This window comes from Lygodium microphyllum, chromosome 1 (genome assembly GCF_053477565.2).
Source record: "Lygodium microphyllum isolate KBCC chromosome 1, Lygodium_microphyllum_v1.1.10, whole genome shotgun sequence".
NCBI classification, from domain to species: Eukaryota; Viridiplantae; Streptophyta; class Polypodiopsida; order Schizaeales; family Lygodiaceae; genus Lygodium; species Lygodium microphyllum.
This window is the reverse complement of record NC_141135.1, coordinates 86,265,204-86,337,292: the sequence shown is the minus strand read 5'-3', so window position 1 is coordinate 86,337,292 and position 72,089 is coordinate 86,265,204. Positions and strand designations below refer to the sequence as shown.

At 40.2% G+C, this 72,089-nt stretch overlaps 2 protein-coding genes across 2 annotated transcripts in view; both read right to left on the bottom strand.

Moving 5' to 3' along the window:
* LOC148041357 (translation initiation factor) overlaps positions 1-820 on the bottom strand; it is a 2,266-nt gene extending 1,446 nt beyond the window's left edge. The window contains exons 1-3 of the mRNA XM_087688068.1: positions 626-820; positions 265-504; positions 56-153 (exon numbers count right to left, since the gene is read on the bottom strand). Coding sequence (XP_087544194.1) covers positions 56-153; positions 265-504; positions 626-728 — 441 coding nt within the window. The 5' untranslated portion in view covers positions 729-820. The remainder of the gene's footprint in view (positions 1-55; positions 154-264; positions 505-625) is intronic.
* A 38,307-nt stretch (positions 821-39,127) lies between these two features.
* Positions 39,128-58,365, bottom strand: LOC148041356 (uncharacterized). The gene is made up of 7 exons (XM_087679109.1): positions 57,969-58,365; positions 51,547-51,639; positions 51,365-51,469; positions 51,052-51,093; positions 50,680-50,809; positions 50,475-50,576; positions 39,128-39,493 (listed from the first exon to the last, which is right to left on the bottom strand). Exons 1-7 carry the CDS (start codon positions 58,356-58,358, stop codon positions 39,405-39,407), a joined length of 951 nt encoding a protein of 316 aa, XP_087535235.1. The 5' UTR covers positions 58,359-58,365; the 3' UTR covers positions 39,128-39,404.
* Between the last annotated feature and the right edge of the window lie 13,724 nt (positions 58,366-72,089).

Genomic DNA, 72,089 nt, shown 5'->3' with positions numbered 1-72,089 from the left:
TGTATGCGTGTGCACGCATGGGTGAACATGCAATGTGCGTTTGTGCATATTTTACCATATTGCCTGGATGACCCCAGTGCACCAACCATCCCGGTAAGTTCAAGCTTCTCACGATGTCACCAATGGGCTCAAACACAGAAGCTACAGTACCGGCTGAGCCGAAAGGAAGCACACCACAAAAATTTGACAGGTTCAGATCCAATTTTTTGTTTAAAATGACTCATTTTGACAACAAGAACTAGTGCCTGAGAGAGAGCAACATACCTCCGGGGAGAGCCGCAAGAGTGAGGATGGAGAGAGGGGAGGCCGACAAGAGAAACGAGTGTTCTAGCTTGCAGCAGCGGAGCTCTTGCTGCTGCTGCTGCTGCTGCAATGTGTCATGAATATCCTTCACAGGATGAATTAGAGCAAGGACCTTGCTCGGCTGCGCAAGAAGCGCCTCTTCGTCAAGGGCACGATGCTGGGCTGCAGCAAAAGGAGTCAAGGCCCGACCTCGAAAACACACTGCAATGCAAAACCACATCCTTGTGTAAGCACACTCTCAGGTAAGAAAAATCTCTCTCTCTCTCTCTCTCTCTCTCTCTCTCTCTCTCTCTCTCTCTCATCCATACAAAAATGCACTTACGGCAGGAGCAGCTCGCCCTGCTAGACGAGAGAAACGGGTTACGAGCAAATGTAGAAGTATGCTGCTGATGACCGGTAAGAGAGGAAGACAAAGAACGCGCCATGATAAGTGAATGAGAGAACGAATGAGCGAGCGTGTGCCTCTTTCGTCTCCTGTGCAAAACCCTTGGATCTCTTTGTATACGTGACTTAACCTACGCTTTACACATATATCGCTTCTGAGCTTCCAACGCTTGTGGCTGCACTCGTGCCACCGGTTCAAAGTCCACGCACACGAGTCACGTTTCAGGTGGAGCCCACTCATCACGTGCCACGCTCACTGCCTAGTAGCGAATGGGAAATTGCTCCTTGAAACCTGCTTTCGAGGCTGAGGGCGGTTACACATAGGGCTAAATCCCCCGCGGGCTCGTAAAACAGTCAGTGTAGTTTTTTAGACATCAAATGCAACACTTGATAACACCAAAAGTGCCATGTCTTAGTGGTAGTTAAGCTTAGCCCCATCCCCATTGGGTGGTGGTGGCTCAAATCCAAGCGCAAGGAATTTTTCTTTAATTGAAGGTCTTGACGTCTAGTTAGTGGTGGGCATGGAAAAAATTTTGGGTGGGGGAGATCCCTTGCCCAAAATTGTCTGCGAAACGAAAAAGCAGACCAAATCAAATCACCACACGTCAATCAACGAGCACTCTGTTTTTTTGAAAATTGGGTGTCCACCGCTATGTCTAACCAGCCTAAGTGAGATGTAAAGGGGCTAGTAGTTGAACATCTAAGAGTTTGCAAATGAATCTTTACTATTTTGAAAAAAATTAAAGGTTGGAGATTTTAAAGGTGTGCATCAAGTCTATTTTTTACCGGAGAATTGGATCTCAATTTATCTTGACCCAAAAATCACACAATAACGTTGCTCTGAAAATTCCCGTATTAAAAAATGAGCCTTATAATATATGACAAATACAAGCCAAAGTAGAAACATATGTGTGCCAATTATAAAAAGGGGTTTGAACCTCTATTTCCTACAAAAGCCAAGTAATACTCTCGTAGGAAAACAAAAGCCAAAAGCCATGTAACACTCTTGTAACCACTTCCCCAAGTTCATGTTATTGCCATGAGTGGTGAGTTTTTTATAATTGACCCCTCCTAGGGTCAAGAAACTGTATTATCACTAGCCCCTATTTAACTACTAGCCCTTTTACCCTCCACATGTCATTCTTTAATTGGCAAATCACCACGTTTATCACAACACATGATGGGTTGTAGCTATGTCCATATGCACATCCAATTACTTGTTAATATCTTTTTTAGAAACCCATTTATTGTGCGTGGTGTATCACCTCCATCCATTTTCCTTCTAGAGTACTATCTTGCCTAGCTAGGCTTGCTAATCATAGAGTTTACAAAACTCATCATTTACATGAGGTACTCTACAGACTTACAATGGTTGGTAGAAGAAAGGGTTAGCCAACCAATTTAGTCGCATATCGGGGTCAAAAAGTAGATGAGATTATTTGTGGTTTGTGAGGTGAAACTACACATTGAGTAACAGAGGCCCAACCCTCGCCCAAAATGTGGGCATGCACTTTTTGAAACTAGGAGTCAACATGGGTACGATACCTTTACATATCAAGTAGACATAGTTTGCAAAAAAGTGAAAAGTAATAAACTTATAATTTTTTGCTTAGTTCCAAACGCAAAAAGTGTGCCCTTGTCCGTCACTTTACAAAGTGGGCAAAGGAGACTCTCTGTCTAAAAGTGGGCCGGGGGGTGTGATGCACCTACACTCATTCACTCACTCAATACAGCACAAAAAGGTAACGCGATATGTGAGAGCAAGGTATACTCTTATATTATTCAATGAAAGAAACGGTATAACATAGACACATCCCAGGACTACACCCTTGTGATGCCTCACATATGAGGGTTCACCACTGGGTATAAGAAATCACACATAAAGTGAAACCAAGTAGGGCTCAAAGTCACTACTACTCCCTATATAGGTGTTTCTGGTAGCCATGCCATGGTATAGCTACAAAGCCCTTATACTCACCCTTGCTTATTGGATTGTTGTCCTCAGTAATCTAAGGGTAGAGGTTATTGACTCATCCAAGGTCTTAACACAGCTTCTTCTAATAAGCTGGCTAGTGCAACGGAATAAAGGGTACCTTGAGTACCTCACCAAGTGGAAAGGATGCCCTCTCAAAGAAGCCACTTGGATTTCAGAAGTGAAGGCTTGCGAACAATTCTTCCACTGCCCTGAGTCATCACTTGACTTAGCATAGGCCTAGTAACGCCTCCACTCCTCAAATGTAATTGAGTCGAGGGTGGATCCGCATGGTAGCAAGAATAAACCAAAGCAACAAAGTATTCTAGATGGGAAGACATTGACCTACTTGATATGAAAAGTTGTGTTAAGACCCCCAAGCCGTAGTGCGGTAGACACTGACCAGTCTGATAGTAAAGGCTGCATTAAAACTGCACTAATGTGTCAAAGTCCTAGATCAACAGACAACAATCTCTCCATTTCTTCAAGAATTCTTCTGCATTTGATCTTCAACTTTGGCAACTCCTAAGGTTAAGGCAAGGGGTGTGATGACTTATTTTCTTGTAGCTAACTCAAAGGGTGTGTAGCCCGTGGGCGAAGTGGATTGAGCTATTGTAGTGAAACTTGAGCACATCAAGGTACCATACCCAATCTTTTTGATCCACCTAGGCATAGCTACTGAGATAGTCTTCAATGCCTTGGTTCACTCTCTCTATTTGCCTATTTGTCTTGGGGTGAAAGGAATATGAGAATCTCAACTATGTTTCCAGAGTCTTAAAAATTTTCTTACACATATCGCTCATGAATCTACCATCTATATTTGAGACAATGGCTAAGGGTAAGCCATGCAGCTTGAACACATGTGTGAAGAAGAGGCGTGATACCTCCTTGGCATTCAATGGTGTCTTAATAGCCGGGATGAAGTAAGCTTGCTTGGAGAAATAGTCCACCACCACAAAGATGATGGTGTACTGGCATTGGTTGAAGTAATCTTGTTGACTTGGAGTGTCGTGCCTTCATAAGTTGGAAAGTAGGACACGTCTTGATATAGTCTATGACTTCTTCCTTCATGTTTGGACAAAAGAACTGCTTTTTGAGTGCTTCAAGTGTCTTGCTTTGTCCCTTATGCCCACCTAATTTTCCATCATGCACTTCATGTAATATGACCTTCTTCAACTCCACACTATTGGGAATGTACAATCTCTTTCCTACAAATAGAATTCCCTCCTCTAGGGTATACATGCCATGTGGTGCTTTGTTAGCTTTCATCTCTTTGCAAATCTTGTGCATTTCTTGGTCATGTTCCAAAGCATCCTTTACTAACTCGAGGAAGTTGCTACTGACCACACTAATAGCTTTCAGATCGACCTTGAGACTTAGAGCATCAGCTATCTTGTTGGTGGAGCCTGGCTTGTGTTTGATCTCCAAGTTGAACTTTGCTAGAAAATCGAGTCATCAAGTTTGTTTGGCAAACAACTTTGGTTGGGATTGGAAGTATTTGAGGGATATGTTGTCTATATAGACCAATATGTGTTTTCTTGAACATAATGCTTCCATTTTCTAAGGCAGTGAATCACTGCTAGCATCTCCTTCTTGTTTGTGCTCCATCTGGTTTCTACATCTGTGAACTATGGGGTGGCCATTGGATTCATAAGCTATGGGGTAGCCACCTTGCACCAACACTCCCCCAATGCCATAATCTGATGCATTTGTGGAGATTTCGAAGGCCTTTGTGAAGTTGGGTACTTTGAGTATGGGGGTTTGACTCATACATTTCTTCATCAGCTCAAAAGCAGTCTATTGCTCCCTTCCCCATGTGAAATTTCCATCTTCTTTGGTGAGATGGGATAGTGGTGCGGTGTCGAAGGATTTGTGAAAACAATGTCGCGACTTCAGAAGTCCTTGATAGATTTCAGGATAGAAGATCAAGTAAGTGAATGAAGTCCAATCTGTAATGATTGCAATTATTTCCTGTGATGTTGATCAGTTGGAAAGATCAAAAATGTTCATGATCATATATAATACTTCATATTGAATGAACCAGTAATCCTTCAAAAACATAAAAGAGTTCTCTGTGCTCCTTGGCAGTTTAGATAGGCTTCAATTCCACGAATCTAACAAGTGCGATTATGAGTATGGAGAAGACAATACATCAATACATTAGAGAGGAATGCCTTGAAGGTATATATTTAATAAGTGGCGCAAAGCATGTTGCACAAAGGCCTCGTACTACTGCTGTTAGAGGTTATTAGTACATCATGTGGTGCTGTGAACATCATCAGACCTTGCATACATTTTCAGACAAGTGTAATGCCCATGTTGCAAGGCAAAGCCAATCATTCCATTTGCAATGACCACGATTATGTTTCACAGGTCTGTCACTTCATTGACATATTCTCAACATCCTGAAATGTCTGCTAAATTTTCACCTAGCCCTGTGGTTTGCAATCAAGTTTGCAGAGCATTATCAATCCACCACCATCTTCTTAAAAACAGATTACCATATTATGGTTTCTGCTAGAATTCTGTGTTTGCTTTTCTGATTGATTAATGGGCTCCACACATAAGGAATGTCAGCCCAGTCGCCCTTTACAGTCCTGATCGGCATCCTTCAGCAGCTCAATTCTTGGAAATTACCTTGTTTCCATGCTGGTGGCATGCAGCACCCCTCACGATGCCCAGCATGCCTTCTATCGCCTATCCAATCGCAACGAGCATTCCTGGTTTTTGTGAAGTCTCTTGTGCGATCATTGTTGAATACAACTTTCAACTCTGACAAGTTTGAGAATTGAACATCAAGGGTGCAGCAATCCACATATATATTCCTGCCCTGTAGAGTGTTTCTTGCTTGAAGAGCACTATGTTGTGATGTAAACTGAACCGGAGCTTGGAGTCCTGCTGACTTCTGAAATGCCCCTATCTTCTCAACAATTCCATAAGGACCAAACACTTGATGCAGCACATCTACATGAAAGGTGAGAAGGATCGAAGCTTGCACGCGAGCTATGGCGGGAGAGCAAGAGCAAGAAAGAGAGAGACAAGAAATGGGAACTCCAACAGTCACAATGTGTGACAGGGCCTTCCTTTATTCAAACTGTCACTAAAAGAATAAAGAATAAAGTGACGTGACGGGCGCCCGCCACCTGCAGTGTGCAGTGGCGGGTACTGTCAGTGTAGTAATACACGGGGCGGCACGGCGGAGGCGCCTTTACCCCCAACAACCTCCCACTTAAAGGCGAATCTGCCCTAGTGAGAGAGAAAAGAAAAAGAAAAGACAGTACAAATGTACATAGGTACAAGGGATGAGGAAAGGTGACATCTCATCCAACGCCCATCAACCTCCTGAGGAAGGCAAAGCGCTCAGTAGTGAGGCTCTTCGTGAGCAAATCTGCAGGATTCTCATCAGTGGAGATCTTGACAAGGTCAACAGACCTGTCCTCCACGACACCACGTATGAAGTGATACCTCACCTCAATGTGTTTCGTCTTCGCATGGAAGACCGGATTCTTAGCCAACTGAATGGCACTCATAGAATCCGAATGCAGTGTAGGTGTAGCATCAATCCCAAGGTCAGCAACTAGACGGCCTAACCATATGGCCTCCTTGCAAGCCTCAGTGGCTGCAACATACTCGGCCTCAGTGGTAGACAAAGCCGTACACTTCTGAACCCTGGACATCCAAGAGATAGCCCCTCCAGCATAGGTGAATACATAGCCAGAAGTGGACTTCCTACTATCTGCATGTCCTGCATAATCGGAGTCAGTGTACCCCACGACCCCTGTATCCTGGCTGCCATAGCAAATACACATATCTGCTGTGCCCTTCAGGTACCTCATGATACCCTTCACGGCATCCCAATGTCTGCTGCCAGGTGTAGCCATATAGCGTGCCACAACACCAACTGCATGTGCAATATCTGGACGAGTGGCTATCATGGCATACATCAAACTGCCCACGGCTGATGCATAAGGGATCTTGGCCATCTCGGCCCTCTGCTCATCTGTCTGCGGACAATCGGCCTGTGATACCTTCACATAAGAAGGTAATGGACAGCCAATAGGCTTTACGTCCTGCATGCGGAAGCGCTCAAGGACTTTATGAATGTACTCCCGCTGTGAGAGATACAAAAGTCCCTGATGCCTATCGCGCTTAATGCGCATCCCAAGTATATGTGAGGCCTGTCCCAAATCCTTCATCTCAAAGCTCTTCTTCAGCTGAGATTTAAGAGCATCTAGCTCATCATGAGCTTTCCCTACTATCAGCATATCATCAACATAGAGTACCAAGATAAGCAAACTGCCATCACGGGCTTTCTTCGTGTAAAGACACGGATCCATAGCACTCCTGCTGTAGCCCTGTGACTGCATAAAGGCATCAAACTTATGATACCATTCCCTAGGTGCCTGCTTCAAGCCATACAAGCTCTTCTTCAACTTGCACACTAGGTGCTCCCTGCCAGGTTCTGCAAAGCCCTTAGGCTGATCCATATAGATCTCATCATGCAAGTCCCCATGTAGAAAAGCCGTCTTGACATCCATCTGATATAGATCTAAGTCAAGCTGTGCAACCAAAGCCAAGACTAAGCGCAGGGTGGTCATCTTAACCACAGGAGAGAAGACCTCATCAAAGTCCACACCATGTTCCTGCTTAAAACCCTTTGCTACCAATCTAGCCTTGTATGCCGGCTTGGGGTGTCCAGGGGTACTTTTTAGCTTGTACACCCACTTGCATGGCAAAGCCTTCTTGCCCTTAGGCAAGGCAACCAAATCCCAAGTCTCATTCTTATGCAGGGAGTCTATCTCAGACTGCATAGCCCTCTCCCAGGAGTAACTGTCACCCCTGCGCATAGCCTCATCATAAGTGAAAGGCTCTCCTGCATCTGTAACCAAAACATAATGCATAGAGGGCTAAAATCTGTCAGGTGGACGTCTATCTCTAGCAGACCGTCTCATCGCAGGCTCTGCTGCCTGTCTAACTACCTGTCCAACATCCTGGCCCTGTGGAGGAACTGCTGCAGGCTGTACTACTGGCTGTGCTGGAGCTTTAGGCTCCTCCTGAAAGATCACTCTGCGGATCTCAACCACCTTCTCAGGCTGCCTGTGCATCTTGTCTTCATGGAAGACGACATCATGGCTGCGTACTATTTTCCGCGCCTGCGGATCCCATAGGCGATAGCCCATCTCTCCTGACTCACCATAGCCAAGGAATATGCATTTAATGCTCTTTGGATCCAATTTACTCCTCTTGTCCTTGGGCACATGGCAGAATGCCTCACATCCAAAGACACGGAGATGCGCATAAGAGGGTGGCTTACCAGCCCAAACTTCCTCTGCAACCTGGAAATCCAATCCACTGGAAGGCGATCGGTTTATGACATGCACTGACGTACTAACTGCCTCAGCCCAAAAACTCGGGGGTAGGCCTGCATGGCTAAGCATAGAGCGCACACACTCCTGAATAGTCCTGTTCATGCGCTCAGCCAAACCATTCTGGGGTGGGGTGTAAGGGGCGGTCAACTGACGCTTAATACCCCTGTCATCACAAAACTGCTCAAAAGCATGCGAGACATATTCTCCCCCATTATCTGTCCTAAGGCATTTCAGCCTATACCCAGTCTGGTTCTCAACAAGAGCAAGCCATCTCTGAAAAACTGCTAAGACATCGGACTTCTGCTTTATGGGATAAGCCCACACTTTCCTAGAAAAATCATCAATGAAGGTAACGAAGTACTTCGCGCCACCCATAGACATGCAAGGCATAGGCCCACAAACATCGGAATGCACCAATGCCAAGGGCTCTGATACCAGTTGAAAGGTGAGAAGGATCGAAGCTTGCACGCGAGCTATGGCGGGAGAGCAAGAGCAAGAAAGAGAGAGACAAGAAATGGGAACTCCAACAGTCACAATGTGTGACAGGGCCTTCCTTTATTCAAACTGTCACTAAAAGAATAAAGAATAAAGTGACGTGACGGGCGCCCGCCACCTGCAGTGTGCAGTGGCGGGTACTGTCAGTGTAGTAATACACGGGGCGGCACGGCGGAGGCGCCTTTACCCCCAACACTACATTGATGGTATACAAAGGATTGTTTATGGTGATAAAAAGAATTCGATTGGGTTGTGAGTCTTGGTCAGATTGTTTCCGTGGCTTCGCAGATGATTCTGAAACAATAAGCTCCTGATGTGAAGAGAACTGAATATACACCTTTCTCTTCCTGAATGTTTATCGCCGTTTCATACTGACGATTTGCAAACTCCGTGATGTTCAGCCTCTTTCTGTCCCGTCTGAGCATAGTACATTGCTTTTTCTTTCCCTCTTCGTCGTTTCCTTCCGCGTGGTGGAAGACGAGTATATGTCGAATTATAAGGGAAACTTCCACACTTCACGACAAAGCCCAGGCTCCATGCCTCCCTGATTCCGCCTTCCAATCCACGCTTTCCTCCCCCCCTGGATTTAGAGCATTCTCCCCCAAAGCGCGGCTCCCCTGTCCCAGAAAAGATTGACCCAAATACTGCTCTATTCAGTAATCTGCACTTCGCAGTTAAAAAAAACCTCCCAAGGGGTTTTCTATAGCATTCAAATTATCCAAATCCGCCCAAAATTGGTGGTTGCCCAAATAGCAAACACATCAGCTGAAGAAAGTTTCCATGTTGTGTAACCATCGCATGTACTCTCGTTGCTCCTTTGACCTTAGATAATCCAGCATATTTGCTGCAAGTTTTACAGTAAGCCCTTTGGCTTTTATGATATCCAGGAATGCCCGTTGAAGGTTCTCATCAAGCTCCTCAAAAGAAGGCCCTCATATTGTGCCAAGGGTTTTTCAGACTTCTCGGCCTCATCTTCATTAACATATACAACAGACTCGACCATAATCTCTGTGGCTCCACTGATGAAGCTACCATGTATTTCCACAGCAGGTTTTGTTTCACCTTTCTTAATGTTGCAATGCATATGTATGACATCAACATAACCATCGTCAGAACCAGAGCCCTCTTCCTCCTCATTCCCCTCTTCTAAAATGCTGCCACATTTACCATAGATACTAATAAGTGTGCTATTAACAAAAACATCTGAAGTGAAGCCCTTCACGTGAGCATTTGCATGTAATGCTCGGAAAATTTCTCAAGAAACTTTTCTTGGTTTCCCATCCATGCTCATAACATCTTCCTCCTCAATGAGGGCATCACATGCTTGAAATGTGATCTTAAATGTCTACTGATTTGAGAAAATATCCTCCTCTTGCATCTGTTTGTATAGTTGTAATGTCTTGTTCAACATAGACTGAAATCAACCCTTCATGCTCGCTACTATACTCATACGCAGAGAATAAATGTAATCACAACAACTAAATATGTACAAAGTACCAAATCCCATGCACAACTTTTGAGTGGCTTACACACCTTAAATGCGCAGCAATACGACAGCGGTTACTAGGCTAAAATCCTTGATGAATCCTCCACAAAACACTGTGAAGCCTAGGAATTCCTAAACTTCCCTCACGATATTTAATACAGGCCAATTCTTTACTACTTCTACTTTCTTGGGGTCTACTTTGATGCTGGCCTCACCTATGATGAAACCTAGGAATTCTAACTCCACTGTAAACTCACATTTTTCAAGCTTGGCATATAGTTTGTATTGTCTCAGCTTCTCAAAAACTAGGTGTAAGTGTCTTTTGTGTTCCTCTAGAGTTTTACTATATACCATATCATCTATGTAGATAATCATGAAGACATCTATTTCGGGCCAGAAGGCTCCATCCATTAGGCCACAAAAGGTGCTTGGCTCATTACTCAATCCAAAACCTAGGACGAGCCATTCAAAGATTCCATATTGGGTACAAAAAGCTATTTTGGAAATTTCTTCTTCTGCAATATGAATATGATGGTACCCTGACCTAAGGTGGTCTATACAACTAAAATATTTGGCTCCATGTAGTCTATCTAAGAGGTCTTCAACTAAGGATATGGGATACTTGTTCTTGATGATGATCTTATTAAGGGCCCTATAGTCTCTTTGACAATCTCGTATGGACCAGTATATCGCAACTTCAACTTTCCCAAATGTTTTCCAAGCTTTGAATTATATACCATTACAAGATCTCCCTCCTTAAATATCTTATTCTTAATGTGTCGATTTACCCATGCATGTCTTCTTGACTGCACCACCGCTAAAAGATAATGAGCTATAATCGATCCTCTTTAAGTTGCATTAATTGATGCAACCTGTCATGCGCTGAATCCTCATGATATAATCTATGGGCCACTGCCACTCTTAGGCAAGAAACTAAAAACTCCATTGGAACCACTACTTCAAGTCCATAAACTAACTTAAACGAAGTCAAACCTATTGAAACCTTACATGCTATATGAAAAGACCACAATACTAAATCTAATTTAGTGTCCCAATTCTTACGATTATCAATGACTATCTTCTTAAGAATCCACAACAAGATCTTGTTAGAACTCTTGGCCTGCCCATTTCCCTGAGGGTGATAAGGTGTGAATTTCTTATGCAAAATCATAAGTTTAGAAGTCAACTCCTTAATCACTTCATTCAGAAAATTCTTATTGTCTCACAAAGCTTTAGCTTCAACCAACTTAGTGGAAGAATCTGTACATACCAAAATATATTGGTTTTTGCTTTGACAGGCAACTGGCTTGATAGGGCCCACAAAATCAATACCCCACTTTTGGAAACTCTTTAGAGGAAAAACTGGATGATCCTGCATCCTGTCTCTAGATTGAGGCTGACCTTCTTGCATACAAATAATGCACTCCTTTGCATATTGATGAGCATCTTTAAGCATCGTTGGCCACCACAAACTAGCTTGAGGAATGTTCTTGCTTGTAATCTCACCAAAGAAATGACCTCTTGTCAGTCCCACTTGTGCCTCTCATGCAGTACAACTATCTGTTCTTCAATAGTTACACATCTTCTCAACACATTGTCAATGCCCCTCCTCTAGAGCACTCCCATAATAACTTGAAAGTGTCTACTCTGCAATGCCAACCTTCTACTGTGATCTCTTGACAATTCTACAAGCATCACTTCATCAAGCAAAAAATTCAGCATTTGATCATAAAAAGAATTGAATTGATTCACATGAACAGTGAATAGCCCTCCGTCAGGCAACTGATCATTTACCCCTAGTGATTCAAGGTGTGCTGACTCTAGTCTACTTAGAAAATCAACTACCACATGCTCTTTCCCTTGTGCATACACTATTTTATAATCAAGTTGTTGCAAAAGAAGCATCCACCTTGTTAATCTTCTTGTAAGTTGTGGTTTATTGATGAGGTACAATAAAGCTTGATGATCCACATGAAACTTACGTGATTCCCCAACAAGTAATGTCTTAACTTCTATAATGCAAATATCATTCCAAGAGCTTCCCTTTCAGTCTCACTATATAATTCTTCTCAACTACTACTGTAAACCTTCTACTTGCATAGTAGTAGGCAGGTCTAAACCAGCCTGCAACTCTTTCATGCATCAGAACTGCACCCATTGCAATGTCAAATGCATCAGCAAATACATGGAATGGAATATCCCACTACAGAGATTGTAAAATTGATGCTACTACCAACATCTTCTTCAATATACCACAAGCTTTATCGTGGTCATGCCTCTAGACAAACTAAACTCCCTTCTTAGTAAGCAATGTAAGCGGAGCATAGATATGAGCTAAATACCGCACATACCTATTGTGTCATTTCACTTGCCCCACGAAGCGCATCACTTCTTAAACTGTTGTAGGTACAACAACCTTTTGAACCACCTAAATTTCCTTAGATCAATAGCATACCTTCCTCTGAAATAATATGACCTAATAGCCCCCTCTTTTAGCAACAAAAACATATTTAAATGGGTTAAGTGATATCCCAAATTGATGGCATCTTTCAAAACATAACCTAAGATGCTAGATGTGATTTGCTTTCTTACCAAACACACAAAAATCATCTATGGAAACCCTCATAAAAGAAGTGAGATATGGATCAAAATTTTTATGAGCTACACCCTAAAACTCTAGTGGTCCATTTTTTTAGACCAAAGTTCATAGCAGTACTTACAAATGCTCCCCACTCCATTATAAAAGCGGTCTTATCCATATCATCCAGATGCATTCAGATCTGATTATATCTGGGGAAACCATCCAGAAAATTGTAGATCTCATGAGCTGCTACATCATCCAATAAAGAATATGTAAAATAGAAGAGGGAATGGATCAGTTATTGTTGTTGCATTCAATTTTCTATAGTCCATATAAACCCATGTCTTGCCATTCTTTTTGGGCACCACTACAATAGGTGATAGCCAAGTCACTTCATTCACTGGCTTGATAAAGCCAACTCTAAGAAGTTTGTCAATCTCTTCTTTCACTTGTTTAGCATAGTTCAAATTCATATGATACCTCTTCTGAATGATCGGTTTAGAATCTGTCTTCAAGTTAATTCTATACTAACACACCGTTGGATCAAATCCCTTCATGTCAGTATACTCCCAAGCAAAAAGATCATGAAATTTTTTGCATAGATTAATCAAGTGCTGCTTAAAATCTTCCTCAACAAAAACACTCGCCTTTATTAGTTTAGAATGGGACTTAGCATCCAAATACACTTCCTAAACATCATCTTTAAACACTCTAGATGACTTACTCATTGTATGTTCATATTTCAGTTCCGCATCAAACTTGCTCTATCAAAATCCTCCTTTGTTTATGATGAAGGCTTTTGCTACTCCTTGAGTATCTCCATATTAGTTCCCTTACTCCCCTTAGGGTTACCATTGCTTTCTACAGCTAATGTAATATCCTGATGTATCAAGTCATTGTCTTGCTATATGGGGTCCATGTCTTACTGTATGGGATTACTATTTACTAACAATGGTAAAGCTACTACTTGCAATGGTAAATCCACTTCTAGCAAACGTACTGCTGAAAATCCTCAAAGTCCGGTACAATAGTAGGATTAGTCTGTATAAAAAGAGTTCCTCTTCATCATCTTCAACCTCAAGTGCAACATTTATTGTCTGAGCAACCAATGGATGGTACTTCGGTTTCAATACCACTTGATTAACTGTATATAACTTAACCTCCTTACCACCATGATGAATGATTGTCGTATCTAAATCATCCCAATCCTGCTTCAGCTTGGTTAATCCAAACCAAGGTCTTCCCAACAGCATGTTATATGAATCCCTTAAACCTACCATGCGGAGAACAAGAGAGCTTACCTTGAACTTCAGCCCTTCTACTCAAATAAGTTGATTCTTTAGTATCCCCAATGGCTGAAGTCTCCCATCATCTGCCATTTTAACTTAAAATGGTGTTGCCACCAATCCTTGTAGTTTGTGTGCCAAATACAACTCTTCACGTAATATATTAACTCCTGAACCTCTGTCTAATAATACATCATCAAATTTACTACCCAAATATTCCACTTGAATAGTTGGAACCTTATAACCCACCACCTCTGACTATGTGGGGATAACTACTTGACATTTTGACATCTGCCTACTATCAATAGCATAGTGTTTCCACACTGTTTCTTGATTTAGCATAATCTTTGCTATGAGCTTTTCCTTGAATCCTAGAATTAGATCAAGGATTTGTTCCAAAGTTAACTGCAATGAGGAATTAGCTAATGCAACAAATAATTAATGAGAACCATAAAACTAATCATATGAATCCAAGCTTTGGTGTTGGTCACTAAACTACATTCCTATCAGCGGCATATCCTGTTGTTTTTTCTCATATAGCAATTGACTCTCCTGGACCTCATGCGGTAATTCTATGGAATTAGACTATTTTAAATGCTTCTTCTTTTGCAACTTTAGAATTTCTTTGGAGGCCACTTCCTTAGCCTTTTCCCAGTCCTCCTAGTTGATCTTTTGCATGGCTTTAGCCCTAGTGATGGCTAAGACTGTTGTCTCTTCCTCGGACAATCTTTCACAACTATACAATTTTAGCAATCACAACCCTTGCATTTAAAGCACCCTTACTTGGAACCTCTTTCTGAAAAGCTTCTTTAACTTGCTACTTCAATTGTTGGGTTGCCTAGCCATCCGTGACTTCTACAGGTATCTCAACAAGAATGACTGCTGCGAGTGCTGGTGGTTGTTGTCCACAGGGGGGTAGTCCTGCCAGTTGCATTCCTTGCTACTCTTCGATCTACATTCCCCTTTCAGCCCTATGGAATACCCATAACTCGCAGTTAAGTCCTTACGTATGTCCCTACATACCACAGTAATAGCAAGGCCCTTGTTACATTTGCTAGGCATTATTCCATAGCCTTGGCTGGTCATTGTCCCATTGCTTAGGTGGCTGACCCTTCCTGCCAAAACCTCTGAATCCTCGCTTGTGTGCCATCTCAAGTGCAATTTGGTTTATCGGTGCCACTAGAAATGCTATTTGTTGTCTTGCATTCCACACCACTGGGGTGGGTAATACCAGCATTCTCTAGCCTCATGGCCCACCTTCTAACATATGCTACATGACTTCACATTCCGAGAAGTATTCATAACTCCCATATCCAACAACTATTTCTTTATTTTCTTCTCTAACCTTTTTTCCAAGGCTATCCTTTCATCTTTTTCTTTCCCCTTCTTCTTAGAAGAACTCTTATCCTTCTTGGATTTCTTTTTATGCCTCTTTTGATGCCATCTACTCTGATCATCATCTGAGTCGCTTGATTTAGGATCCAACTCAGAACCCAATGAGGTATCCTCTTCATCACTACTATCCCCTGAATCAAAATCATCAAAATGAGAGTGTGAGGAGTCTTGCTTACTCTTCTTCTTAGATTTACTCATGCCAAGTCTTTTTTCCACCCTTTGTGTAGCTTCAGCCAATGCATCTATGGTGTTATTATTTCCAACTTCTACATTAGCAATTGCTCCTACAATAGCTTTATCCAACCCCTTAACAAAGTATGAATATTGTAAATCCAAAGAAGGCCTATCTTGTTGATTCAACCTATTCACAAGTTTCTTAAATTTCTGTACATAGTCCTGGACCAACATGGTCTTTTTCTTGATTTGCTTCAACTTCTTTAACACATTTGTAGCTGTTTAATATTTTCAAATCTACTTAGAAAAGCATTTTTAAGGCCATCATATGTAGTAAAGTGTCCAACGTCATTGGTACTACACTAATCCATGGCCTTACCTTTAAAGGTTGTTGCAAACTACTATAATTTGACTTGATCCCCACCAAACATATTGTTAAAGCTGCTAGCAACCCACCTTGTCTAAAACTGCGCCACATGATAGTCCTGATCCTCTTTCTTCTTACCCAAAATCTTAGATGCCCTAACCTCAGGATTGAGTGGTGGGTTGGGATTCATGGTTCTCAACTTTTTCTTCTTTAATGGAGGCAATGGATCAAAACTAAGAGACTTCTTCACAGTGATTACTTTAATCCTTAACATCATTGCACTTCCCATCACAAGATGTTGTAATCTTTCTACTACATAGTCTAGAGGAGTTGAGGTATCATCCAAATTAGACACTTCATTTTCACCTTTAGGAGTACTTGAAGGAGATTCAATAGATGTAGCAGGGGAATGATACACTGTAGTAGTACTAGTAGAGGTATAGACATCCTGAAATTTCCCTTCAAATGGTGGAAACTCCTCTTCATCTAGGATGCCAATTCCTCCTACTTCACTGCCATCATTCTACAACAACCCCTATTGTTGTCTTGTCAATAACTCTCTTCATTCTTTGGATCTACTTTGGGTCAGGATAACATTCGATGGATGCGGGTAATTATCTAACATAAATGTAGAAATACAAAATTAAACCTTTAAAGTGCAGCATCCTACTTTAGATAGTTTGCCACTACTTACCATCTTGACAAATATTTCAGATGGCTGACATCAAAGAAGAGTATTTTGATTAAGCTTTAAATCTATAAATAGAGAACATCATAAGAATGATTGTATCATCTTGCTTCCGGCAATGCATTACTACTTCATACAATACATTCTGCCTCATATGGGATCTCTGCTCCATGTAGGAATTTTGCTTCATACGGGAACTACTGCTTTATACAAGAATTTTGCTTCATGCAAAAACCTCTGCTTCATGTAGAAAAATTGAATTGTTGGCCTCAACCTTTGCCATCTTTAATGGTTTTTTAACACAAAGATACAGGGACGCAATGGTGGGATCACCAAAGTATTGCTGTCCTAATCTATACAGAATGCATACTAGGACAGACAATGCCTCATAGGGAATCTTATATTAGGAAACTCATAGAAACTCAAAGATAATCACATAGATACATAAGACACCCTTCAACACTAATAATCAAAGAATGAGAGCTAGAACATAGAGAACATGCTGAGAATAGAACAAGAACACAATGAATGATGGTGACAACTGTTAGATCTGCTACATAATAATGAGAATCCATCATACACATGTCATGAACATCAGAGATGAACAAGAATGACACAATTTTGCCTCATCAAGTCACACTAAAAACTACATATCATAATGATAACATCATGAGGCATCCACTTCACGAGGCATCTAAGGGCTTCCTCACATATAGAACTAACACGACTAAGGTAAAACCATGCTAAGAGCATAATACATGAAGTGTGAAACCATGGCTAACATGGAAGATATGCTAAGTCAAGTAAAGCTTTGAAATGAAAAACGTGGGGGCCTCACATATTCTTAGGATACGCATTACGCACGAGCACTCTAAGGGGCTTCTTTACTTATCATAGAAGGAGTACATCCAAAAGGTCCTTGAACAGTTTCATATATGGAATGTTAAGTCTATTGGTTGTCCTTTACCTTCTCATATAAAAGTTAGTTAGGCTGATTATATGTAGTTTGATGAGTAGAAGGCCGAGATGGCAAAGATCCCTTATGCATCCAACCACAGTGAGCAATTTGATGCATGCCATGATAGTAACTCATCCTGACATAACATTTGCATTGAGAGTTGTGGCACACTATATGGCTGCACTGGGCATTCAACATTGGGATGTCATAAAGAGTATCATGAGGTACCTTAAGGATATAGTAGATTATACATATGTTATGGTGGCCAGGATACATGATTCATGGGATATAGTGACTTTGATTATGCAACATATACAAACATTAGAAAGTCCACCTTTGGTGATGTCTTCACCTTTGCTGGAGGTGTTGTTTGTTGGATGTCTAGGGTGCAAAAATCCACTAAGGTTTGCAAAGAGACTCTTTAGTTAGGCCGTCTGGTGGTGGGGGGGGTAGACCTTGGTATTACTGATGTGGTCCCGACACTATATTTGGATTCTATGAGTACTATTCAATTGGCCAAGAATTTAGTCTTCTACGCTAAGACCAAGCACATTGAGGTGTGTTACCACTTTATCAAAGAGATCATTAAGGACAAGTTTATCAAGCTTGTCAAGATCTCAACTAACCAAAATCCTATAGATCTGCTTACTAAAAGTTTCTCAATAGAGCATTTTGTCTTTCTCCTAGGATACTGATGGGCATTGTATGAGACGACATATTTTCTCATCATGTTGTACTTTATATACATTTGTGCTTTGTCACTTTTTTTTTTGCTCTCTCCTCACTATAGGTACATTCGCCTTTAAGTGGGAGGTTGTTGGGGGTAAAGATGCCTTTGTATAAACACTCGTATATTCTTATACTGATAGTACCCACACACTTGTACACTGCAAGTGGCACCCTCGTTGACACCTTATTCTTTATTCTTTCAGTAACTTTTGAATAAGGGAAAGTCGATCACACATCGTGACTGTTGGAGTTTCCGCATTCTATGTCTCTTTCTCTAGCTTCTTCCACCATAGCTCTTGCTTTCACTCGTGAGCTTCCACTCAAGGCTTCCTCCCTTCAATATCTCCATTCCAAATGTGCGCACATATCTCTCTATTCATCCTACACAAGGCCCTATAAAACAATGTTGTTATAAGTAAATGCATGGCTAAGTGTAGCAACTTATAAGAAGCACTTGCGATGGCAAAGCAATGGTGACCACTTAATAGATGGCACAAAATCATAGCTGTGTTTTGAAACAAAAATAAAAGTAGAGGTCTTTCTAGCCATATGTGTGCCTAATCTAACACCTATATACTTAGAGGTCAATACACCCATATCCATATCCCAATCCACCATGGAGAGGTTTAGTCATGTAGAATGAACTCATTCTCATCATTCATGGTATTGTTCGTATCATTAAAAACCCTTTCCATACCCACAATTCCATCCTCTTGTTATTCCTTACAATGTGGTGTAACACAATAACAAAATTACAATAAGAATTCTCAACCTCTCCTCCCAAACCCAAGTAACAACATGTAAAAGGAACAACAAAATAGTCTTATGTAGTGCAAAGTAGTTATCTCCTAAAGACTATGTCAATTCCTCACTATCTACTCTATCATCATCCTGTCGCAATTGAGCCTAGAGCTCTCTTTATCTCTCAAAAAGCTCCCTTTGCTCATGTCAATCTAGCATGGATAGTTCTCAAGCTCCCGTTTCTAGAGAGAGTGCATGTCGGGAGTGTACATTATTATTGCCTCATTGGCAAGTGACACCTAGGCCTAGCGTGCCATTGGAAGGGAAGGCAAGTGGCCACCTTCCCTTAAGAACATAAAAAACTTGCCATAGAAAAGGAGACTTCAATAAAATCACCTTGTATGCCTCCAACAATGACAACCATAAAATCTTCATGTCCACAAGAAATTGATGGAAAATAGCAATCAATTTCTTCTCCAATGTGGTAAATCTCTCATTATTCCACCTCAATGATAGAACTTTTTGCCACCAATCATCACCAAGGCTTAGTCCACAATATTTAGGATCTTCAACATGAAACCAACAAAATACAAATGATAACATGGAAAAAAATCCAACAAGCAAACTTCTTTTATAAGCTATTTTAAGTGTAGATTTATTGTAGTATTTAACCCAATATTTTTATTATTACATCCTATTCACATAAAAAGGAGAACACAGCACCATAATGAAAAGAAAGCTTAGAATTCACAACACTTTAAGCATGAAGGTCATTGCGTGGTCTCACCTTCCCAATTCTGTCACTATATTTTCGAGACAACTCTTCTATCTCTTTTACATCAAATTTTTAAAATTCAACAAATGCCATAGAAGAACACAAAGGTCTAACTTCTTCAAGAGGACATCGTTCATTTGCACCTAGAAAACCAAAGAAGAATGTGCCTTCACCACACAACCTAATAATAGAAAGGCAAAACACAATGTCAATGCATGGAGTAATGAATGTACATTGTAAACTAATTTTGCAAGGTATTTCCTTGTCAACATGAACCAAGGTTCAACACCGTTTGTATACTTCTTCTTTATCCTACTAATCAATGCAACATCCTCAAATGACAGCTCCCTAAGGTAATTGTTTGCATTGGCTATGCAAATATTGTAAGTATGCAAAGCTCATCCCTCAATGAAGTGGTGATAAGTATGCATGTATTAAGGTTGTAGAATAAAATCATAAGACAATGTTTTGTTAGAAAGTGCAAGTTTCAACTAATTAAGCAAATGACTTTCACAAAATACTACAAATTCCCTCACTAACATTTCATGGATTGATCACCGTGGACCACACACACATGTTTCTCTCTTTGCAAGATAAATTGTTGGAAGATGGCTTACTTTCTAAGTGACTGTGCAATGATTTCCCTCCCACACATAAAACATGTGATCAAATATCCATTTGAAATGTGGGTGACTCAAAATCTCTTGCTCAAATTTCCCATTCACTTCTCTCCAAATTAGATCCCACCCCTCAACAATTTCATCAATCACCAATGTCTCCTCACTAGCATGGGTCAAAATGGAGACAATGAAAACCCCCTTCTCAGGGACATACCCCTCCTTCCCAAAGGCTATATTCAAGCTTGATAAATCATCCCTTAGATTATGGACCTTGGCCTAGGGTAAAAAATTTCAACACAAGCATATGGGGAGGCACTCATAAATATTCTCACCCTTGAAGATACTCTCATTCCCTCTTCATTTTTTGTGTAGTCCTCGCTAACCATTTCAAGGCACACAACATAAGACACAATTTGCAATTGGGACTCCAAGTCATCAACAACATGGCCCAAGTCAACATGCTCTTCCTCATACTCCACCTAGTCCCCCATCATAGTTATCTCACCCCCATCCTCCACTATTGTGTCAAGAGTGCTCCTCCCACCCCTTCTCTTTCTACCCCCTCCCCTCTGTGGAGACACATCGGAACTGCAAAAACTAGAGCACCAACTTGGAAAGTTAACTTTGCCAAATAATCTTAGCAATCACATTCAAAATTAAATTACAAGAGTTAATAGATAGCACCTTCTATTTGGAGGCATTGCAACCAATGAAGACCCTACAACCTGCACATCAAGCAAAAAAAATCATCATTATCTTTTGCCAATCACAAGAGGTCAAAGCTCAATGCCATCTATAAAGGGCATCCAATGAGTAACACCCTACCACCTATAATAAGGACAGCATTGTATAAGAAAATTGTCTCCAAAAACAGCATGTAACTTTCACACTTGTATTATCGCCCAATTTGAATACACTAAATTGAAATGACTCTTATCTAGATTCCAAATTCAACTTCCTACATATTGAGATTAAAAAATTAATTGAGCAAACATACTATGTCCATACAAAACAATACAAAAATCAACTAATTGTCACCATAGTTGGCACCATACTATTGAACATCACTTAGCCTATTGATAAACTAATGGCATTAAATGAGGAACTATCAAATGTTGGATCTATTCTAGTATCTAAATTTCCTAATGTTAAATATATTCTTTACATCTTTTTTTGTGCAACATCAACACAAATGTATAGCTCCGAGGCTATGTATACCTTTTGGCTCCATTTATTTGAAAGGCTAAATAACATAGGCTCAATACATAGCCAATTGAAATGCATACATCATTGTCATTAGCATGATAGAGATAGGTGCCGACACAAAAGCAATGTCAGATCAGCCCACTAAGCATCAACTATATACACAAAACATCATGAGAGCATGTACATGTCACTAAGTCCCACAGTCTCATTATAAGACCCTCAAGCTCAACTACATAACCATATGATCGATGTAACATCCTAGTGTCAACTAGTGGGTCGCACTGAAACAAAAGTCAAATACCAGACAAGCAAACAAAGCTCAAAACATCATGTGAAAGGCATCCATGCATCCAAGTAGCATATATCTAGGAGCATCCAATCCAAGTAACTTGCAAAGCTCTTACAATAGCATCAAATGACCATACCTAATAGTTAATGATAGCCAATATCAAGAGTCAAAGCTACAGTCTTAGATCAAGAGTATGTAAAGAGCGTAATCAAGCATGTAACATCAATGGTATACCCCAGTGTAGCCTCCAAAGTGTTTGGGAAGCATCCAATGAAAATAGGCATACAAGATCCCTAACAAAATAGTATTCAGCCTTGTGTATTCTAGCAAATAAAACCTCTATAAAATTGAGCAAATGGAGACTCAAACCAAGGCCAAAATCATCTCACATCAATAGCATAGCATCCCCAAATATGATAGCACCATATAGGCATGAATAGGCATCATATGATTATTACCAATGAGCATGAAGCATGAAGATAGGGGGTTTCCCTATTTTTCATAGCCTATGGACTCTTATTCATAGTCAATGAAGTTGAAGTATGAGCTCAACCTCAATGCCAAGTGCTAAAGCAATGCCAAGTATCAATGCTTGAGAGTCCACGATTTGTTTCAAGTGCTCAATGAGATGCCACTAAGAAGGAGATGCTAAAAAGGTTATGCAACCACAACCAACTTGAAAATAGGTACAAAATGGTGTGATGCTACTACTACTCATGAGGGCCCACATGTGCCTACTTGATGAGTGGGGAGGATAAGGGGGGCACTAGGAGTACTCAAGGAAGCCTTCGAAAAAGCTCAATCAAGCTTGGAGAAAGCCAATATTTCAAGGTAAAGCGTAGGTGATGGTTGCTCCTACTAAGCTAAAAATGAGCTCTGAGATGAGCTCAATCTAGGCCTATTGAGCAAGCTCTAACAAGCCCTTATGAGTGTCAATGAAAGAATCAATCAATATAAACCTCAAGGAGTAGAGTTATGGCTTCCAATGGTGAAACCCTATTGTAGGTAACCCAAATGGATGCCAAATTAGGCTTGAGCTTTCGGGAAAGATGGCTTTGATACCAACTGATGAGAGTGAGTCCTAAAGTGGTAGCATAAAGTAGAACCTTTGATATCAATTGAAGAGAGTGAGCCCTGAAGGGGAAGCACAAAGTAGAAGCAAGAGCTATGGTGGAAGGAGCAAGAGTAATATATATATATATATATATATATATATATATATATACATGCATGCATGCATGCATGCATGCATGCATGCATGCATGCATACATACATACATACAAGATGTGGGAACTCCAACAATCACAATATGTGATCAACATTTCCTTTATTCAAATATCACTGAACAAATAAATAATAAAGTGAGAGTGATGGATGCTTACCACCTACAATAATGTAGAGATGTGTGGGTAACTAATACACGGTGCAAGTACTATCAATGTAACTAATACACGACTGGCTAGGCAGAGGTGCCTTTACCCCCAACATGCCTAGAGTTGCTACTAGCATAACTACTCTATCTAACCCAAAGGCTAAATCCAAAAAGGTCACCTTTTGGCCATCCAATCACATAGACCTCATCTGACATATAAGTTAGGACCCAACCAATGTCCATGCTCACACATGGCTTCTCTTCATAATGAGAGCCTTACAACTTAGAGCACCATGGATCATTGGTGGTACCTTATGAGGGTGGAGTACTGAGCATATCTAGCACTCCCCTCCCCCCTCAATGTCCACATGCAAGTAAACTACATCCTTGGCCCAATGTTGAGTCTCTAAAGATGAACTCAAAGTAGATCCTTCATAATATTAACAATAGTGTGACAAGTCTAAGTCTGTCATTATAAACTCAAAGCTCAAAGCCTTTCGACTCTAATGGATCGTGTCTTCATAGTCACTTGTAATAAGAAGGTCGTCCACATTTAGGACAATCACTAGAGACTTTTCACCATCCTTGTAAACGTACAAGTTAGCATTTAAAGCACATCCCTTAAAATTCAAGCCTTTAATAAAAAATTATATATCCATTGGTACCATGCTCTAGGGGATTGTTTTAACCCATCAATTCCTTCTTCAACTTACAAACTTTGTTCTTAGAATGGGAACCTCAAACTCTAATGGGGCTGAGTCATTACATCTCCTCCTTAAGGTCCCCATTTAAGAACACTAATTTAACATCTATTTGGTAAACTGGCCACTTCTTATGAGAAGCCACCACAAGTACTATACAAATAGTAATCGTTTTAGCAATTGGAACAAACCAAATCCTTCAACTTGTGAAAATCCCTATGCAACTAATTTAGCTTTGTACTTTTCTAAGCTACTATCAGCCTTGTACTTTACCTTTCAAACCCACTAAGTGCTAATAATCTTCCTCTTTTCTAACCGATCCACTAGCTCCCAAGTATCATTCTTCATTATGATGTCATACTCAACTTGCAATATCCCTCATTTGACCGTACCCTTTCTTGATGATGTGTCGATAAAAGGGTGTGATATCCATGAGAAGAATGAAGAGTTGAATTAGTAGGGATGTAGAAGGGTTGGGGTTGATCATATAGTTGATTGTGATAGGATTTTGAGCGGTCTTGAAGAAGTGCATTTAACTATGTCAGGAGAAAAGTCAGTTTTTGGAGTGGAGGAAGTATTACTTGTTGGGCACATGTGTGGAGCATATGGAAGAAATCCCTCACCAATAAAGATTGATGCCATAAGTAGGATGTAGGAGACATGTTTGAATGTATTTGAGGTAAGAAGATTTTTGGGTTCATGTGTCTTTTACTTGATATGGATTTCACATTTTGCTCATGTGGCTGAAAGTTTATATTGGCTCTTGAGAAAAGGGCAAAAGTTTTGGTGGGATAAACATCATACGAAGGCAGTTCAGAAGTTAAAGAGCTTATTGATTTCAATCCCAACACTAAAGAGAGCAAATTATGAGAATGGGTAGCCTATTATTCTCATAGTGGATACAAGTCCAATTGGCATTGGTTGGGCAGTGAGTCAGGATGATGCTGATGGGAATAGGTATGCCATTCGATTTGGAGCAAATGTCCTCAATGAACAGCAATGCCAGTATTCTCAAGTCAAAAGAGAGCTTTGGGGCATAGTGACAACCCTTAAGTGTGATAAAGAGTATTTTATGGGAGCTCATATAGTGGTAGAGATTGATTGTCTACCTCGATTGGGCATGACAATAAATTGCTCAACTCCTAATATTGCCATATTATGGTGGATTGCGTATATAAAGTCACTTAACCATGATTTTTAGCATATTGTAGATAGAGAAAACCTCGTGGCTGACATGCTTTCACGAGCAAGGTTTGAAGATGAAGAGGAGATGATGGAAGATGAAGAGGACGATGTGATAGGTGCTGAAAACCACTTTATGTTAGCAAGGAATGAGTATGCAGATGTTGTTACTATAGGTACAACTGTTGTAATAGGGATTTCAGTAGTAAGAAAAGAGCTTACAGCCATGGAAAAGAGATGGGCAGTAGAGAGAAAGCATCATTAGTGTTATGCTTAAGTGAGAATACAATTTTTGGAAGTGTTTGTATGAGGACAATTGGCTAAAAATAGGCCAATATCTCAGACTCATGAGACAAAGAAGGCTGAGTGGTCTGAAGCTGAATTCAAAGGATTAAAAGAAAAGCTTATGGGTTTTTCTTGAAAGACGGATATTTATGTAAGCATGCAAAGAAAAAGAGAGGAGCTCTAGTACATGTATTGGGAGATAGAGCTTCTCAACAATAGGTGATGTAGGATTTTCATGAAAGTTTATGGGCTGGACATAGAGGAGTTTGGGGCATATTTGCCAAGATCAAAGAGAAGTATTGGTGGAAAAACATGTATAAAGATCTGGAGCATTATGTGAAATCATGTAATGTCTTTCAGATGTATTCCATGGTAAAGCATAGAGATGGGTTGCAATCGACCTATCCATTGTCTATGCATTAGAAATGGATAGTTGATTTGGTTACCATGCCTACAAGTTTATGGAATATGAGATATCTTCTGCTTACAGAAGAAGACTTGGCAAATCAAGTGGAAGGTCGAGCTCTTAGTACAAAGACTATTCAAGCAGTTTGTAGGCTCTTATTGGAAGAAGTCTTTTGCATGTATGGTTGTGTTAGTAAAGTGGTTGCAGATAGAGAAGAATCAGATGTGAATGAGGCTCATGACTTCTTTTCACGATTAGGTATCGAGTTGGATTTAACTTCTCAACCTACAATCCTGAAGAAAATGGAGAAAGTGAAAGAGGTCATTAGCCTATCATTAAGGCATTAGCAAAGTCAAGCAAGGGCAGGATGAAAGAGTAGCCAAGAATGTTAGCCTTTGCTTTATGGGCTGATAGGACCACTCATAGTGCAGTTACAGGGTATATGCCTACTGAATTAATGAATGAAAAATAGCCAATCATGCCTATTGAGGAGACTATTGCTACTTGGAGTGTTCTACCATGGAAAGAGGGTTTGAATAGAGAAGAGTTGTTGGTCCTATGCATTAGACAGTCAAAAAGAAGGCCTGAAGACATTGAGATAGCCATGAAAACGCTAAAGACTACAAGGATTAAGAACAAGAAGAGGTTTGACAAGCGACATAGACTTCAACCACGAGCTATATATGAAAGGAACTGGGTGCCGATTTATGACAACAGCTTGGAAAATCAACATAGTGCCAGTCGAAAGATGGCAAAGCGGTGGTTTGGTCCATATGTGGTAAGGTTTGTTTTTGACAATGCTGCCTATGTATTAAATGAGATGGATGGGACATCTCTAAGGATTCCAATTTTTTGGAAAACATATCAAGCTCTTTAAACATAGGAGTCTTCAACATATGAGTTGAAGGAGTTGAATATTGAGCATGAACATGAGAATATGGAAGAAGAAGAGGTAGAAGATGAAGACATTAACATGGCAGAGGATACTTCTTCTAACATTGCAGATCCATAAGACTTTGGCACATGCCAGAGGATATGCAGTTTGAGAGGGGATGGATGTTGTGCTGCTACGCGGACACAATGTGAAAAACTCTAGAGTGCATCGTCATTTGGATTTCTTTTTTATCTAGAGAGCCAATGCCATATTAGTCATAAGTGTCAATATCCATGGTGTCGATGGTTCAAAAATACTAGATTTTTGGACAAGTATAGCCTATTTTTGATATTTTAGATATGATCTCTTGTAAATATCCAAAAGCTATAGAAAACTTCTAGAGTAGGATGAAATGTAAGAAAAAGTAAGTGGCTTTCATCCATTTTTGGGGGGTTTTATGCAAAAAGAAGGATTGGCAAAATTGTGCGATGCACGATCACAGTTTACAGACAGCAAAAACAACACTCCGAACTGGGAGAAGAAGAAGGAGAATGAGTGATTTGGGAGTATTCTGACGAGGTGTCCTGGTATTTTACCCCCCTTTCAGAGCCAACGAAAGAATCAAATTGGCGGTCTAAGCAATAGAGAGGAAACTAGTGTTTTATGCATGTTTTTGGTCTACAAGAGATTTATCTTCTTAGGATGCAAAAATAAAGAGACAAGCTTCACCTCTATGAGTATTCTTCTACGTCTTCTATTTCTTTAAACCCCTACTCTTTCATCTACTCCTCTCCCTGAATCCCCCTTCACCCTAGTGTCTTTCGAACCCAAATACTTCGACAGCGTTTATGACAGAGTAGCAAGGTGCTCACTTGCTACCTGACTCATAACCCAAACTAACCATTGGCGGTCAAATATAACATGTTAGCAAGAAGATCCCAAAGTAGTCATGGCTATTTTTAGGAGGTATTTGTAAGGGCTCCCCTAGACCACAATTGAAAAATACATCTTCAACAAAAGCATAGTTAGCCAGGGAATCTGCAAAGCGATTCCACTATCAAGGAACTAACTAACAAGTCACCACCTCAAAAATATGCAACATATCCAAGGCTACATGACGGTATATCCATAGGATGGGATCCCGCACAATATAGGTCCCATTTAGCTTATTGATTACTAACTAAGGATCAACTTTAACCAATTATCAGCAAATACTACCACATCAGGCTACATTTAGCCCCATGATCAAGGCCTTGTATTCTGATATATTATTATTAAAAGAGGGTCCTAAATAGACTCCCATCATCATAAAAACTTGACGTCGTGAATTTTTAATGGCCACACCAGCACTCACATGTTTAGCTGGCCCTCTAAAAGCTCCGTCCAAATATAGAGTATAAGCCTAGGCATCATTGATAGGCCACACCATATTAATCAACTCACTCGTACTTATGATAATCAAAATCAAGCCGAGGGAGAGGATGTACAACAAGTACAATTCCTCCTTCCTTGTTGAAATGGATAGGAGCACTAGTTAGAATTCGTTGACAATGGTGGAAGTAGACTTAATCTCCCACATGAAAGATCTATCTCGTCGCTCAATAACCTGATAGCCCTTACTCCACTAGATCACTCGACCTTGCTGCTAACATTGCTCTAGATACAGATGCCCAAGATATAGAATGATTCGTCCTATCTGCTTGTCTTGGTAACTACTACTACAAATTAAAGTTGAAATCCTAAAGGACCTGTATAGGCACCAAGCTCAACATCAGCTCTTACACGTAGTAAGGCTTCAGCTTATTAAAATTAACCTTATTCTTAAACTCTACCGCATGCAAATCTGCTAGAAGAGCTATAGAGCCATTCTTTCCTAAATGTGCAATCTTGTATGGTCCATCCCACTTGGGTTCTAATTTACCTTGGAATAGATCATGATGGGCATCATAATACATCACCAACTGACCTTTTAAAGATTTATACTTCTCAGCCCAAAGGTCATGAAGGGCTTTCATTCTCTGCTTCCCTACTTCTTGATGTAATAAAGCTTGCAATTGAATCTCAACAAGATGTGCAAGAGAAGTATATCTTTCCTGTAATGTTTTTGCCTCTCCTAATGAATGATTGGGAGTGAATCGCAAAGTGGGGAGCTCTATTTTCAATGGCAAATTGCACTCTTCCCCATATATTGTCTTGAATGGGGTCTGGCCTATATCTCTTTTGAATTTTGTGGTTGTAAGCCCAGATTTCTACATATAATTTCTTATCCCAATCGCGCTTACTTTTTGATACTATCTTGGATAAGATTCCCACCAACTCTTTATTTGTGCTTTCAACTTGATCATTAGCTTGAGGATTATATGGAGTAGTTTTATCATGCTTAATCTTCAAAGCTTTCGTGAAGGCTACCATAACTTTATTCAAGAAGTGTATCCCTCAATCGCACACTATCTCCTTGGGTGAACCAAAATGGCAAACGATTTGCTCCATAATGAAACTAGCCATCTCCTTAGCATTATCTTTCACCATTGCTTGAGCTTCAAACCACTTTGTAAAGTAGTCCATTGCTACAATAATATACCACTTGCACATAGTCGATGAAGAGTATATCTGCCCCAAAAAATTGATACCCCATTTTCAAAAGGGTAATGTAACCAAAATAGAATTTAGAGGTTGCTTACGATTCTCCCTCGCATCTACCTTTTGACAGACATCACAGTGCTTAACATAATTAAAAGCATCTTGGAAAATTGATGGCCACCAATAGCCAACATGGAGAGCTTTTTGGGTGGTAAGCCATCCAGCAAAATGTCCCCCACATGTTGAATCATGGTACTCCTCAAGAATGAGTGGTACCTCATCAAGTAATACACAATGGCGATAAATGTTATCTACTCCTCTTTGATACAAGATTCCCATGATAATTGAAAAGTGTAATGCTTGTTACTTGATCTTCCTCTTTTCAGACTTCGATAAAGCAGTCCCCAAATCCTCTTGTAGATAGATAGTGTGTTATAGTTGTATACCATGAAGGGATGGTAGCTGTATCAATCTTGAATAAACTTAAATGTCACCTCCTTCAGCCAAAATTTCCTTTGGCTCCTCGGAATCCACAAGACATTCCACAATATTCTACAACTTTGATGGCTTACTCCTAATCTCATAATCAAACTCTTGCAAAGTGATTAACTACTTTTCCAAATGGTCATGGAGTTGCAACTTATTCAGCAACAATCTAAGACCTTCCGCCTTTGTGAAGAATATCATCTTCTTGTAGAGAATATAATGCCTAAATTTCTTTATCGCAAAGACCATTCCAATGCACAATTTCTTCATGTATGTATAGTTGACTTCAGATATCCCCAACTTCCTGCTAGCAAAGGCAATTGGATGATACCATTTCTCCTCCCAAATTTAGGCTAAACAATAGCTGATACTATGCATTATGGCTGTTGAAAATATATAGAAAACTTCACCTCTAAATATGTCCTTCAAGGCTTTTTCATTGTGATTTTTGGTATCTGAGGTCAATTCGATCTATGTTTTGGACTTGTAAGTGGTCACAACTGCAATTTTTTGGTATACTACAATTTTCATTGTGTCCATCGTTTATAGCTGCACAAGTTATAAATTTTGAATCTATAAGGTTTTGATTTACTGGGTTGCAAACACAAAAGGCATTTGCATACAGATTACAAATTGCGGTTATTATTGTGCAATCAATGAAAAAGATTGTGTGTTTGGTTGTGGTGCACCTAGTATCAGCTTGCTTGCATATTGCAGGTTTTTGCAAGGTTTTCTATTTGCAGTCAAAATGTATAACAACTTCAATTAGATTATCAGCAAGAATCTTGATAAGAACAATTATCCTACATAAAAGTTCATGATGAAAATTTTCCTAAAGAGCAAAGGTATTTGGAATTACATTCCAAGAGACATGGCAATAGCACTTGAAGTTCCTATAGGAAATGCTACTGTAGAATAGTTAAAGGCTAAGAAAGATTGGGAGCAGACATAGAGTAAAGTCATGTGTTGGCTATATGTTAGTGCACAGATAGCTTGATGGACTATTTGTAGGAATCTGAAAACCTTGCTATTGCATGGAAGATTTTAGCAAGGATGTTTGAAGTAAATACAAAGGTCAAAAAGTTGCAACTCAAGTCAAAGCGAAACCAAGTGAAAAGAGGAAACCTATCCATTAACGATTATGCTTTGAAGTTCAAGAGTATTATGGAAGTATTTGGATCTATCAATGTGGTACTTGATGATGATGATGATGTTTTGCATGCATGCTTAGATAGACTTGGAGATGAATGCAAGAGCTTCAAGTCATCTATGAATACGAGGGATGATATTCCTAATTTTACAGACTTGATTTCTATGCTAATACTGGAGGAAAAGAACCTTGGCTTGGATTTATCTTCTTCTTCTCAAAGCAAAAACAAGTTTGAACATGTGTTTCACTCTACTAGTAGCAGAGGTAGAGGTCGTGGTAGCAAAGGCCAAGGTGGTGGTCATGGTCAAGATTATGATGCACAACAAAATAGAGGACAGTACCAAGGAGGGGGGAGCCAAAGAGGAAAAGTTACTAATTCTAATATGCAATATAATTATGGTGATAACAAATAATGCTCACATTGTGGTCAAAATGGCCATATTTCTAATAATTGCTTCAAAATGAAGGCTAAAATTAGATATGGAAAAAAGTAGCAAGGTAACTATGCATCCAGTAGCAAAAACAATGATGACAAAAGTGAACGGTTGTTTGTTATGCAAAACTTTATGAATTGATGGTTCATCAAAGAATGATGTATGGTATGTAGATTCAGGTGCCTCTAACCACACAACTTCTCATGGAGAGTGGTTTAGAGAGATACACATTCCAGAGTCTCCAAGCTATGTGGAGACAAAGGATGATACAACTCATCGTATTATTCATGTTGGAAATGTTCCTTTGAGTATGCAAGATGGAAAAACTAAGTACTTGGCTAATGTGCTTCATGTACCAAATATTACCAAAAACTTGATTTTTGTTGGTCAGATGGTAGAACAGGGATTGCAAGTTCCATTCACATTTGATGGTTCTTATATAGAAGATCTAAAAAATAACTACAAGGCTATTACAAAAGAAAAACACGTTGGTAAATTGTTTACTCTTGATGTAAATCTACTGAAAATGGATGCTACAATCTTTGCATAAGGTTCAAGTGTTGTGACCGATATTGAAATTTGGGATAAGAGAATCGGTCATGTGAATGTCTAGTGGCTAAAAGATATGCAATCAAAATAGATTGTGAATGGTTTGCCTAAGTTTAGAGTTAATGGGATGCATAGAGTATGTGAAGCAGTCAACTTGGAAAGCAAGCAAGGCATGTGTTTCCACATGAAAAACATGTATGCAAGAAGCCACTTGAATTGATACATTCTGATGTGTGGGTCCTACAAAGATTGCAACTTTGAGTGGGGTCTTACAAACACTACAATTTTGAGTGGTTGCAAGTATTAAGTACTCTTTATGATGATCATACTCGCAAAGTATGGGTTTACTTCATGTGTGAGAAAAGTGAGGTATGCACTCACTTTAAAAGCTCTAAGGCTTTGGTTGAGAAGGAGTCAAGGTTGATATTAAATACCTAAGGTCGGATAGAGGGGGAGAATATTTCTCCGATGATTTTTCTGATTTTTTGCAAAAAAAAAAGGTATCCAGAGGCAATATACATGTAGATATACTCCGCAGCAAAATGGAGTTGCTGAGTGGAAAAACAAGTATATTGCAGAGGTGGCTTGTGTATTGATGTCAAAAAAAAAACTTCCCTCATTACTATTGGACTAAAGTGGTTGCTACTACTATATATATTATGAACATGACACCCATTGCTATTGTACATGGTATAGCATCCGAAGAGAAGTTTACAAACAGAAGGCCAAATCTATCCTATCTAAAAGTATTTGGATGTATTTCTTATGTGCATATTCCTAATGAATTGCAAAGTAAATTGGATCCCAAAGCCAAAAAATGTGTATTTATTGGATATTCTCTTAAGCAAAAGGGATATAGATGTTATAACCCTATTACACATGAGTGGAGAGTTAGCAAGTACATTGTTTTTTATGAAATGAGTAATCAATACAATAATGTGCAAAATGTAGTTGGCGTTGCTGAGCATGATAGTCTGGCTATGCAAAAAATAGGTCAGTAGTCATATACATCAAGTGAACCACAAGAGTCTCCTAGTCATGGTTCTATTGATAGACCTTGGAGTGGCAGATTAAGGTCATAGGTTATACCACTAAGTACATCACAGATGTCAAGAAAAGATCAAGATAAAGTTGGGGACTCATTTATTATGACAAATGTATCATCAAGTTTATCTCATGTTGATACTAATTCAAATGTCTTTGAGCAAAACTTGGATAAGGAGTTTGGGATTCAATCTATTAAAACACCTGGTGTGCATAAGGCACAAGAGGATGCTAAAGCACATGGTAGTGATTCAAGTCCATGCAGGTCAAGTAGAGTGAGAAAGGCAATGCAGTGATTGACATATGACAATGACAACTATATGGCGCATCAATGTGCATGCATGGCTAAGGTTGTGCAGAATGTGGAACCCACTTGTTTTGAGGATGTAGTGGGTAATGAGTATTCATATCATGCTATGGATGAAGAAATGGTTGCACTTGTGGATAATAACACATAGAAGTTAGTGCCCTTACCTAAAGACAAGAAAGCTAGTGGCTGCAAATGGATTGACAAGGTCAAGCATAAGTCAAATGGATGTGTTGAGCGTTATAAGGCACGACACGTTGCCAAAGGGTATGCATAGACTCATGGTATTGATTATAAGGAAACTTTTGCTCCAATGGCTAAAATGGCCACTATAAGGGTTGTCCAGTGACTACATCAAAAGCTTGGATCATGCATCAAATGGATGTTAAGAATGCCTTCTTATAGGGGAAGTTGTAAGAGGAAGTTTATATAGAGCAGCCACCTGGTTATGTGAATGAGAAACATCCAAATTATGTATGTGGGCTTCCTAAGTATTGAAAATTACCTTATCAACATTGGATTTTGTAGAGCACAAATTGGTCACTCACTCTATGTATGTGAGAGTGATATAGGTATTATAGTCATTACTATATATGTAAATGATTTGATCATTGTGGATGATACTGAGGTAGAGATTGAAAATGTGAAGAGTCTTCTCAAGGTCGAATTTGAGATGAAGGATTTAGAAGAGCTACACTATTTTCTCAGCATAGAGATAATCAGGACTCTAGAGGGTACATGGTTATCTCATAGAGACAGTATGCATTGGATATGTTGAAGAGGTATGGTATAGCTGATTGTTGCAAGTCTATTTATATACCTTTGGATATTAATGCTAAGCTTAATGCACATGAGGATGACTTGATTAAGGATGTCCCTATGTATCAAAAGATTGTGGATAGCCTTACCTATTTCACGATCACTAGGCCAGATCTAAACAACATAGTTGGTTTCAAGAGTCTGTTTATGCAGCTTCCACGGAAGCCACATTTGGATGCAGTGCAATGCACATTACGCTATGTCAAGTCCACATTTGACTGTCTTATTCTATTGTACAAGTGTACCATTGGACTTGCATGGTCACACAAATGCAGATTGGGCTGGTAATTCAGATAGGAGATCTATCAATGGTTTTATGTTTTTCATTAGCAATGTTGTTGTTACTTGGAGCAAGAAAAAATAGCCCACAGTTGCACAAGCTACTTGGTGATTTGGAGATGCAAGTGGATAAGAAGGTTATCATCTACTGTGATAAGCTTAGCAACATTCAATTGGCTAAGAACCGAGTGTATCATGCATGGACCAAAAACATAGAGGTCCATTACCATTTCATTCGCAAGAAAGTTCTAGTAGGTGATATTGACTTGGTTTATGTTAGCGCAAAGGATCAAGCTACTAATATTTTTACCAAGGCCTTGGGAGCTTAGAAACTTCAACACTTCAGGACTATGCTTGGATTTCACGATGAGCTCAAGGGGAGGAGTGTTGAGATGTCAAGCTCTACATGAGCTGGCATCCACTACTTGCCTTGGTGATGTGGCATGATATTATTCACTAGAGTGTTAGATGACTGACATGACGATACGCCAATGATTCTACAGTTGGACTACACCTATGTAGTCCATTCTTCGTTATGGCACATTTATTGTGCCACCTCTTCTTTCCTAATGGGTTCACACTTAGTGACCCCACATACATATGTTGTGGTACTTTCATATTAGCCTTTTATCATGTTGTAGACTTAGTTCTTTTTTTGTGGAAGAAGAAGAAAGAAGTAGAAGAAGATTTCAGCCCTATCTCTCTATGTTCTCAAGTCTCCATTTCCTTTGTGTGTGTATGCTCTTGGGTGCTTTACCTTTCTCCTCTCTTGTCTATTTTCATAGGCTACATTTGTCCTTTTATCCATCCCTTTAGTGCCTTCGATAGCATAGGGTTTTACTTTAGCATTTGTCCAAGTGATAGACAAACTAGACTAGAGCTCTGAGTGGCTAACAGTTTTGTGTTCAACCCTTTGTATTTGTGCATCCTATCTCTCTGCCTTCCATGTTCGTGGCCATGCTATTGTTGAGTCATATTATCACTTGGCTCTCAATCAAGAACATTAGGCATTTGTTTTTCCCTTGATCCAATGTATCAGACAGAGAAAGAAAGGCTCATACTTGTGAATTTGTGCAATTCATTATCCATTGCTGGTTTTGCACCTTGGAGATATGCCTACAATTCTCTTACTGAGCTTTAAACTTTTTTCATGATTGTCAACTATGACTTGGGTTTAGAGTAGTCTCCAATTTTAACACTTCCTTTTTCCTTTGTTTTGGCACAAATGTCTCATATCAAGAACTTGTCTTCCCATAGTTAGCCTTGTGGAGCAATATATTTTTAAAGCGAGCTTTACTTACTTCTCTATTTTTCTTTTTCTTTTGGTTCTTTTTTCGTATTGATGATGTATCCAAATTGCTAGGCCCATGCACTACGATGCTAACTTTCTTTGATATGCCCATCTAGATTGCTTGCACTAAGATGCATCAACTAGGTCCATGCACTAAAGTTCATTAGGACTAGATTCTCCTCTTTGTTGAATGAGATATAAGGGTTCATGTAAGCTTCTTCGTCCAATGGCTCCCCCACATAGTGCAAAAAGTGCATTTCTTTGTACATGGGTGACAATGGGACCAGGATATCTAGGTATTCTCATTAGATTTATATCTACCCTAGGTTTTATTGGTCATTCCTCATTAAGTACTAGTAGTGCTAGTAGAGGTCCTCATCCATAATTGGGCTACCTATTCATCAGATAAAATTATTGCAGATAGGGATGAGGGTATTGGTAGCTTTCTAGGTAATCAACAATGCATGGCTTCACAAACCTTTCGCAATTTGTGCAATTGCATAGTTGGGGATCATGGCATTTTGCCAAAAGATGGTTGCCTCCACAATGGATGCATTGCATGTGTGGTCTTGTGGGTCATTTTAAAGCATCTTGGAGCTTCTTGATCTCAAAGTTTAAGGCCTACCATCTATTGGGTAAGGTCTATCCCATTTTCATTGTCCTACATATCAAATGTTAGCTACTCCCTACAAATGATGGATCTCTCATTGTGTATGGTGATGATGCTTAATAGGTGTAGCATTTATGTCATTCAAGAGATCATCAACTCATATAGTTTCTTCGAAAACTTTATCCAACACATCACTTTATAGACTCAAAACTCTAGCTAGGGTCTTCCGATTCATAGACATTATAGATAAAACTTTCTACATGGGTCGCTCAACTGCAAGGATCCTCTTGTAAAGATTTTGAATGTGCATGATATAATCACGAATCCCCTCCTTGTCTTTCTTACCCACATTCACGAGTTTGACTATGAGATTGCTTGTATAATCCCACCTGTAAGTAAGCACATTAGAGTTGTTGCACTCGTTGGCGTCATCTAGGCTAGTTAACCAGGTTTTAGCTTTTCTTTCCAAGCACAACCTAGAAGCTTGTATTCGTTCATTAGTATCTTGGAGGTTCTTGGCCTCGCATAATTGTTTGAACTATTCCACAAAGCTATAAGGATCGTCTCCTACTTTTCAATCTACTTCTTGATGCCTATGGGAATTTTCATTTGGCTTCCAGCATTGGGAACTACAAGTCTGAGCCTACTAGTAGTCTCTTTTGTTGAATTGTCTAGCAATCATTTGATGAAAAGCTCAGACGGTGTAAGATTTGCTTCAAGAGCTCTCTCCCTATTTCCATTCCCTCATGGTTCTATTCTTCCTACAACAACTAGGACTCACTATACCTAATCTAGCTCAACCTCTCTCCTTTACCTATCTACTTGTTGCACTTGTGTGAATCTAGCAACTTACTTTAGTGAATCTTTCCCTAGTATTCTCTCTTCTAAATCTACTAGGACTTCCTATGCCATCCTCCCTACATGCACTATTCTAGTTTGCTAATCATACTGTGTGATCAATTGCTAAGTTTCTATTGGAAATTTAGTGGAGTTAAAGCCCAAGCCTCCCATGTTTGAGCATGAGGTAAACATTGCTCATAACTCCTTGCCTAACTCAAGTCTATAAAATTGATGAGTTGAGACCAGGAGATGGAGGATCTCAAGGAAGACACGTCTCACCTTCGATTGCACAAAGTGTTCTCAATGTTTTGCACACTAGGTGCTGAGAGATTGTCACTTAGTTCTCAATCATCGGCTAGAGAGGCAAGTCAAATATTGTAGTCCCTATTGCTTTGAAAGTTCTAGAGTATTATTTGGTTATGAATTCAATGACATTATAAAGAGTGTTGATATATCTAATAGTTTTGAAATTGTACAATATAACTTTATATTGACTAGGCAAGTCTTTACATGTATTGTGATCAAGTTCATTTTGAAACTTCACCCCAAAATTATAGGTGTTAAATGTTTCCAAATATGGTGAAGCTAGATTTCACTTGGCATCTATGGTAGGAGCCTCATGGGATTTGGGTTTTATCCCACCATTTAACAACTATAGACACTTCTTACTAGACCTTTGATGTGCATTCTAGGATCTAAAAGGCTTGTGAGCATAACTAGCTAAAGCCTTTAAGCACAAATAAGTATGAATAGTTGATATGCATTGAATGGTAAAGTCATTTATACTCATTTAGTTTTTTGACTCAAGATGGCGTAAAATTATAGAATTTTGAAATAAGATCAAGTTGCTTAACATTTGACCTAAAAGCGTGCTCCTTCATTGATAGACCTACACATTAGTGCATCTAGAATGAAGCGTCTCCCTGAAATGGTCATCACCCCATATGTTATGGTACTCGCTAAGACTGTCTTGGACGTGTGCTGGCATGTGGCACAAATGCACACGTGAGCATACGCACGTGTATACTCACCTACCATCAAGAGAGTGTTTATGCAACTATAAAACTCACCTACTATTAAGTAATACATGCACATAAATGATCCTTGAAGCAAACACATAACTTTCATGTCGACCCCTAGGGATATTTTACCAACAACAGTTATAGATACCCACGCACCCTTTGAAGTGCATCAGATGCACGCCTGCACCTTTACAACCTGCACACAAGGATCACCTTTTTCTCCCAATCACATAACCTAGATACCAAGTGTGATGGTCCAACCCTCGGATACCAGCGCAGGACCCCATCTAGGCCCCAAAGCAACACTAGACCCTTCCCCCAACTTTGCCATCTTGACCCCTCAACATGTCACGGGACACCCCAACACGACACAGAACGCGACACGGATCATAACACACACACTAGTATGAACAAGGGCCCATCTTGAGGGCATCACATCATATTCATAGCCAAAAAGTATGTACAAGGTAAGCCGAAGGCACAGCAAGGGACTTTGTCACGGGTGGTGGGTGGAGCTATCAACACGCTGCAACACGACGCCAACCACGTGGGTGAGGGAGCTTGACAGCTTGTCACACACATCAGTGAACTACACTAAACTTGATATAATTTAAAACATGACACCAATGCTTACAATCGCCTACTTGTACGAGTTATATGAATGCAATTTTCAGGATAATTCATGCATCTAAAGCTGACCATATTCATCAAATTCTGAGCTTGTCTTTATTCTTTTGAAGTAAAGCTCGTCTTTTACTTCTCCATAAATCAGTTGCCTCATGCCACAGTTAAACCATATCAAATATGGCTACATAACCTTACTGCAGCATTCAGAGCTCATCAATCCAAGTCACCCCTAACATGAACCATGGCACGGTCCGTCTCAGTTCAGCATTTCACATCTAGGTAGACTGCCATAGGATTTCCTACTCCTCTCCTGGGCATGAGCATGTATCCAATGATCAATGACATCCAAATCAAACTACAAGAAAACACACCATTTCCAACTGCAAATTTAGGCGAAGCCTTTACTGATATGTTTGATTGTTAAAATGTTAAACAGTTTCAACATCAAAGAATTGAACTTACATGATTTTTGATTTCCCTAAATAAATTAGGCAGGTAAAGGCCTGTAATTTTCCAAGACTTGGAAATGTACATTGGCAGCAACACTAAGCTGCCATTTCAAATAGGTGCTCTTTTACCACATAAGAATGAAATTGATAGTCTCCGACTGTTGAGATATATTTGCCTGTTGAGGCAAGACCGTGATAACTCATGAAAGATCTGAGTCCCTCCTGGACTGATACATAAGCAACTTTCACTTTTGGGGTTTTTGTTCAAGACTCCACAGTTACAGCTCCATGCTTTCACATATGTCACCATCTTTAAAGCCTTTTATATCACATAGAAAATTTCGAATTGTTGACAATTCTTCTGAACCTGAAAAGTGTTTTGTCAAAGTTGAATAGCATGATCAGTCAGTGGCTGAAGCTAAAATATTTAAAACATGGCATACATTTGCATGTATGGGAAAAACAAGCATCAGATCAAATAAGAACACAGAATTTATGAAGCAATTAAGAACACAGCATTTATGAAGCTAAAATATTTAAGACATGGCACGTGTTTGCATGTATGTGAAGAACTAAACATTTATGATGTTGGCAGTCCAACTTACGAAGAAGAGACTAAGGCCTTTTCTAACCAAGGTCACACCATATGGAGATGGACAGCTGCCCGCAAACACCCCCGCCCCCGCCCCTTGTGTTTCCTTTTCCACTCAAATCATCCTTAATGTTCACAAACTCTTCATGGATACTGTTAGTCACATAGGGACTCCTTGAAAGGGCTCAAGGACTGGCAATAGAACTGAAGCATGCTTTAGCAGCCCTTTGGATTGGGCATATTTTAATTTTTCCGTGCCCTTGGAATGACTTGAAATGATGATGACTGATTATCTGTACTGATATGGACAGATACTGATTCACAGAAAGCTGGCACAGCTGATGTGAAACATTGAACAACTGGAGACCAGTTACACTCATACTTCTCAGTTATGAACAAATTCCATAAATGTGTCCCCTTAAAGGCATTCTGTCACATCCAAAACAACATTGCTTTGTTCTCAGTTCAGAAAATTCGTAATTTAAGTATAACAAATATATGTGAAGTTTATGATTCACAGAAAGCTGGCACAGCTGATGTGAAACATTGAACAACTGGAGACCAGTTACACTCATACTTCTCAGTTATGAACAAATTCCATAAATGTGTCCCCTTAAAGGCATTCTGTCACATCCAAAACAACATTGCTTTGTTCTCAGTTCAGAAAATTCCTAATTTAAGTATAACAAATATATGTGAAGTTTATGCAACCTGCAATCGGCTACAAAAACAATCCATATTAAGGAATGCATCATTGCATAGGAGCTCTTAGCCCTTTGGAAAATGGGCATGCTTGCTTCAGCACTCTGTAAAATGCCATTCCTATCATCCAATGTTGGTCTTCTTTGATTAACTCACATTTTCACAATCATTGCACTTCGAAAAGTTGAAATTCCTGGCTGTACCAATTCAAATTGCATGATTCAAGATTGGAAAAGAGTTACATGTCATATGTGTGGAGAACCACTGCTTCATGTTAAATGTGTGGTGAACCACTACTTGGAGGAGACACAAGCACTTTCTGTCTACATGTGCACACTGCATCAGTATGTACCAAAGGGCAATCTAGGGGAAAATAAGAGAGCTTTTCCCATCATTTCTACCTATAAATTAACCATAGGATAGCTCAAAGAGTGAAAGCTCAAACAAATTGTCCAGGCTGCCATACACTTTCAAGAATTGCTATGTTTTCCATCTTAAGCTACCTGGTATATTGTACCCGCACAAAGAATTAACAGGCAATCCAGGTATCTAAAGTGAACCACTTTGTGTTTCTGAAAAACTTCCAATGGCAAAGTGAAAAATGTCTCCAGGGTTGAGAGAGAGGATTTGAACACTGCACAGGGTACCAAACCCAGTATAGGAAGGAAACCCACAGCAAAGCACAAAGTTTGGTACTTGTCGCTTGCCAAACAGGGAGAAATTGAAGGCAGCAGACACAGTGCTCACAGTTGTCCCCATACATCGTACGGTACTGATCGTACCGTACCGTACGTATCCGTACGATAAAACGGGGCCACTTTTGCCGCCGCATCTGCGCGTCCACCTGCATTCTGTTGCCTTTAATCCGGTGCATTCCGCCTGCATGGCACTTTTTTTTTTGGGGGGGGGGGGGGGGGGGGTTCCTTGGACACCTCATCTCACCCCCTTTTGCAACTATGCACTGCAACCCCCCCAAGCCCTCCTTGGATTCCATCCAGATGGCAGCCCTCTTTGACCCTTCTCTCATCTACAAAAGGTGCTCCTCTCCTCCATGCTTCCACTGTTGAGATATCGAGCTCCACTCGTGATATGCCAGGGTGACCGTTGTGCATTTATGTCACCGACTTGTCAGTTGCAGATGCGGTTGGTACACCGCCTATGAATAATAGCTAGATGACAGCTATCCTTATCTACTCTAGTTCGTGGCTCAGTTAGTATGCCACCTTAGTTAGTTGAGTTTGGTTTGAGACCCATATATAGGGTTCTTCTATTTCTATGTACGAGAGTTCTTTTTGGCTTACACAACTAAGAGGCGGAAGTTTTCTGCACGCACTCAGGAAAAGGCCCTATTTTATGCTATGCGACCACTGTTCTACAGGTCGGTGAAAAGTTACTATAGAAATTGCATCGTATACCTGTGCGCAGAGACATTGGGAGTTACAGAATCATCCATGTTGCCTGTTGATGCAAAATCGTCACTAGGAAGTGACTGTGTGGTCAAATACCACTTTCGTCAGTTTTGCAAATTAGCCCTTGTGAGGCTGAAGTTGTGTTCTTTGCAGTGACAAAAATTTTTGCAGTGTTCTGTAATGGCGTCTGATTCTCTTTCACAGATTGTCACTAAAAAGCTTGACAAGAACAACTTCCAAGCATGGAAGTTTAGAATGACGAATTTCCTTATGGGAAAAGGATATTGGGAATTTGTTGCAGGAAATGAAGAAGAATCAGTTCTTCCTGATGTTCCCAATCAACAGCAAATGCAGGCATTTAAAGCATGGCATGAGAGAGCCAGGAAAGTTATATACTGGCTGTCTATCAGTATTTCAAACTCTATGATTGTGCATATTCAGGATGCAAGTACGCCAAAGGAGGCATGGGATACTTTGTCAAAAATGTATAGCACAAATACGCAAGCCAGGAAAATGCAGCGTGCAAAGAGAAAATATGAGCATCAATGACTACCACATGAAGGTGAAGAAGATTGCAGATGCACTTGCTTCCATTGGGTCGCCAGTGGAAGATGATGATTTAGTTTCTGTGACCTTGAATGGTCTAGGAAAGGATTATGCACAGTTTCGAACATCCATTTCCGTCCGTGAAAGATTTCCTAATTTTGAGGAGTTGATTGCTCTTCTAATTTCTGAGGAGCAGAGAAATGGTGGTGCATCTTCTTCAGGAGGAACTTCAAAAGAAGTTGTCTTCTACTCAAATGCTGGAAGAGGTAGAGGCAGAGGTAGAGGAGGCCGATCTGGAGGCCGTGGTAGAAATCAGAATATGCAGCAAACTCAAGAAAACCAGTCCTATGGAGGAGGACGTGGTAACTCTAGAGGCAGGGGGAGCCAAAGAGGTCGTGGTGGATGGCAAAGAGGGCAAAATGCAAACAGCAATGTTGAATGCTACTACTGTGGTAAAATGGGTCATATGGCTAAAGACTGCTATAAAAAGCAGAATGACATCATGAATGGAAAACTGCAACAAGGGAATTATGCATCTTCTAGTAGACAGGGTGATGACAGAAATGAGCATTTGTTTATGGTGCAGCACATGACCAATTCTGTGACAAGTGCAGAAGAAAGTAACGATGTGTGGTATGTTGACTCAGGTGCATCAAACCACATGACAGGTCATGCAGAATGGATGCAGGATGCAAGGAAAATGAAAAAACCAGGATTTGTGGAGACTGGTGATGATACTGCACATCCTATTGTGCAGATTGAAAATATTCCTTTGTCTATGCAGGATGGAAAAAAAAAATATCTGTCGGATGTATTTCATGTCCCGAATATCACCAAGAACCTGGTTTCTGTTGGTCAAATGGTTGAGCAGGGCTTGCAAGTCAGATTTAATTCCCATGGATGCTTTGTTGAGGATATGAAAAATAAAGGTCGCTTGATAGCAAAAGGAAAGAAGAAGGGAAGAATATTTACATTGGATGCAGACATGCCCGAATTGAGTGCAGCAATGTTTGCACATGGGACCGGTGTAGTTGCAGATATTGATATTTGGCATAAACGCATTGGTCATGTTAATGTACAGCGACTTAAATCAATGCAGGCCCAAAATATTGTTGCAGGATTGCCAAAATTCAAGGTTGCAGAAATGCATACGATATGTGAAGCTTGTCAGTTTGGAAAACAGGCAAGGAAACCATTTCCTAGACATGTTCAAGAGAGTAAGAAGCCATTGGAATTAATCCACTCTGATGTGTGGACTACTAAAGCTGCATCTCTTGGAGGCTGTCATTATTTTGTCACTTTTATTGATAACTATAGCAGAAAAGTTTGGGTGTATTTTATGAAAAAGAAAAGTAAAGTTTTTGGGCATTTCAAAACTCTTAAAGCTATGGTTGAAAAAGAAACAGGCCTGCAAATAAAATGCCTAAGGTCAGATGGAGGGGGAGAGTACCTCTCAAATGAGTTTGCAAGGTTCTTGCAGGAGCATGGCATAAAGCAGCAATATTCATGCAGTCATACCCCACAGCAAAATGAAATTGCAGAAAGAAAAAACAGGCATATTAGAGAGGTATCTCGTGCCATGCTCAATGAAAAGACCTGCCAAATTTTTATTGGGCTGAAGCAGTTGCTACAGCAGTCTACATAATAAACAGGACTCCCACTGCAGCAATACATGGAATGACTCCAGAGGAGAGGTATACTGGTAGGAAACCGGATATTTCTCATTTGAAGATTTTTTGTTGCATTGCCTATGTTCATGTGCCAGATGAGTTGAGATCCAAGTTGGATCCAAAAGCTGAGAAGTGCATCTTTATTGGTTACTCTCTGTAGCAGAAAGGGTATAGATGTTATAACCCTTCTACTCGTAAGTTTACAATGAGCAGAGATGTTTTTTATGAGATGAGTAGCTGGTATAAACCAGTAAATGTGATTGATGATGTAGATACACAAAACGGTAATGCTGCACAGAATTCACAGCAGCAGTCACAAAATATTAGTGGACCTGGAGCGTCCTCTAGTAGTGGTTCACATTCTTTGCCATGGACAGGCAGATTGAGATCAGGAGAATCTTCTCAAAGCAATGCAGATAGTGGTATTCAGGTGTCACAAAAAGGAAAAGAGAAGGTAGATCAGCCCATGTTTGATGTGAATGCAGGTCATTCTTATGTGGATGGTGAATCTAGTGGCTCAGAACAGAGCATTGATGATGAGTTAGGTATTCCTTCTATTGTTACACCTGGAGTAAGGAAGACCAGGGATGTTTTGAGAGCACCTGGGAGTGAACCTACTTTGCGTAGGTCTAACAGAGCTAGGTATCCTGTGGATAGGCTGAAAAATGATGGATTTACAGCCATTCACTATGCATATATGGTCAAAGTGATACAGGAACCAAAACCCACTTTTTTTTAGCAAGCCATGGGAAAAGAAAAATGAGAGAAAGCCATGGATGAAAAAATTGATGCCTTGGAAGCAAATGCTACATGGGAATTGGTACTTTTGCCTAAAGATAAGAATGCAATTGGCTGTAAGTGGGTTCATAAGGTGAAACACAATGCAGATGGTTCCGTGAATAGATACAAGGCAAGATTAGTAGTCAAGGGATATGCACAAACATATGGCATTGATTATGAAGAAACATTCAGTCCGGTTGCAAGGATGGCAACCGTAAGAGCAGTCATTGCTATGGCTGCATCAAAGGGATTGTCTTTACATCAGATGGATGTAAAGAATGCCTTCTTGCATGGTGATTTGCAAGAAGAGGTCTATATGGAGCAGCCACCAGGTTATGTGCATGCTGTTCATCCTGAGTCTGTTTGCAGGTTGAAGAAAGCCTTGTATGGCTTGAAGCAAGCACCTAGAGCATGGTCTGACAAGATAGGACAGTATCTTGTCACTATTGGCTTTCAGATTTCCAAGGCAGATTTCTCACTGTATGTAAGAAAAACAGAGAAATGTATTATACTACTTGTCATTTATGTTGATGATTTGATTATGATAAGTGACAGTGATGAAGATATCCTTCATGTGAAAATGCTATTGAAGCAGAAGTTTGAGATGAAGGATTTGGGAGAGCTACGTTATTTCTTAGGCATTGAGGTGATTAGATCACCAAGTGGGATACGGCTCTTGCAGAGGCAATATGGATTGGACATACTGTCCAAATATGGGATGACAGGCTGTAAGCCTATTTCAGTTCCTTTGGAGCAGAATGTGAAGCTGAGCGCAGATGCAAGTGAGCTTCTGGAAGACCCTACTATGTACAGACACATAGTAGGAAGTTTGATTTATATGACTATTACCAGGCCAGATTTGAGCTATGTTGTTGGATTGGTAAGTCAGTTTATGCAGGCTCCAAGGAAACCGCATTTGGATGCGGCTAGACGCATACTCAGGTATGTGAAGTCCACATTGCAGTATGGACTACTTTATGAGACTGGGGTTCAGATACAGTTGCATGGATACACTAATGCTGATTGGGCTGGTAGTATTTCTAATAGACGATCTACCAGTGGATATGTGTTCTCTTTTGGGAGTGCTGCAGTCACTTGGAGCAGCAAGAAACAGCCTACAGTTACCTTGTCGAGCACAGAGGCTGAGTACACGGGTGCAGCAATGGCTTCATGTGAGGTAGCTTGGTTGCATAAGCTACTTTATGATATGCATCAACCTACAGATGGGCCAGTTGTCATTTATTGTGACAACATGAGTAGTATACACTTGGCAAATAACCCAGTCTATCATGCTAGAACAAAGCACATTGAGGTGCATTATCACTATGTGCGGGAGAGGGTTTTACTAGGTCTTATTGATCTAGTTTATATCAGCACAGAGGATCAGGTAGCTGACATATTCACGAAGGCATTGGACGCAGAGAAGCTGCGCAAGTTCAGAAACCTGCTTGGTGTGCAAAAATTGGGATTGAGCTCGAGGGGGAGTGTTGAGATATCGAGCTCCACTCGTGATATGCCAAGATGACCGTTGTGCATTTATGTCACCAACTTGTCAGTTGCAGATGCGGTTGGTACACCGCCTATGAATAATAGCTAGATGACAGCTATCCTTATCTACTCTAGTTCGTGGCTCAGTTAGTATGCCACCTTAGTTAGTTGAGTTTGGTTTGAGACCCATATATAGGGTTCTTCTATTTCTATGTACGAGAGTTCTTTTTGGCTTACACAACTAAGAAGAGGAAAACTGTTTTCAGCATCCAACTTTGTGTGTATTCCCCCATTGTGCAAGCAAGAAAGCTACAAGTGAGACTCCTTCCTTCTCTCCCACAATCTTGACATCCACACCAGTTCAGCAAGCATTTACCATTCTCATCTTCCTCTCTTGGATCTTGAATGAACTTGTGATTCATCATCCTCATCTCCCATCCCCTCTTTCCCACACCCTATCAAAGCATTTGCCATTCTCATCTCCCATTCCCTCTCTCTCACTCTTACTCTTTCAACTTTACCCCAACCCTCAGCCCTCTCCCTCTCTTTCAATTTTCACGTTTCAAGAGTCGAGCTCAAGCATTCTCTCTCTCTCTCTCTCTCTCTCTCTCTCTCTCTCTCTCTCTCTCTCTCTCTCTCTCTCTCTCTCTCTCTCTCTCTCTCTCTCTCTCGGGCCTCTTTATCCGTCATCGGCACCATGACTCGTAAGAAGCACGAGACCTTCAATTTGCATGCAATCCATGTGGAGAGGGACACAAAGAAGTCCAACTCCCACCATTGGACATGCAAGTAGTGCGGGAAGCGCTATACAAGTGGTGCAACTCGGCCTCTCCGACATCTTTCCGAGACGAGGGGGCAAGTTGCTCCATGCAAGGAGATCCCTCAAAACATCGCAGAGAAGATTCTCTCCACGATGAGAGGGGGATCCACAAGAGGAGGAGGAAGTGGCTTATCGGCACCAACTCCTATGCCTACTAACGAGGAAGTATCGAATGTGGGCATATCTTCAACCAATGCGGGAGAGGCCTCTACCAATTGTGGTGGGGGCTCCACATCCGCATCCGGCTTCAGTAAAAGACAAAGAATGGAGACTTGTGTGATACCGGAGAGACAATCCTCCCTCTCAAGCTCCTAGTCATATGCATGGATTGATTGCCTTTCTTAGAGAAAGGCAATGCCGCTTGCGGACATTGAAATTGCAAGCACCGTGATTGAGTGCAATCTTGCATTCAATGTCCTAAAGCAAGAGCAATGGAAGATGGTAAAAGCCATTGCCAATGTGGGTCCATGTGAAAAATGGACCAGTGTCACATACAATGACATGAGGACGAAAAAGATTGATGAAGAGGAGAGGATTGATAGAGCCCTTGATCCTATTCGGGCCACATGAATAAAATATGGTTGCTCCATTATCAGGACGGATGGAGTGATCGTAAGGAACGGGGCATCATCAATATACTCGTCTCATGTCCACTCGGCACTTACTTTTTGCGGGCCGTAGATACCAACAAAAGAGGGGAGGAAAACGACGGGCGCATTCATCTACCGCCACGTTTAGCAAGCTATCATTGAGGTATACATTTGTCATTGCCTTTTAAATTTGTTTCACTTTCTTTCATTATTATAATTGATTTATGCATAACTATCTATCTCCCTATTCTAATTTCTAAATTCTCTCTAATATCTATGTCGATTCTCTCTTTCCGCCCGGGCCCCAACCCCATCTCTCTATATTCTTGAATCTTGAAAGTTGAAACTTGAAAGGCTCAACTCTCGAGTCCTTCTCTCTCTAAACTCCAAGTATTGTTAGTATACTTGTAATTTGTAAATTGTGACTGTAGCTTGGGGCCCCTTCAATGTGGTGCAAGTTGTTACCAACAATGCATCGAATTGTCAACGTATGGGCTGTTTGCTTGAGGCCAAGTTTCCCACAATTGTGTGGACTCCATGTGCAAGTCATTGTTTGGACTTGCTCATGGAAGACGTTAGGAAGCTCAAGTGGGTGAAGAGAGTGATCCGCAAAGCTACATCAGTTGTCACCTTCTTCACAGTAAAGGTAAAGGTGCTTGCGATATATCGTGAGCATGGCACACTAGAGTTGAAGAAGCCTTTTTCAACTCGCTTTGCTTACATGTGGTTATTGCTGAAGCGCCTTTATGAGGTGTGGTCCATCCGCCTTGCGCCAGGCAAACAGTGGTATCTACTCTATGGAATGAGTGGGATGAGCATGAGACAGAGGCAGCCAAAGCCATGCAGCGCTTGTGCCTTAATGAGCACTTTTAGCAAAAAGTCCATGTGTTGTCATTATTGTGACTCCCTTTTATAGAGTGTTGCGTATGAGTGATTGCTAGAGGTCCACCATGGGCCTTCTCGTTCACTTCTTTAGAGCGGCATTAGTGGAGACACATGCCTGTACAGTGATCACAGAGACACGGCAAACACATGTTTTAAAGATAGCAAAGAAGAGATGGGCATGGATGCATAAGCCCGTTCATGGTTTTGCCGCATTGGTACATCCAACCTATAAGTCGCCGGCAATCATGGGTGATAGAGAGTTCCATTCGCACCAGCTTGCTTATTTGACTCGTGTGGTCCCTATGGATGACCACAATGCAATGCTGGAGAAGCTAGGATAATATGCAAATCAGAGAGGGCATATCGCTTTTGCTTTTTCCACTTGTTCAAGTAGGTGGTAGCAGAAGCATGGTCATTCAACGCCCTCCAATATCAAGGGGGGGTGGTTCGAGTGGCTTCCAGACATATGTAAGGCGAGGCTCTAGTAGCTCACATCTTGTGCCTCATGATGACATCCCTCCCTTACCTACACAGCCACCACCTAGGGAGCCATCAATTAATGATGATGGTAACCTCATGAGTGAGGATGAGTATGAGTGTGTCTCATCATCTGATGTTGAAGAGTCATCTTCCAACTCTTGATGAGCACTCAAATGGTTCTGATGTGATGATGATGATAATGATAATAGTGATGCCTCATCATAGATTCATAGGTCTCTCTCTTTTATGTATCTACTATCATTGTATCCACATGCATGATGCCACTATGACACACTAGAGTCTAGACTATAGTCTGTAGTTACATTGCATGTTTTGCGCAGCCCATGCGACCACGATGGTTACCCTCATGTATTCATCTTATTTTGTAATAAAATGGCTATTTCCACTTTAAACATGTTTTCTATCATTTAATAATTTATGGTTTTTTTAAAATCATGTTTTTAAAAAAATTGTACTAATATCATACCGTACCTTATAAAATCATAAGGTACCATTTAGTACCGTATTTTATTGTACCATACTGTATCGTACCTGACGACTATGAGTGCCCATCACACAAAAAAGCAATGGAAGCAAGCACATACACCCCTCCTCCCCTTGGCTGCAAAGGGAAATGTCTCTTTATAGACTCCCTTATCCAAAACTTTGAGCGTGTGCACCTAACCTTGACAAGTCATTATTTGTACCTTAAACCTCATACCATCTAAAATTTCTGTAATGACTAAGGCTTTGGATTGACAACTTGACAAGCTTTAGATCCCCACATGAACAAGACTGCAAACTCCAAGCTCCTCGACGCCGGCACTTGATATACAAGAAAACCACAAAAGGATGTCATTCCAGGTCTCGTGTTCGTGTTGCCAAAGATCCATCCTTTGTAAGCAACCAGTTAGTTAACATAGGATGCAACTTCTTGATGGGCAAACAACAAGAAAAGGTTTGCAATCTCTTGCAACTATATAAGGACAATGTTAGATTGGCATGTTGCACACTGGTACTATTTTCCCTCCAAGCAAGAGAGAGTGCCATGCCCAAGATAGAGAATCTAGGACACCGCCCACAAGACCATTACATACTGATCTGTTTTGGTAGCATATATCTAATATCTTAAAGATGAAATATTTGGAACCTCCATTTTCTAGAAGATGTCTTACATTACTGCCTTATTTTGCTCAAGAATAAGCAAGAAATAACAAAACACAGAGTTTCAAAAGGAGTCTTGAAAGCTCTTATTTGCTTTGTAGCATCAGTTGACAGCAATTTTATAATGTTGACATAGTCCCTCATTCCTTCCCCCTTACTCCCTTCACTTTCCCTCTTTCCCCTCCATCTATATAGAACATATATGGGAGCAGTCATGAGTACCTAGCCTTGGCACTGTATGCCTTGCACCATGCCGAATCACTACAGGATCTTTGAAAGCTGTCACGAGTTCCTCATTTTGAGGTTTCAAGAAGTCGTTCTCCCCTACCAAACAAAGATGCTTATCAGACTTCAGCAATTGTTATGAAACCTTCCTCAAACACTTCTCAACTTTCAGTAATGGAAACAACTTTCAGCATGTCCTCACCTATAAGATGTAAGGCCGGACAGATTATGGGCTCAGAATAACAACCCTTCATCTTGTGCTCACCACTGAGCACTCCACCTGAGATGATAATAACAAAACGCAGAGGCGGAACAGATGTAAGAGCAAGACCCTACAGTGGAATCATCACAAGGGTAAAATTTATTAGAAAGGAGAGTAAACAGTACATGTCCCCCTTAGAAAGAAGGGAAAAGACAAACAAAATTCAGGAACAGAATAGATGTAACAGCAAGCATCTACAATACAATTATCACAAGGACAAAGAAAGAAGAACTTCAAACACTTCTCACTACTTTTAACAAAAAGAGGGAAAATCATCTCAATTGTCAATGTTTAAACAATGTACCAAGGTACCTGTTGTTGCATGCCAGCCAAAGCTGCTGAAAGGAAAGCACCCTACACAGCACAAGATAAACGATTAGATGCATCTGCTTCCAGCCTTCCTGGCAGCTGCCTATTGTGCATAATGTAGGCAGTGTTTACAATAGTAGATACAAACAAGAAATATAAACAGACAGAAGCACATCCAGGCATGACAAAGGAAGCAATAAGCCTCTGCAAGCATTCATTCTGAGCCCTCGCACAGACATAGCTGGCTACCTAACTCTAGAAGAAGGCTGAAACTGAAGAAGTTGTTTGTTATTGGTTCTATAATATTTGGTCCTACCTGTGAAAACCCGATGAGGCCATCAAATGGGCCATGCTTCTCCATGTAGTTTGAAATGAACTCAATGCATTCCTCCAAATTAGAATATGTCACATTCGTTTCTGTCTGAAAGAAATGCCAAAATCAGGAGTTTCATGAACTAAATATAAACTGTTTGGAAAGAAAAGCCAAACACCTCTTACCCGCTCAAACTGGAACCATTCATAATAAGGGGGTGGGAAAAACCCCTCTACATCAGACTTTCCAAGAGCAGGATATGGTGCATCCAAATAAATCTGTTATAAGAAAGGAATGTGATTAGAGTAGACACTAGTGAAGTGTTAGATAATATGAGTGAGAGGGAGAGGGAGGGAGAGCTTGAAATTTGAATGAGCCAGTCGTAAAGGAATGCTAGGGCAAACACAAAGAAATGCAAAATTTATGACAACACTATGAACACAAACTGTAGAATGCTCAACGAAATGCTTTAGGGGTATTGAATATGCATAATAGGGTCTCAAACCTCTATGTCTCCAGGACCAGGGAAAAGGTGAACTGAGAATGGTGTTGGAGATGCCAAGATCAGCTTCAAAAGTGTGTTGTGCTCACGAATGGATCCCAAAAACCTAGTAGCAGCAGTACACTAGGGATGATGATGACTTTGGCAGTGGTGGAGTGAAACAAAGTCCTCTGATCAGCAAGATGTCTCTATGGGACTCTGGGTAGCAGCAAAACATAAGTGATACAGACTAAAACGCAGCTCTACAGGCAATCAATGATGAGTAGTGACAATCGCAAGCTGGCCTCTAGGTAATTGAAATGCAAGCTGAAACTGCAAAAACATAGCTGCAGCAAATGACAATGGGAGCAATTGATGGCGATAGGCTGTGCAGCAAATTCCAGGGAAGGGGAAGCAGGCTGAATGCTGAGTAGCATCAAGATGAACATCTAGAAGGCTGGGTTAACAGTTGTCAAAAGTGGATGCAACAATGGAAGAATGAATGATTGCTGAAATAAAATGCTGAACATAAGATAGAAGAGAGAGAAAAGAGAAAACACAAGAACACTATAAAAGAAGAGAACTCAGAGATGTGCTCAGGAAATGGAATATACCAAACACGAGACAATCGTATTTAACAATGAATCACTGGCTACATGGGCACTGGCACCGGCTCCCTCTCTCCACAAGGCATGCATTAGATCTACAAGTGATGAATGATAAGAGTGTGGAGGTGGAGCATGAATAAATAGGCCACAAAGAATGCAAATAATGCATCAGGTCAGCCAACAATAAATGCCAAAATAATCACTGATGTGACCACTTTGAAATGCCTAATAAACTCAGTAATGCCCAATATAGGCCAAACTCACACATGAGCTAACTAGACTGCTAACACTCTTTCTCAGATCATGGATGATCTAATACAATACAATGATAATAACTCATCATAGGCCATACAACAAAGACCACCAGAATAGGACCATGTATACCCAAGCAATGGGTGATAAAGCCACCGCCAAAATGCCTCAAAGAGAACTCAAGTGTCAATGTCGATCTTTCGAGCACCTGAAAATAGAGAAGAATAAAAGCACCTCTCTATGTCTATCATCAATGCCTCACAGTAGCATACATGACCATCCTGTGAAAAATGCCTCTAACCACATATGAACATGGATTCCTGACCTTTGGCCAAGACCACCAAAGTGTCCCCTCGTGTGAGCTTAGACTAGGAGCCAATCCCAATCTTTGTCAAGTGATAGCCTATCATGAACCTAGAAGTCAATCCCAACTCCAAGATTTCAAAACGTACTAGACTTTAGTCGATGCATCAAGGAAGTCCCTCTCTAGAACCTGTGCACCTATGCACCTGTATAGATGAGGCTCATCTACGCCCACCTCACCACCTTCTCACACTCTCTTTAACACTAGAGAGTCATGAGGGATGACCGCATCACTTGCACTAGAAAGCAGGAGAGGCTACAAAGTCCTTCCCTTAATCTAAAGAGATAATCGTTTCCATGCCTTGACCTTAGCCTTGGTCGAAGAACCCAAGTCAAAGTCGAGGGAGACGAATGACTTGGCAAGGGAGTCCATAACCTACTTCTACTGCTTCTTCCTCCTTCCCCAAAGCTGCTAACTATTTACAATCCTTGCACAAATGTCTCTTCTTAACACAGTAATAGCACTAGGCCTTCAGCTTCTTCTTCCCATCACCCCTCTCAAAGCTGCAAATGCCTCATTAAAGCTACCATATTGGGATGGACGCAACCCCAAAGATGCCTCATGCTCAAAGCAGCATCGAGGACATATGTGTAAAACTCACTAGCATCGATGATGTTTAGGCCCACAAAGCATTGGCCACTCCATCAAACTCTAGAGGAAGCTTATAGAACATAGTCCCCACAAGATGAGCCTCTAGAAGGGTGGATTGCATGTGTCAAAACTGGTCTTGTACCTGTGTAACACAAAGCAAGAAGGATTGAATAGTGTCTATTGGCTCATACTTCATCTACTAGAGCTGTCTATAAAGGGTAACTGCACACACAGTCAAGGAGGCCTCGTACAACATCTGAAGCTTCGCCGATACCGCAAAAGGGGTCCTACAAAGAGGTGACCGTCAAAAGGACTTTAGAGATGTAGCAAAGAATAGCACAATAAGCCCAGATATCATCATTATCACATGTGAGCAAAGCTTCTTCATAGTTGTCCTTCTCGAAATCAGTTGGAAGAGGAGTGGGACGCTTAGGATGCTCAAAAGCTCGAGAAACAACATACCATAACTGCTTATGCACAGTCCAAGCTTTCATAACAGCACTCCACATTAGGTAATCAAGCCATGAAGTTTGTCATCAATAGAACAACAAGGGGGAGTCATCTAGAGAGGATAGGAAGAGAAAATAAACGAAAAGAAGAGGAGGGGAGAGAAAGGACAGCCAAAGCACAACATAGACTGCATTGGCTGCAGTTCACACGCACTGTAGACACACTAATCTGTAGACACGCTAATCACAAAATAATTGCTGCAAAAGGACAAAATCTGATCAAACACAGCTAGAAAGTGAAGATTGCAACCAATAGAACCTGAAAATACAGTCACCCAGCCTATAGGAGTCAAAACGCAAACAAAAGAGATATTAAATGCAACAATAGCACAATAAAATATTGTAGAAATTGCAAACACACTGCTGAAGGCAAAATGTAGGCAGTAGGAGCAATTAATGCAGTAAACACAGGCTGCAAAGGACGGAAACAGGGCAATTTGCAGCAGACCACTATCATGATGCTGGAAGGAAGTGGCAACAGGCAAGGGAAATCAATGTTCTGCAGTAGAAGACCTGTAATCAGCAGAAAATGACAGCAAGAGTGTAGATCCTAAAATCTGATACCATGTCGGAAGTCGATGCAACAATAGAAGTGTGAAAGAATGCTGAAATAAACTGTTGAACACAAGACAAAAAAGAGAGAAAAGAGAAAACACAAGAACACTACAAAAGAAGAGAACTCAAAGATGTGCCTGGGAAATAAAATCTCAATCCCAAACACAAGACAATCACATATGACAATGAGTTACCGACTACATGGGCACTGGCACCGGCTCTCTCTCTCCACAAGGCATACACAAGATCTGCAAGTAATGAATGGCACAGTATGGAGAAGAAGCATGAATAAATAGGCCAAAAAGAATGCAAATAATGCATCAGGTCGGCCTTTTAATGTGGTCAGCCAGCAATAAATGCCAAAATAAGCACTAATGTGACCACTAAAAAATGCCTAATAAACTCAATAACACCCAGTATAGCCCAGACTCACACATGAGCTGACTTGACTGCTAACACCAATATGGGCAGGCTTGCAGTGGTAAAAATGCAAACTCCAATAGCTAAATCTCCTCCAAGCAGCTAGTGATGACCTCCAATAGCAAGGTCGCTGAAACCAACCTTCCTTGGTAGAGAGGGTGGTGAAGTACCTGATTACCAGCAAATCGCAGCAAACAATAAGTTCAATGTAAACTGAAACAAATACTTCACCACTTTGAAGTAAAAAATCAATGCGCGTTTGGCCCCACAATTGTGCTTTGCCAAATGCTTACAGAGGTTGGATTCCAACAAGTATGACCTACTCTTCTTTGGGTTGATAATCAAAGTGCTTAGGCTCTTCCAAAGAACCTGGTCCAATATCCTTATGTTCGAAAGTGTCTTTTGGATGGCAAGTTGGCACTAATCTAGTGTCTCGCGAAGGAAAATACAACAAATACCTTCGCAAAGCCTCTATGATTGTCTTCTATGCTTTGTCACGTGCATCTCCTTAGCTTGCAGCCACTCACATGATCTAAGAGGGAATGTTAGTGCTCAATCTGTTCATGCCGTCACCTCCTAGGCTCCTATTTGTGAGCTCCATCAAAATTTGACAAAGACAAGAGCTTTGACATGTGTCATTTATGTGCATTTGTTAGATGTTATCACTACATGCATTTCTAATCCATTTCTCTTCGTTTTCAGCCTAATTTAGACAAGAACACATGAACTCAATGATAATGAACTTAGGAAACAAAATCCATATACCAAGGCACAAGAGTGTGTACAAAGGCACAAGCTTTGGGCGAGCAATAGAATGCTGCAGCCTCCCTCTCTCCAACAAGAAGGCAAGTGTGTTCATATGACTCAATGATAAGTGGAGGAAAGGAGCAGCCTATAAATAGGCCAAACAAATAAAACAAAAATAGCATGTCTACCAGTATCATTACATGCCATAAATACAAGTCGACTGCATTAAATGAATCAAACTCAAGAAACAAAATGTCTTTTGCCAAATAGCCTTATCAACCAATATGTACATTGCTAACATCATCAGCATTTATGACTACTAGTCAAACAGATTCATAGCACATCAACCCTGACAAGTAGGGCCAGCCTAATTTCAGCATTCTTGACTATAGATAGGCTAAAACATTGAGTGCCTTACATCCAATCATTTCCATCACCTCCATCATCCTCATCACTTGCATCACCTTTTCATCCTACCTCAGTCCCATGCTCTCATTGCTGAACTCAATGGCATGCGAGGCTGATTGTGTGCAACCTTATGTCAATTTCAAATCAAAGTGTTCCCTCATTCTCGTGTGTTCATCTTGTCTCTTTCTTTCTCCTCTCCATGTTCATGTCCCCGATTTGTTGTTCATCAACCAACTTGCCCACATTAGAGCACCTGTATATTGGCCGACTTGTTTATCTCAAATTGCTCTCCATGCTCTATGCATTCACACTCATCCTGCACTATATAGTTTTAGATCACATCACATAGAGAGAGGGAGACTAGAGGCACTATTGTTTATCACATGTGCTACCCGAGCGGTGTGCATTGATCATTCTCATGCTTTGAGTTATGAAATACATTGCATGTTCATCATTCCCTCTTTTGAGTTTTTGGGTCCTTCCTTTGCTATTCATTGTGTCAATGTTTATGCTTTGCATTTTCTTGCTTCCGTTCATTTGCACATTCTCACAAAACTTAAAAGACTAAGAGTTTGAATGACCAAGGACCAAGTGTGGCTATAAAGAATCAAGAATGTTTGTATAAGTTACAAGGTAGGCCAGAGGTTTTAAAATGTATTACTAAGTTATCCAAGGCGTTTAAAGCAACTTGTTAATGATTAAAATTGCCATTGAGAGCCATTGATTCTATCTAAAACTTTGGCCAATCACATATCCATGGATTAGAAACCTTTTGACAAGGTCCCACTTTATCACCTCAATCTATCCATCTTTTGGTATTGTCAAGGGAAATGGTACCATATAACAAGCAATTTGAGAATTACACCAAAGTAAGTTGAGAATTACACCAAACTTCAAAGTATGCAGCTTATCTAGTGAAAGCAATTAATAACAATGACAAACTCCACAATGCAACATCCGTAAGGCCTTTAACTAAAACGCCCAAGGATATTGTGTGGCATGCATATTTAGCAACAAGGGCAACCATCAAGCAGCTATATAGATGCATATCTTTTAAAGTTCCCCCCAATCCCTTGAGCCTATCCATGCATGTTTTGTTTCTTTTCCTGCAAACGAATTGAAACAGGCTGCAAAACTTCCACTCAGCCTTCTTCAGCCATGGCTACAAAGGCAAAAGAAAAGTACCCTTTTTGAAAGTATTAAACATATGTGCAGGTCATCCCAACTAGACTCCAAAACACAGACTTGTCAGAGACTTTCTAGGGAATCCACTCTACAAAAGCATTTTGTGCCCGGACTTCCCTGCATAAACCAGGGGTCAGAAAAACTAATCTCTCCATAACAAATCTGCCTTGCAAGAGTTTACAAGTGCAGTTTTTATACATTAATGCACAATCCCAAGCCAGGAAATTACACCCTATACTGCCATGGCCTTAACCCCATAACCTTTTCAGCCCCCACCAAAAAAAGGAAGGGAACCGGCTGCTCGACATTCAAATTTTGAAGTTATCGGTCTCCGCATTGTCTATGTGTTTATGTAGCATACAGATGTAGGGTACGTAACAATAGGAAGTAATAATGGACTAAGGAAGGGCCAACCATTACGACTGACTGTAAAGATGAGGAACAAGATTCCTGAAACAAACCCTAGAGAGGAAATGGCAGAGCTGACCGGGTCCAAAAGGTCGAGGACGGAGCGGTCCCATTTGTGGAGCTGCCGCTGCATGATGTCGCCGCTGGTGCGGAAGCCATGAAGGCAGAGGACTCGGAGAGGAGCGTTCGCAAGGCTGTTGTAGGGGAGACGGTCGTCAACGGGGCACTCGTGCTGCGGCGGTTCCTGCAGGAGGCCCATGGCAGAGAAGGGAGGAGGAGGAGGAGGAAGCCGCCTGGGGCAGAAGCGATGCCCGGAGAGGGCACAACAGCTCAGGCTGCTGCTCTGGCTATGGCGGACGATGGGGTGAGGAAGCTGCCAATGGAGGAGAGAATCGTGAGGATGGTAATAGTAAGGGGAAGGATGGTGATGGCCGTTTATTGAAGTTGAATACAAACACGCGAAGGGCATCTCCCTGCTCCCCCGGGCCCCCGCACCTTTTTCTCAGCTTTTTATCATGGAGGAACACACAAAAGTCGTAACTTCTTCCTCGTTTTCTCATTGGCTGCAAAATTTTCAAAGGCTTCCGAGTTCCTCCAAGCCTGGAATACTTTTGTCTTTTGTCTCGTTCAAAACAGTCTCGAGAGCCTATTACGCTTTGAAATTTGTCGTTTGTCGTAGAGAAGGAGAAAGCAAACTCGCACAAGGCATCTTGTGCTAGCAAGATATTTTCGTCCCCCCACTAAGTTTTCGGTTGCACTGTGGGGTTAAGGAAGCGAGTGGCAAGCAAAATGTCAAATTTTCCAAAACTAAAAGAATGATGATTGGTTGCAAGTCAAGCTTATCAATCTGGCCAAGTTAAAAAGGGAGAAATCTCATTCGTTAGCACTGTAAGCACTTTGTTAGCACATAGAAATTTCATGGTATTTGTGGAGTGAGTGGAGGGTGAAGAAAGCACCACTAGCTCGATAAGCCTTGGGAGCAACTAGAGGCTAATAGGGCGAGTGGGGTTCCCCTCCCTGTATCAGTCCTAGGCATGACCAAGCTCTTAAATATGAGCACAAGGGAAAGGAGAATAAGAATATAAATTATCACCTCTACATGTAGTATTCGCTACTAAGCCTTACATACAATAGTGCTCCGGTACTGCTACGCGGACACAGTGTAAAAAACCCTAGAGTACATCATCATCCAGCTTTCTTGTTAATCTAGAGAGTCAATGTCATATTAGTGATTAGTATCAATGTCCATAATATGGATAGTTCAAAAATATGGAATTTTTGGATAATTTTAGCATTTTTTTTAGATTGTAAATATCATAAAATGGTATAGAAAACTTCTAGAATAGGGTGACATGCAAAAAACAAGTGGCTTTTCAACCAATTTGAGAGATCTCATTAAAAAAAAGAAAGGGCTTCCGAATTCGCGCAGTGTCAAAGGGGTTTTTGTCAAAAGGTCGTATCCACCAGGGATTAGAGATTGAAAGAAGTAGAGATAAGAGATGGAAGAGAAGAAAAAGAATAGATAAGAGGTAAACACGATAAAGACAAAGCACAATGAATCAAATCAATATGCATTGACAGAACCTAGAATCCCTTGACTGACACTACTTAGAAGCAATCTCCAAGCATTAGATCTCCTGGAGCTCCCTTGTAGACCAAAAACGTGCATCAAAACAACAACTTCTTCTTTGCTGCCTAAAACCCAAATCTGATGGCTCCCTTGGCTCTGAAAGGGGGATAAAACCCTAGGACACCTGATAGGATTCTCCCATATCACTCCTTCTTCTCCTAATTCAAAGTGTTATTTGCTGTTTGTCAACTGGATCGCGACGGCGTGATTTCTCCATCTTTCTTTTTCATGAAAAATCCAAAAATTGGCTGCAAAAGTAACTTGCTTTTTGCATGCCACCCTAATCTAGAAGTTTCCCTAGCTTTTTAGGATATTTACAATCAATAAAAAATATCAAAAATAGGCTAAAATTATCCCAAAAATCTAGTATTTTTGAACTATCCATGCCATTAAAACTAGCAGTAATGACTCAGATCACATTGACTCTCTAGATCAATAAGAAAGTCGGATGATGATGCACGCCACAGTTTTTCACACTGTGTCCGCGTAGTGGCACGATATCCAATATCGAAGATGTGTTAGTCGAAAGGTTGTATCCACTAGATCAAAGATAGAATGAAGTAGAGATAGAAGATGGAAGAGAAGAAAAAGAATAGATAAGAGGTAAACACGATAAAGAAAAAGCACAATGAATCGAATCAATATGTATTGATAAAACCTGAAATCCCTTGTCTTGCACTACTCAGAAGCAATCTCCAAGCATTAGATCTCCTGGAGCTCCCTCATAGATCCAAAAATGTGTATTAAAAAAAACAACTTCCTCTCTGTTGCTCGGACCCAAATCTGGGCTCCGAGAGGGGGGTAAAACGTCAGGACACCTGATTAAGAATCTCCTAGTTCACTCATTCTTCTTCTTCTTCTAGTTCAAAGTGTTGTTTGCTGCCTATCAATTGTAATCGCGACCTACGCAATTTCGCCCCTCTTTCTTTTTCATGAAAATTCCCCAAAACTGGCTGAAAAAACCAACTTGCTTTTTATATGCCACCCTATTCTAGAAGTTTTCCTAGCTTTTAAGGATATTTACAATAAATAATATCAAAAATAGGCTAAAATTATCCAAAAATCTAGTATTTTGGGACCATCCATGCCACGGACATTATCACTAACAACTCAGATGATATTGATTCTCTAGATCAATAAGAAAGTCGAATGATGATGTACTCTAGAGTTTTTCACATTGTGTCCACGTAGTGGCACGACAACGGTGCGCAACCGCAATTCTCAAGCAATAAACAACACTTCGAGAATAGGGAGAAGAATGAGTGATCTGGAAGAATTTTGATGATCAAGTGTTCTAGGGTTTTACCCCCCTTTCAGAGCCAACAGAACCATCAGATTTGCAGTTTGAATAGCGGAGAAAAAGCCAGTGTTTGATGCACGTTTTTGGTGTACCAAGAAGCTCTAAGAGATCTAATGCTTGGAGATTGCTTCTGAGTAGTCCCAAACAAGGATTTTGTTTATCTTCTTAGGTTCTACCAATACATAGTGCTTTGAATTATTGAGCTTTGTATTTATATTGTGTAAAGGCTTTGGTATATTTGAATCCCTTGCATATTATTTTCCTTCTCTTCCATCTCCTCTTCTCTACTTCCTTCTCTCTTTGATCCCAAGTGTGTATGACCTTTCAACTAAAACCCCTCCGACAATGATAACTTGTAGGTCTATTTTTTGAATGTTTTAATTAAATACTAGAACTCTACATTAGCACCAATGCTTGGGTCATTAGGACATTTGTAAATCAATGGTTCTCTCTCTCTCTCTCTCTCTCTCTCTCTCTCTCTCTCTCTCTCTCTCTCTCTCTCTCTCTCTTTAACTATATGACAATTTAGGAGCGAGTCCACAGTATGTATAGCCCAGCAACACTTTTGGACTGAGACAGTTATTACCGTTCTACATTTGATTAATCAATCCCCATGCACTGCTCTTGACTACAAAGTTGTAGAGGAGATATGGTTTGGAAAACCTCCATCATATGCTCATTTACGTATCTTTGGTTATGAGGCTTTCTGACATGTTCTAAAGAACAAGTGCAATAAAGCTAGATCTTATGTCTGTGAAATGCATATTTCTTAGTTATGGGGATACAAGGGAGATGGGCTATCACCTATTGGATCCGCAAGCTTAGAAGGTCATTTGTAGCCATGGTGTTGTTCTCCATGATGAGAAAATGTACAAGTAGCTTGAGCAGGTCGCTAAGATATGCAAGGTGATATTTTAAGAGGAGCCTCATGTTACTATACATCCAGCTAGACAGTATATAGCAAATTGATACTTTAGTGGCCTAGGACCCTAATGTTAAATAGGATGTACATGCTCCATTGTCTGTTTTATGATAGTCTACTAGAGACAAATGTTAGCTTGATCGATTTATGCCCTCTATGGATTATGCTATAGTGATAGATGCTGGTGAATCTTTTACCTATGATGAGGCCATAAACAGAGATGATAATCACTCTTGGGAGAGGGCCATGTAATCAAAGTATGACTCACTACTGAAAAAATCATACGTGGAATTTAAATCCTTTGCCTAGTGGAAAGGCGTGCTTTGCCATGCAAGTGGGTGTATCAGTTGAAAAGTATCCTAGGACGTTCGAAGCTAGCCTATAAGGCCCGATTGGTTGCTAAGGGTTTAAAGCAAGAACATACTGTTAACTTCAATGAAGTCTTCCCTCTTATAGTCAAGATGATAACCCTATGCTTGGTATTGGCCTTAGTTGCGCAGCTAGATTTGGATTTGTATCAAATGGATGCCAAGACAACTCTCTTACATGGGGACTTGCATGATGAGATTTATATACAGTAACCTTAGGGATTTGAGAAAAAAGGTAGGGATATGGATCTTTGTTTATACATGAAGAAGGCCTTATGGCAACCTTATGATTTTGGTACTCTATGCGGATGATATGTTGATTGTTGGGAGTGCTCATGATGAGCTAGATGCCTTCAAAGGTCAACTCAAGAAGAGCTTTGAGATGAAGGACATGGGACATGCCTTGCATATTCTTGGGATGCACATCACGTCCGATCGCCCTAAGGGGCTCCTTTACTTATCGTAGAAGGAGTATATTTAGAAGGTCCTTGAGCGATTTCATATGCAAGATGTTAAGCATATTGATTGTCCTGTACCTTTTTATGTGAAGGTTAGTCAAGCCAATTGTTCATATTGTAATGAGCAGAAGGCCAAGATGGTCAAGATCCCTTATGCATCCACAATGGATAGTTTGATGTATGCTATGATAGCCACTCGTCCTAACATAGCATTTATAGTGGGAGTTGTGGCATGCTATATGACTACATCTAGCAAACAACATTGGGATGTTGTAAAGGGAACCATAAGGTACCTTAAAGGCACTACATGTATGTGTATATATTATGGTAGCTAGAATACACGAGTCATGGGTACACTAACTTTTATTATGCAGAACATGCAAGTAGTAGGAAGTCCACCTTTGGCTATGTCTTCATTTTTGCTAGAGGTGCTACTTCTTGGATCTCCAAGGTGCACAAATGCACTGCCCTATCCACTATAGAGGTAGAGTATGTTGTAGCCCCACTAAGGCTTGCAAGGAGGCTCGCAGGTTAGGCCATTTGGTCACAGACCTCAGTATTTTATGTGGTGCTCTCTCTCTCTCTCTCTCTCTCTCTCTCTCTCTCTCTCTCTCTCTCTCTCTCTCCATATAGAAAGAGATGTTTGGTATTCAAGAAATAAAGAGGGGCTTCTTTTAAAGGGTGATACCATTGTGAAAAGAAAAAGGTGAATCTTTGAAAGCTCTCTCTCTCTCTCTCTCTCTCTCTCATAAATTTCTCTCTCATGAATTTATTTTCTCATTGAGCATATGAGATAAGGTGGGATTATATATTTTAATGGTTATACATTTGCATGCAATATGTGCATACTCTAAAAAAACCCACAAATATACATATTCTATGAAGAGAAATATAATTTCTCTTTTACAGAAATGAGATTATATTTTAATGGTTTAATAATTTGTCAACATTATATTTTAATTTAAAGTAGATAATAGAATTTTATTTAGAATAAATGATCCAAAAAGTACAAAGTTACTAATTTTTATTTAGTTAATAAACTTTTTATAATGTGATGTCTCATTATGATATTTAGTATACAAGTATATTTATATCATAGATATTATTAAAATCTATATAATAAAGTTTATTATACAATAAATTACGTGTTGTACATACCCTTAATATAGTCTTCATTATCACATTAATGATAAATATTGTACAATATATATTATTATATTCTTAATACATTCTATCATATATATATATATATAATCTATTATATATGAAGTGTAAATATTATAATATTTTTATAATAATATCTTAATATATAACCATATTTTATACACACACACACACACACACACACAATAATGATTATTATGTGAATAATATAGTGATCATTATATCATTAGAATATTGTATTATATACTATTACATCTGTGTTATATAAATATTATGTTATTATATATTTACTATAAACCATTAACTATCATATCATATGATAACATATTAATGTATGATACATATATTATTTTATAGGCATTGCCTGTAGATCATTATAGACTGCTATGTTGAGAGAGAGAGAGAGAGAGAGAGAGAGAGAGAGAGAGAGAGAGAGAGAGAGAGAGAGAGAGAGAGAGAGAGAGAGAGAGAGAGAGAGAGAGAGAGAGAGAGAGAGAGAGAGAGAGAGAGAGAGAGAGAGAGTGTGTGTGTGTGTGTGTGTGTGTGTGTGTGTGTGTGTGTGTGTGTGTGTGTGTGTGTGTGTGTGTGTGTGTGTGTGTGTGTGTGTGTGTGTGTGTGTGTGTGTGTGTGTGTGTGTGTGCACATGTCACGGGAAGCATGCATACCTTAGGATGTGGAATCCCCTAATTGTTAGTAAGACTAATGTAAAGCACCAGCCATTCTCCCAATTCTTTGCACATAGAAGGACAACTAAGAGAATAAGAGTATACGATTGGAAGTAAGAATAGATGAGAAATAAATTTAGTGTTAATGAATATATATCACACATACACACGCATATATTACACAATAATTGTGATATAAGGAAATTATTGTAGAAGCACAATATTATATTACACATATGGTTTCTTTTGATAGCTCTTATGTGATGTAGAGTGCAAACCATAAAAGTAATTTAGTGTGCTTGTCACAATACCAAAATACAATACTTATGTGAGAATCCTCTTGCCGCATGAAAAGTGTCTTGGGACATGAAGCATCCCAAACCACACCTATGTGAAGCACAAGGAGTGCTTAGACGAGTAGCACCTAGTAGATATATAACCCCCTCTCCCTCTCTCTTTCCCCCTCTCTAAGTGTCATGTGGTCCTAAAAAGCACATATATTCCCCATTACCTTCTAAATAGTAACATATCTATTTGTGAAGCAATAAGTAAGATAACAAAATACTACAATTTGGTCTGAAATCAACTAAGTGGAGTAATCGTTTCTTTGCTAGTATCAAATTACCTTTTCAAGACTATGATAAAACTAAAGCCCTACTACAAATAATTTCTCTCTCTGATTGGAAACCATGGTCAATGCAAGATTGTGATATTTGTGAATGCAAGGATGGCCTTATTAACGATGCTTTAATAGTATGCCATGCTAGTCAATTTAAACCTGGCTCAAATGCTTTCTATCAAGGACTTTTGTTTAATCCCTTTTCATGCTGATACTCTAAAATATGACTCTCCCTCCCTCTCTCTCTTGCTCTTAGAATCATGGATGACTTGCTCCTTTCGTGGACTACACAGCATATAGCTTATGAGCATTGAATCATGTCTTAGCATGTATACATTGGAAGCATATCTCCACCTAGGGGATTGGAATCATGTCATAGCTCGGTTGTGCTAAGCTAGCATGGAAACGTTGATGATTGCCTTTGTGCCAAACCTTGCCATCGTGCCATAAGAATTGATGCATACTCTTGTTATAGATTATGTCATTGATAGTGTAGTTGTAACTAGTACATCATTATGCTTATACTTCTTCTAACATGTATTAATCCATGGATTGTTATGTAAAGCCCTAACTTGGCAATTGAATATCTATTTGTACATGTTGTCTTATTCTTTCCCTTTTACTCCTATACTTCTTGAATCTTGCTACTCTTGAAATTCACTATTGCAGCCACTACATCAAGGTTCTGCAAATATGTCTTCATTAATGACTAGCCTAGTTAAAGTTTTTTAATATGGCATGACCAGGATGACAACTAGGGCTTGACACATGTGACCCATTATCATGTGTTAGTCCTCGCTAACCCATGATTGGTGGATTGTAAGTACTAGATCCACCCTTTTGTGATAAATTTTTAGTTCAAATTGGTTATCAATTGTTGAAGATATGTATAAGAAAATAACACGTTGTTGTATATTTGGAACATTATGATGGTGTAATATAATATGCCAATTTTTCCATTCTATTATATAAAATTGGTAAAATATCCATTGCTCTTGTACTATGGGGCTATTTATATGAATCTTTGGTCTACCTTTTCCAAGTAGATTGATAACACATGTGTTATAGATCATGGTGTTGAGAACATAGCAATGATCCATCTTTTATTTTATTTGAAAAATCAACTTGCTTATAGACTCTTGGTTTATTTCAGAATTTTTGGCTTGATGATGTTATGTGTTTGGGATATGGAGACCCCCTTCCTACACTGCCTACATTTGTGCAAGGTATTTTCACATGTATTAAAGACCTAGAGTTCCATAGAACTGTTATTGACATTAATAGTAATGTCATAAGGTAAGATCTTCATTCTAAGGAACTCTTGAGGTTACAACTGGACATTGGTGGGTGTTTGAAACTATACAAGACACATCTTACTAATCCTCAAGTAGCCATCACCAATGTGAAAGTATTAACATGAGACCTCCACAAACTCATGGAGGAAGATATACTTGCACATATAGAATGGACTGAATCTTCAAGAAAAAACTTGAAGCACATATTCCATATCAAAAAGGTACCTTTCACTTTCAAAATTCCTTTGTGAATGTTGGGGGAATGCATGTCCCTCATTCCCCCAACATTCACAAAGGAGGAAGCAAATATTCTTGCTACATCTTGGGAAACCTTAGAATTGGGCCTCAAAGAAAGATGAACCTTCGTATGTGGATGTGTACATCCCTCCAATGTATCTAGAAATTATTTTACCTTCAAAGAACAATAAGGCATGGAATTTTGGCACTTATACTTTAGTGGCCATAGGATCCCTACGAAAATGTGGTTGTTGTTGTTGTTACTAGGAGAGAAAGACTAGCAAATTTGTGTAATTGTGTGCTCAAGATTGGCTCATAAAGGCATTTTTCATCACTTTCTAGCAAATTCAACTACATATCTCATTTTCCAAGTAAACATTTGAAGGAGGGAGATGCCCATCCCTTTATGGGTTGTGTGTGGCCACAAAAACACATAAGGAACCGGAGGGTAAAATGATGCAAAATCAAGAAATTTTGGCAACAGAATGGAACTCGGTCTATCTACTAGAACTGTAACTTCTAGTAACATTAAAAGAAAAGGTATCTCCCTTGATGATTATGGTGGCAATATTAAAAGGCTACTTTACAAATTAACACATGTGCATCTTTTGGAATAGCCATATGGAAGAAGAATGCTCCTTAGAAATAAATACAAAAAAATGCTTTATCCACATCTTGTATCCCAATCACCTCATGAGAAAATTTCATTTCAAATCCTTGCTAAAGGAGTTTTTCTAACTCCCAAAATATATAATTTCCTACTACAATGTGGCTCTCTTTATCAGTTAGATGCTCCTTTCTCTTGTCCTTGAAAAAGGTCTTATGCCAACCTAAAGCATGTTTTTTGGATAGTAACAAGTGTTAGTGCTTTGTCACCTATATGATTCCAAGTTATATTTTTCAAACAATGATAGACATGTAACTTATGACTTGGAAATAATTAATAACTCTATAGAAAAACCTCTACTTCGAAAGGGGCTTAACCACATTCCCTTTAGAGTAAGCAACCCCTCCCTAGTGGAAAAGGATTTGCTAAATGCATTCATCAATTTTCTTGAAACATGCAACCTAAAGGAATCACAATTGATTAATCTATTTTGTATGTTCATATGAATCAAAATTGATAGCATTTCTCAATATGAGTAACAACAAAATAAAATGTCCCGAGTATGATTTCAAAGAGCTTTTAAGACATTTCTACATCTTAGGCCTTGATAAGGCCCAAATAATGCATTAGTAATATGCAAAAGATTCATATTGTAGCTCAACATTTGAAAGGATTAATGGGACCAACTTCGAATATATTACAATTGTTAACCATGATGTAGCTAATCTACTCTTTTTATTATTCAATAAGTTAGGTATCACAATTGTAATGAATTGGGCATACGGGAAAACACCAGTCACACTAATGGTATAAAAGGTGTAAGAGGGTTTCCTCAGGCATCACGGAATTATCAAGAAATCTCTCTTCCACCTCTCTTCAGCTCTCATGGCTTCTCCTTCTTCCTCTCTCTCTCTCTCTCTCTTCTTCCTGTCTTTCTCTCTCCTCTTCTTATTCTCTTGTAGTCTTTCTCTCTCTTGTCTCCCTTAGTTAGGCTAGCTAGGTCTCCTTCATTACAGTTGGTATCAGAGCCTTGTCCTTGATCCTTTTTCTTCCCTTAGATTTATGTTTCTTACAGTTCTTCACAGTTAGAAAATCCTAGTTACATAGTTCCCACAAGTACACACGGAGTACTTAGACAAGCTGTCAGCCTTCTTAAAGACTATGGTAGCCTTTTTTGGGGAGCTCACTGGAGGTTTGACCGCATTTCGAGGCAGAAGGGCAAGAATGGCAACTCATTTTTACTTCATAGAGCAATTTTAGGGGTGCCTTTTCCAAGAAGACCCCTTTGGACTTGGGGAAAAGACTAGCCGTGACTATATTTTACAAAAGTGAGTTTTCCCCCTTCTTTCTCTCAGGATCCTTAATCTACCATGGAAGCTCCAACCCAAAATCTTGCAAGATCTCTCTCGCCCTTCTTCTAGAGCTTGCATGGCACCTCCAGTCACTTTCTTGAGACTTTGGGCTCACCCTGGAGTACCTGAGTGCCACCCCATACCCTGCTAAAGCCCCCAGGGCTGCCCCCGTAATTTTAGGCAACATCTTGTGCCATGGATCGAACGGCTCTGCATTGCCAATTCATTGGTGCATGTTGACCAGGTTGTGCGGTCAAGCAATAGATGATCACTAAGAAGGAGCTCGAAGAGGAGCGCAGTCGAGGTGCCTCTTTGGAATACACAGTGTCCTCACTGTAGTATGGGGTAAGTACACTGAAGGACAACATGTCACGAACTGGTGGAGCCCGTGGCATGCCCATGAAGAGTGGCATGCCCATGAAGAGAGAATTGGCAAAGAATTCAATTTGTCGATGTGCTTTAAGGCATGATATTTTGTCTTGTTACAATGCTGGTAACAACTAGCATTCTTTGGAGTTCTGATGCCATATTCTAGAAGATGTAGCAAAGGCACTCCGGCATGAACACAGATTGGCAGCTTCACCCCCCAAATTAACAGATAAAGTCCCATGTATAGCAACATGTTCTATTGAGTATCTGTCTGCTGACCATGTTGACTAGGTGAAAACCTTAGATTGTTTTTATGATCCAAAAAGTCACGCATTTCCTGTAGTTCTTGAAAAGGGAATCTAGAAGGAAGACCCTTCAAATTCTTGTTCAGGGAGCCTTGGGAGCAGCCACAAGCTTCAACAAGTGTGAGTCACAAGACATTGAAGGCTCCATATGACCACAGGCTGCAAGAACGAGGACAACCATGAATTTATTGGAGTGGGCATCCACTACCTCTTCCCCAAGCTTAAACAAAGGTATGTCTCATGGCTCTTGGTCTCTCTTCTCCAACCACTTGCTGAGCCGACCTCTTGCTTGGAGAGATTAAAGAATTACATGAATTCTTGTTTAGGTTGAAGCTAGGGATTACCAATTGATTACCTTCTTCCATTATGCACTTCTTGAAATGCATGCATGACTGAGCACACTTCAAATTTCTTTCCTATTGGTTGAGAATTTAACTCCTAACCCCATAACTGTGCTTGGTCTTGATTCTTAATGATTAAGCCAAAGATTTTTAAGAAAGGGTAAGTGATGCAATCAATGAGTCACTGATTTGCAGAGGTAACCCCTTTCCCCATCCCATTTTCCTTATTGATCATGCATATCATGAAAGGCCCAATCCTCAATTTGTAAATGCATATTATGTTGGTTGCTTAATAATAAATGTCTGCCATGTATATTTCGGGTGAGGAAAAGCTCGATGCCAGGCGAGGTGGCAAGATAAAAGAGGGATGACCCCCCTTGCCATCAAAGACCTTGAAGGGGTGCACAACCCCGGACTAGGGGAACTTTGCCCACCTCTTGGTGATCCGAAGCCCAAAATTTGTTTGCAAGTGCAGGTACTCTAAATTGGTGGCCCAAGCCCCAATCATTGACATCCAAGCAACTTGCACATGTATGGACAACAAATGTATGACTTGATGGATGTATACATATGTATTGGTAGAGAAAATGTATGACTTGGTGGATGTATGATGGCTAAATGCACATGTATGACTTGATGGAAGTATGGTGGATGCATGTAGTGGGAGATAGTGTATCCTGTCTCAGCTCTGAAAAGTCAATTACAACAAATTCTGCATATTTATTGTGAGAAATATTTTTGCATGTCCTTGTAGAGGGGATCAAGGGCTCCGTTTTGAATCAAGAAGCTTGGCGATCGGAGCTTCCTAGCTCGAGATATTGCAGTTTTGTGACAAGGGGTCCGGTTAACTACACCTAGTATGGTAGGTCATAAAGGTAAAGCTAAGGCCTAGAAGGACTTTCGGCGCAAGATTAGAGATTCTCGTGCATCTATGAATGCTCCTAGCTCCGCCCAAGAGGATTGTGAAGACATGCTTGAAGAAGGTGCCCCTGAGACGGACCGTTTTGCTATGCTTAACGACACACTATGCCAACATGAGACCCATCATGCTGAGCGGCATCGAGAGCTAGAACACCGCCATAGGGAGATGAAAAACCGCCAAGATCAACATCATAGCAAGATGATGTCTAAGAAGGACTTGCTCGTCGTAGAGTGCATGGGCACCCTCATCTCTACCCTCTCACCCTCCTCGGCTCAGCCCAAGAAGCATGCTCCTCCTTATGAAACAACCGCCCTTCCCCCTTGGAGACGGGTCGTGGCCAGCAAGGTTTTGGTAGCACCCATGGTTTTCCCCATAGCACTTATGAGCTGGGCGAGCCCTCTATGCAACATGATGAACCCATCCTCCCCTCACCCGTGATGAACCCTTCAAGCCCATCCTTGGGACAGCAGCTCCCCCATAGTGGAAGCTATATGCAAGGGCAAAATGCAAATTTTGGGCAGCATGCACATGGCAGTTTTGGATAGTAAGGCCTCAATGTTCAGTTTGGTTCGCATGTACTGCATGGGCAGCATGGAAATTTTGGGCAGCAAGGCCCTAATAATCAATTTGGCCCACATGTAATGCATGGGCAGCATGGCACCTAGGGGGACATTTTGGTCAGCAAGGCATGTATGGGCAGTAAGGTATATATGGGCAGCATGCAGCACATGGCATGCATGGGCAATAGGGCCCAAATGAATTACATGACAAGATTGTCTTTACTAAATTTAACGGGCAATCCTCATCCCCGACTGAGTTAGAGGAGTGGATCTCTAAACTTGAAGCCTACTTCCTCATTTACCCCCGTAAGTGGAAACAACAGGTGCAACCATAGGATTAGCCATAGAAGTGGATGGCTTATTGGATACTTAATATTTTGTACATAACAGTGGGTAAGCTAGTCTAATCCTCTAACAAATCATCAAGCTTCTCTCGAAGCTCAGGATCTATTTATTATAGAAACGATTCAATTTTTTGACTTGCAAGAGCTTGCTATTCTACAAGATGTAACTACTCAAACTAAATTTCAAATTCTCCTAATAACTCTATAGCCACAAGACCCTTATTGGGTTGTAGAACCCACTCCTGGAAAGTCTTGTGGATAATCAAACTGGTGTCTTCAATGTGAAATTCTTCCATGAGCAAAGAGCTCCATCTTTCGAACATAGATATCCAAATATGCAGATACATTCCTTCCATTAAACAACTTCATCTCATGCTCTACTACTTGTAGAGCATTCATCACAACAGTTTCTGTTGTTCGAGCAGAAGCTTGCATCGCCTGTTGTTGTTGTTGTAGTACATGCATAAGTATGTTCATATTTTGCATTAACTACTGCAAAACATCACTGGAAATTGTTCTTGAAGGTTCTCCCATCCTGTCTTTCCTTCCAACGATTTTTCACGTTAGGTTCACCAATATCAGAGGGGTTTTAGTCGAAATGTCATATCCACTAGGGATCAGAGAGAGAAGGAAGTAGAGAAGAGGAGATAGAAGAGAAGAAAAATAATATGCAAGGGATTCAAATTTGTCAAAGCCTTTACACAATATAAAGACAAAGATCAATTATTCAAAGCACTATGTA

Bases quoted from the DNA above. Each gene is read 5' to 3' on its own strand.
- LOC148041356 (XM_087679109.1), bottom strand. From the start codon at position 58,358: ATGCCCTTCGCGTGTTTGTATTCAACTTCAATAAACGGCCATCACCAT. The intron at 51,640-57,968 runs GTCAGCTCTGCC...TTCTTATAACAG, and splicing joins TCCTCGACCTTTTGGACCCG to ATTTATTTGGATGCACCATA. The intron at 51,470-51,546 runs GTAAGAGGTGTT...CATTTCTTTCAG, and splicing joins AATGGTTCCAGTTTGAGCGG to ACAGAAACGAATGTGACATA.